This window comes from Camelus ferus, chromosome 10 (assembly GCF_009834535.1).
Source record: "Camelus ferus isolate YT-003-E chromosome 10, BCGSAC_Cfer_1.0, whole genome shotgun sequence".
Lineage (NCBI taxonomy): Eukaryota > Metazoa > Chordata > Mammalia > Artiodactyla > Camelidae > Camelus > Camelus ferus.
Window position 1 is genome coordinate 68,176,053 of NC_045705.1, and position 67,943 is coordinate 68,243,995.

Here is a 67,943-nt window from a genome sequence, read left to right on the forward strand (position 1 = left end):
TATATATATATATATATATATATATATATATATGCATACGGATGACTGAAACGTGATGCTGTGCAGCAGAAATCGACCTCACATTGTAAACTGACTACACTTCAATTTAAAAAAAAACAGGCTGGAATAAGCAAAAAAAAAAAAAAAAAAATCAGATCTGCATGGTTTGAGGCCCACGGTTCTTTCTTGTAACTAGGAGGACAGGTGATTTTTTAAAAAAAAATTTTCTTGTGGATTTGGCATCACTCTTTTTTTTAATCTTTTTTTTTAACTGAAGTACAGTCAGTTACAGTGTGTCAGTTTCTGGTGTACAGCACAATGTCCCAGTCATGCATATACACACATGTATTTATTTTCATATTCTTTTTCACTAAAGGTTATTACAAGATATTGAATATAGTTCCCTGTGCTCTACAGAAGAAATCTTTTCACCTACTTTTATATATAGTAGCTAACATTTGCAAATCTCAAACTCCCAGATTTATCCCTTCCCACCCCCTTTCCCTGGTAACTATAAGACTGTTTACTACGTCTGCAAGTTTTGTAGATGAGTTCATTAGTATCCTCTTTTTCTCTTTTTTTTTTAGATTCCACATATAAGTGCTATCATATGGTATTTTTCTTTCTCTTTCTGGCTTACTTGACTTAGAATGACTATCTCTAGGTCCATCTATGTTGCTGCAAATGGCATTATTTTATTCTTTTTATGGCTGAGTAGTATTCCATTGTATAAATATACCACCTCTTCTTTATCCAGTCATCTGTTGATGGACATTTAGGTTGTTTCCATGTCTTGGCTATTGTAAATAGTGCTGCTATGAACACTGGGGAGCATGTGTCTTTTTGAAATAGAGTTTCCTCCAGATATATGCCCAGGAGTGGGATTGCTGGATCATACGGTAAGTCCATTTTCAGTTTTTTGAGGAATCTCCATACTGTTTTCCAAAATGGCTGCACCAATTTACATTCCCACCAACAGTGTAGGAGGGGTCCCCTTTGCTCCACACCCACTCCAGCATGTGTTATTTGTAGACTTTTCAATGAGGGCAGTTCTGACCAATGTGAGGTGATATCTCATTGTAATTTTGATCTGCATTTCTCTAATAGCGACACTGAGCATTTTTTCATGTGCCTATTGGCCATTTGAATGTCTTTATTGGAGAGTTGCTTGTTTAGGTCTTCAAGACAGGTGATTTAAAGAAAATTTTCTATGGACTTTTAGAAATCATTTGAAACTGTTACAAAGATCACCTTTTGTATTTTTCAATAGCTCCCAGAAGCTGCTGGCATGCAGTAGGTGCTCAATAGATGCGTGGATGAATGAGTGACTGAATGAGTTGAACTGTAAAGCTACTTTGGCATTAGGGGCACATAACCCAGGGGCACATGCTCGCTGCTCCTGCAGGTGACAAAGAAAGCCCAGCTCCGTGGTGGGTGTTGGCCCGATGTGTCTGGGAAGGAAGTGGACACGACCAAGCAGCATCCAAGGGGACAGGCCCAGGGTGCCTGACCTCTGACAGTCAGGGCCCCAGGCTGGAAGGACGTTTGGGCCCCCCTGGGGTCTCCTCTGTACCCCAGCACCCTCACCAAGGAGGTTCCATTTATTCTCCTATAAAACAACACGGGATCGAGACACAGAGGTAGTTGGCAGTTTGCCCAAAATAACACAGCTGGGGGCACAGCTGGGAGCCGGAGGGGGGGTGTGTTTCTGACATTCAAACCGAGTTTGGTGCATCCCACGGGCGGGCGGGTATCTTGGGAGAGAAGCCCTCTTGGACAAAGCGAGCCGCCAGCAATGGCCCTGGCATGACACGAAGGACGTTTGGGCCGAGTCAAAGCCGGTGTCCCCACCAAGAGGACAGCTTGCTCCACTGCAGGTTCCAAGGGACACCACTGACCAGGGCAACGGCTGGAAAGGCCGGAAACGCAGCGGCGGGTGGTGGGCCGATTGCTCGTTCGTTCGTTTTGGGTGTGGGGGGAGGGGCCGCGGGGACCGGAGGGCTCTGGCCCCCTGTGACTCTCAGGTTTGTTTTCTCCCTGGGGGCAGGCCAGGGAACGGAGTTTGTGTCCCGGGGACCTTTCCTCACCAGCTTTGCAAACCAGTGGCTCTGTGACCGCCCCACTGCTTCCTCTGGGCTGGCCTGTTGGCAGACTGTGCTTTGTGGCTTTGGAGGGTAACCCAAGGTCCAGCTGGCCCTTCCCCAGGCCTGACGTGCTGCGGCCTCCCTCTTACCCACCCCGCCACCGCCCGGCCCCGGGCAGCCTGTCCCTGCTTCCCACCCAGAGTGGGTCCTGTGCTCCTGGACTTGGTGCACGGGTGGTGCAACCTTGGGAGGACCGTCATGGAGCCCTCCGGCCTCCGTTTCCTCATCCCCGCTCCCTGGGACAGCGACAGCTGTCTCGGCTCACAGGGCGGCTGTGAGAACCAGGTGGTGAGGACTGTGGTGTGGGAGAGATCTTAGAGGCATAGAACTTAACAGGAAAACAGAATCTTTCTCACCACTGTTGTGGCAGGCAGCCTTCTAACATGCCCCGCAAGGGTCCGCCTCCTGGAGTTCTCGCCCTGCTATGCTCCCCACCCCTTGAGGCTGGGCTGGATCTGGTGACTCGTTCTAACTTAAAGATCATAGCCAGAATGATGGATGTGGCTTCTGGGATCACGTCCTAGAGGACCGTGACTTCCACTGTGCTAGTCCTCTGTCTCTCTCAGGTCTTTCTCACCTGCTCATTCTGATGAAGCTGGCTGCCTGTCGTGAGGTGTCCTAGGGAGAGACCACGTGGCAGGGAACCGAGGCTCTCAGTCCAGCAGCCCGTGAGGACCTGAATCCAGCCCAGAGCTGCTGAGTGAACCTGGCCCCGGAGGCGTCTGCAGTCTCCACCCCAGCTTGAGTGTAGCCTGGGAAAGAGAGACATCCAGCTGAGCTGCATCCAGGTTCCAGACAACAAACGTTGTCTTAAACCATGACTTTCTGGGGTTCTTTGTTACGCAGCCATAGATAACCCATACACATATGGAGTTTAATGTGTCTTAGGAAAAACGTAGCACGTGAAACTGGGTTTGTGACAGTTACTGCTTGCGGTCGCACTAAGTAGGGAAAAGTAATCTGAAGAGATCTCTAAGATGGGGGAGGGATGGGAAAAAATCGGGACTTCAGACGATGACCCAAGTCTGGTGATCGCAGCGATATTGACAGGATGGTGATAGACGCTGCAGCAGGTGTGCTCAGCATTACGGGTAATTCTGGATTATGTCTGCGGGCCACTGTCCTCAAGGTGCGGCGAAGCCCTCCTCTTTCCAGGCTGAGTTCTGTTCTGCTGAGGGGGTGGGGGCTGCACCACATAAAGATCGTTCAGGTTTCGCCCTCCTGCCTCCCTTTGCTTGCTGCCCCTCCCTGGCTCCTCCCCACATCACGGCCTCAATGTGCCCAGCATCCCCATCTGGGGAGGAATGGCTCTGGGGACTCTCTGCTGTAGTCCAGTGTCCAGTGGGTTGAGGAGACTGAGGATCAGGAAACCCTCCTAGGGAAGCTTCTGGCTGTGGCAGAGTCATCACCCTTCTCTGGGCTGAGGAGGAGGGATGGCAGGGACTGGGGAAGGAAGAGGAAGGAGAGAGGGAGGTAGGGGTAGGGGTGTCAGATGATGTCGCTGTCACACCCGGGGTTTCCTGCAGGACTGCTCCCCAGTATGGGGCTCCAGAAAGCCCCCTGGACAGAGCTGGTAGGAGGCCTGGCGACCTCACCTAGCCTCAGCCCCAAACAAGGTGGGACCTTGGCAGAGCACTTCTCGCCTCTGGCCTCAGTTTCCCCATCCCTAAAAGCAGGGCCCTGCAGGCCTGCCCAGCCTTTTACGGGGTGTGGCTGGAGCCCACTGAATCTGCGTCCCTCCCTCCAAAGCCTGGGAAATGCAGTCACAGCATCCTTTCTCCCAGTTCCCTCGGTCTCGTCCACTGGACCAGACAGACATGGGGCTCTGAGGGTGGGCTGGAGGGCAGACAGGGCGGGACTGGCACTCAGGCTGTTCCTGCTGGAAGGATGCCCCCTACCACTGGGTGCCTCCCTCTGCCCAGTGCTTGACACATGTCACCTTGCTTGGACCCTCTCAAAAGGCTTGTGAAGCTGGTGTAATTCTCTCCCTACTTTGGACAGGAAGCAGGCTCAGAGAGGGCCGTGACGTGCCCAGGGACGCACAGCGGGCTGGCAGAGCCAGAATGCCGGTGTCCCAAATCCGGTTTTGTTCGCTGCTGTCCCGCAGCACCCAGACTGATGTCTGGCATGTAGCAGGTGCTCAATAAATATTTTTTGGGCAGGGCTGGCTAAGTAATGGCTCCTGGTTGACCTCACAGAGTGGCTGGACCTGGGGGAGGCAACTCGAGCCGAGGGCTGGACCCCAGCCGAGGTTACATTGCCACTAGGCACTAGGCAAGTGCCTCACAGCGATCTTGGGTTTTTTATGATCCCACTTCACAGAAGAGGAAACTGAGGCACGCAGAGGGGCTGTGACCTGCCCAAGGTCCCACTGGGGACTGGGGACAGGCTGGGCTCTGGTTTCTCCCTCTGGTTTCTCTCCCAGGTGGGACAGCTGGCTCCTTGGCCCAGTCCCCCTCAGCCAGTGCCCCCAGGCCCAGGAGACCCACACTCGGGACGGGACCGCCAGGCTGCCCAGACAGCCCCCAGCCCTTTCTCCCCACCCTCCCACCGAAAGCACCCCCGAAGCATGAGGCTGACTGACTTACAGAAAGCTTGCAATGGACATGGCCCAGAGACCATCTGTCTGCTCCCCAGGGACAGTTCGGTCCTACCAGGGACAATACTCGGGCATCTGAGAACCTTATTTCTGTCTCCCTTTTTGTGAGCGCGCCTTCTGTGAGCCCACCTGCGCCCACACCTGCCTCAGCACCACAAGGTCTGCGTAAACGCCTCCAGGGCGCTGCATTCCACTTGGGTTTGTACAAACAGCAAAGGGATTCTTTAATTGTAGTAAAGACAAGCCCTCGGGGGATGCGCCATTTTTTGCAAAGAGCTGGGTGCGTCTATTCTTTCCTTTTTCAGAATGAAAATATGTTACTTTTTTCCAGGTTTTAAATTGCATGGTGATGGTTAAAAACAAAAACCAAAGAGCAAAACCCAGAACCAATCAAATCTATGAGCACGTCTTGTGATTTCTCGCTGTCCTCGCTAACCACATTCTTGCCCTCCAGAGCTGTGTCGTCTTTTAAATAGCTGCCAACGGATGAGCTCAAAGATGTCGTTGTTATTTGAATTTGCATGTTTGTATTTGAATAAGATGGAGCTTTATTTCAAGTTGTTCATTACTGAAATTTTTTCTTTTGTGATCTGTTTTTTTTTTTTCCTCTTCAATCACCTTTATTTTTAAACATTTTTAGAAATTTGCAACTCTCTTACATTTTTAAGATATGTGAAACAACTAAAATTGTCTAGTATCTGCCTTGGGGTGTGTGTGTGTGTGTTTGGCATCAAAAGAAAACGTTTTTATTCTGGCTGCATATATTTAGAAATGCTACATGACAAACACTATCTTAAAACAAGAAGGTGAAGCAGAAGTTACAAAACAGGAAATAGAGGTCGCAAAATCTCAAATTTTCTCATCTATGAATTTAGTACTGAATTACTCATGCACTTAGGAAAAACTATAAATTAAGACTAAGCTAATACAGATAATAAGTAGTTTGAATGGGGTTGTCTTGCTTAAGTTTTTTTGGTTCAGTTTCTTTTTTTCCTTCCTTCGTTCCTTCCTTCGTTCCTTCCTTTCTTCCTTCCTTCCTTCCTTGCTTGCTTTTTTTGCTTAGGTTTTCAAACTAACCAGAATTCATTCAGGTCAATATCCAGCAGTTACTTCCACATTGTAAATAGTAGCCTAATGTACAGAGAATTCTCATTGTCTCAAACATCTCTACCAGGACAAACTTAGAGGATGCTTTAGATCAGAGTTGGCATTTAATTTCAACCAAAATACAACACTATAGACTATATTCCTAACGATTTCAACGGGGAAATTAGGTAATTACGAGAGTACATCAACGAGTTCATGTTTAAATACTGCTGCCGCCGAGTTACAATGCTCTACTACCAGGAGTCACTGTGGCATCGATGTGGAACCAGGACAAACTAGGGAGAGCTGGAAGGACGTGTCCTCCCCAGACACACGTGTGGACGTGGTGCGGTGGCTGTGGGGGTCAGACCCGGGTGCTGGGAGATGAGTCACCCCTGCAGGTGAGCCTGGAGCCCTGAACCCTCATGGGGAGACTCTCCTCCTTGCTGGGGGCCTGATGCCTGGGGAGCCCCACCTCCAGGTCCCTGGGGGCAGCTGCCAGGTTAGCAGAGCACTAGGGCCCCGTCGGAAGGGCTGGGGGTCACCCTGGACCTGCAGCGCCTGCCTGTGGCACTAGTTGTCTTCCCTGAGCTCCTGGGGCTTTCTCTCCATCCCCGCGGCCCCCATCCAGCTCTCCTGGGCTCTCTTCTCCACAAAGAGGACCTCCTTCTGCTGGTGGGCACGGTTTTCCTCCAGTGCTGGCCCTGGGCCTCGGCCACCTCTTGGTAGACGCCGCGGATCTGCTGTGTGGAGGTCGTCTGTCCCCTTGCGGCGGCCAGCTTCCTCTCCAGCTCTGAGCAGGATGCTTCCTCCTTGCACCACTTCTCCTGAAGCTGCGTCAGGTGATCCACGTGGACTCCGGGCAGCATCTGGAGCCTCTGGCGCAGCTGCTGGGTCTCGCTGTGGAGCCGGGCCTTCTCCCACCGCAGACCTGCCTCCTCCGCCTGCACGCTGGCTATGTGTCCGGTCAGCTCTTGAGTCATCTGCTTTTCTTCCCCCACTGGTCTGGCTCTTCCTTGAGGTTCCAGCCCAGGACCTGGACGGGACACTGTGATGTCACCTGGGACCTGCTTCAGGTCACCTTCTGGACGAGGGACGGATGGGGGGCCCTGTGATGCCCCCCTGCGCCCCGCTGGCCTTTGGCACTGCCGTCCCCCCCCCGCCATCTCCCAGAGGCCTGGGCCCGGGCCCTGGCCATGGGGCGGCCCTCAGTGGGCGCTCAGCAAGGGACTCCAGCTGGCCGACCTTGTCCTGCAGGGCCCACTCCCTTTGGGCGTCTGCCTCCACCAGTCTTTCTTTCTCTTCCTCCTTCTCCTGGACTTGCTGCTTCCATCTCCCGATTTCCCAGGCCAGCAGCTCTGGACTTTCTGGAGAAAGAGGGTTTTCCTGCAGGTCCTCCTTCCCTCTCTGCTGAAGCTGCTCCCCAGTGCTCTCTGGTGGCTGGAGGCTGGGTGTCTCTCATCGGTCACTTTGGAGAGCTGAGAAGGCAGGCTCCTGTGAGCCTTTTCTAGGAAGTCCACGGTGCCCTGAAAGGCCGACCTGCTCAGGCTTGTGTTCAGAGCCGACGTGCATAAAGTTTGTAAGAGGGGAGGACTGGCTTCCCCGCCGGGCAGCCTGCTGGCTCCATCGGCTTGGGTCGTGGGTCCCCCGGTCTCAGTCTCTTGTCCACAGGCTTCATCGCGGGAAGAGCATCCTTCTCCTTCGGGAAGTGTGCCATTTCTTTACTGTCAAGACCAGCCCTGCCACACATACCAGGGTCCCCCAGGGAAACAGAAGGGTCAGGCTTTCCCAAACCAGCAGCAGAGCGCCCCACAGGTGCTCCAGCTTCAGGGGGGATGCGGGCCTGGGGACAGGTGGCAGGCCCTCCATGGCTGCCAGGGCCCCACAGCTCTGCCTCTGAGGCCAGGGTCCTCTGGGCCACAACTGACTGCTCAGAACCATGCGGGGTGTTCTGTCTCCAGGTAAACAGGTCCCTGATGACCGGGGCTGACCATCAGTTGGGCTGGGGGAGGGGAGGCCAGCCAGGTTCTAGGAAATAGTTCCCCCAACTTGGCTCTGGAGTTAGAGTGATGTCACTTCTCCAGGCACCAGGGGAGGGGGGAAGGGCTGATCCCAGCCTGCAGCTGGGCCACTCTGGCCCCCTTGTAATCTGGTTCTTGTTCTTTGTCCCTTTCCCTACCTATGGGGGATTTAATCTTTTTCTTACTGATTTAAAAAATGTTTTTATTATGTATTTATTTTTTAAATTGAAGTATAGATGATTTACAGTGTTGTGTTAGTTTCAAGTGCATAGCAAAGTGATTCAATTATAATATACATATATATTATTTTTCAGATTTTTTTTTGTGGGGGAGGTAATTAGATTTATTTATTTTTAGGGGAGGTCTTGGGGATTGAACCCAGCCTTGTGCATGCTAAGCACACACTACCACTTGAGCTACACCTTCCCCTAGATTCTTTTCCATTATAGGTTATTACAATATATTTAATACAGTCCCCTGAGCTATATAGTAGGACCTTGTTGCCTATCAATTTTGTATGTAGCAGTGTGTACGTGTTGTATATAGTAGTGTGTTTATCTTACTGATTTTTAAGAGCTCCGTAGGAGGCAGAATTTTGGCCCCTATGGCCTCCCCTATACCACACGGCTGTGGTTACGGTTGGTTAGGTGGCAAAACAGATTTTGCAGATGTAAGTAGGGTTACTAATCAGCTGATCTTAAAATAAGGAGATTATCCTGGATTATCTGGTGTGTCCAGTGTAATCATACCAACCCTTAAAAGCAAAGAGATGCTGCAGAGGGGAGGTTAGAGGGTTTGGAAGCATCTTGCTGCATCTGAAGCATCTCATTCAAAGCATGGGAAGGATTCAATGTGCTCCTGCTGGATCTGATGATGGAGGGGGCCACGAGCGAAGGAATGCCGTGGCCTCTCGTTGCTAAGAATGACCCCTAGCTGAAAATGGGTACCTCAGCCCTAGCCCCGTAAGCAGTGAATTCTGCCAACCACCTGGTGAGCTTGGCTTAGGCGGGTGAAACCTTGACTTTGGCCTTGTGAGGTCTGGCCCCTGGACTTATGACTTCCAGGATTTAGATAACAAGTGGGAGTTGTTTTAAGCTAAATTTGTGTAACCTGTTAACTACAGCAACAGAAAAAAGCTCTTTATATAGCAATGTTGAAAACACTTTTTATATATAGTATAAATACTTTTTCAGGTACTTCATTTGTTTTTTTAAAGTTTACCCGCAATTATAGTGAAGCTTCCTAAATTCATTAATAAAGGGTAAACTCAAGTTCCATTTTGGAGGATGACTTTGGGGTCAGTACCGCAAACTCACATGCAAAACACAGATTCCTAGGCTCTGCTCCCAGTGTTTCCGATTGGGCAGGGCTGAGAGGAACCAAGAATGTGCATTTCTACCCAGCGCCCACGTGGTGCTGACGGGTTGGGGACCATCCTTTGAGAAGGCATTCCTCCCAGCCCTAGGAAGGTCCTTAGAGCCGCTCCCTGAAGGAAGCTGAGCCCCACCCACAGGGGGCGGGTCGGAGAGGCCCCGCCTCCAAGAGTGAGCTCTCCGTCTTCATTGCCTGATAGTGAAGGGGCGTCCCCTACATCCCAGTGCGGGGCCCGCCTCCTCCCCAACTCCAGGGCCGGGGATACTGCGCCTGCGCAGTGGGGCTCGGTGCTGGCGTCCTGCGCTTCTGTGAGGTCCGGGTGGCGGGCGGTGACCCCATGGCTGACCCCCAGGAGGAATCGAAACCCCTTTTAAGCCGGGTTCGCGGCGGCAGCGGCCGCGACCGCCCAGAAGGCGCACCCGCTTGCCGCAGCGTCCAAGTCGGCCCTGGTGAGCGGCGGCCTGGGGGGTGGGGGCCGGGCCGCGCGGGGTGGCGCGTGGGGGTCCTGCCGGCCGGCGCCGCGGCACTGCTGTTGCTGCGCGCGCGCCCCTCTGGCCGGGGGCCGAGCGGGGCCGAGCGGGCCCGGCGGCGCGGGGCGCGAGGGGAGCTGCCCTACGGAGGGACGTGCGGTTGCGCCCTGCGGACCCCGGCCCCGGGCGCGTCGTCCAGACGCTGCAGGGCCGTCCCTGCTCCCGGCCCGCCGGGCTGAGAGGCCTCGCTCAGCCTGGGGCAGCCAGCCCCCGGAGGCCCCCTCGGTGAGCGCAGGGGCAGATACTTACCTGCTGCTTTCCGTGGGTCACCTTAGTGACTCCTAGGAGGCAGCACTTCCGTTTTCCCCGTTTCTGTGGGGGAAACTGAGGCACAGAGGGGCGTCCCCTTACCCAAGATCACACAGGAAGTGGCGGAGGTGGGATTCGAACCCAGCTGGGAGCGAACTGGGAATCCTTTGCTCTGCCTACTCACTCCTGGGCCCAGGAGGCTTCCCGGTGGCTGGCGCCGCTTCAGTTTAGGCTTGGGGCAGGCCTCCTGGGACCAGAGCAGCTTCCTCCCTTGCCCTCTGCAGACCATCCTGCTCTTCCTGTTTATGCACAGGCAGATTGCTGAATCCTGAGGAAGGCGGAGGGTGGAGTCCTTCTGTCCCTGGCAGACACGGGGCGGGGTTGGGGGGTGGGGACTGGGTGCTGGGGTCGGGATGAAAGGCCCTTGGCCTCATTTTACTGATGTGGAAACCGAGGCCCAGAGCGTCTCCAGGACCTGTCCAAGGTCACAGCCCTGGAGTGTGTTGCAGCTGCTACAGGCACCTGTACCGGGTGCTCCTTCTGGGACCACTTTCCCTTTCTGGGCTCACTTTGCTCCTCTGTTGGGGAGGGGTCTGTAGTGTGTGCTCGTCCATGGAATATTGGGGCGGGTCGCCAACGGGAGATAGAAAACATGCCCACCTGCTCACCTCAGAGGCTGTTGCTGGAAAGTTCTCCATCCAGCCCATGCCTCCCAGGGCCCTGGACAAGGGACACAGGCCATGGTCGTGGTGTTCAGAGCACGCAAACTTTGTGCCAGGCGGTCTGGATACCTTTCTGGCACTGCCACTTCCTGGCTGTGTGACCTTGGCAGGTTTCCTAACCTTTCTGAGTCTCAATAAAAGGGGAGTGGTCATAGGGACTGCCCTGGGGGGCGTTGGAAGGATTCAGAGAATCCGGGTCCCTGGCCTGACGGCAGAGCTGGTGTGCGTAGGTGCCGGTGGCTGTTTTGTTCTGAGGGCCGTGATCATTGCAGGTCCCAGCCCTGGCAGAGCGCCCGGTGGGCAGATGAGACCTGTGCTGTAGAGACAGGAGCCAGGGCCAGGCAGTGGCTGGGAGGGCTCTTTGTCCCGACACCGTGCCTCGCTGAGGGCTTCCGAGAATGTGGACAGGACTCTCTGCTGCCTGGCAAGGCTCTGCAGACCCTCGTTGAATTTCTGCCCAGCTCCGGTGGGGGGCTCCCAGATGGGGCCCTGTGCTCAGGGTCTGCCAGTCCCACAGTCTGACTCTCCCACCAGCAAGACTGGGGGAAGGCTGCTGCTGGGTGCCCCGCAGACCCCAGTGGACCCTGTGGTCAGGTCCTGAGTCAGCCCAACCTCATGGGCCACGAACCCAGGGTGGGGATGGTCGTTTTCTGGTTCCCGGTCAGGGAATTACAGAGAAGCCAGAGGACAGTGGGTTGCTGTGCTACGGGAGGGGCTTTTAGAATAGTAATAGCAAATGGCCATGAAGGGCTTACTGTGCGTAGCAGTTTAGTGACAGTAACCCATTCAGCCTGCACATCAGTCGTATTCTGTAGAGCCTGCGGGGACTGAGGCACAGAGAGGTTAAGGGGCTTGCCCAGGGTCACACAGGGAGCTGGTCAGGTTCCCACCAGGTACTGTGGGAGCCGAGGGGCTGGAGCCAGAGGGGGGCGAGGATTTATACTGGGATGTTGGGGACGGGAGGGTTGGGGCTGCAGGGCGGATGTGGGACACGGTGTTTGAGCCCCCATATCCTGTGTACTCTGACATTCTAACCTGCTGTGCCCAGCGGGGTGGTGGGGATACGGAAAGGTGACTGCTGCCTGGGGTGATGAGTCCTTAGACTGCCCAGTCGGGGGACAGTGCTCCTGGGTAGGGCTTGGAGGCTTTGGAGAGCTTGACCTTGGGGGAGCCCAGTGCGGTATGAGGGGCATGGAGGGATGGGGTGGAGGAGGCAGGAGAGGAGGTGGCTGGGCAGAGCTGTGAGTCTGTGTGGCGGGGCTGGGGGCAGAGTGTGGACTTGCTCCTGGAGCGGTGGGGACCCACAGAGAGCTGTCATGTGCTGCCTGAGGGCTCACCACGAGATCCCTCCAGTTGCTGCAGGAAGGGAGAGGGAGGCTGGTGTCTGGCTGCAAAGCCGGGTGGGATGGCCTTCCTGAGGGTTGATGCCTTGAGGGCTGGGTTGCTGGGAGTGACCCCCTTCAGCCACACCCAGTCCTGGTCCTGGAGGGAGCTCTGGCCGCCCGTCTGTTCTTCTCGAGGAAGCTCGTCTCCTTAGACCTCTCCAGGCTGAGTTCCATCTCTTGCCTGCGGGTTTGGTGGCGTGGGGCCTCTTGCAGGCTCCCCTTGGCCGGTCACGCATTCCCTCCAGCGGTAGGCCTTGAGGGCTGTTGCGCACCGAGCTCACGCTGTCCTGGGCTCTGTGGGTACAGCAAGGAACAAAACTGAAGACCTTTGGATCACAAAGTTCCCGGGGTGCTTCTGGGGGAGGTAGGCAGCCACCACCCTCAGAGCCTCCCTGGGAGAACCTCTAGGCCCTGCGGGGTGAGTGTGGGGCTAGCACGTGGCGGGGAGCAGAGGCCCGGGCGGGAGAGGCTGCTTGTTCTGGGTGACACAGCAAGGGGGTGGCAGAGACAGGGCAGAGTCTCTGACCTCTGTCCAGGGCCCCCACAGCCCTGACTGGTCCCCATGCCCTGCAGATGGTGGTAGCAGCATCCCTGGGGACGGCAGCAGAGTGGGCAGAGGCCCGGAGCTCTGCCTGCGTGCCCGGCCTCCCCGCCTCTGGCCGTGGCAGCTCTGCTGCAGAGCACTGTGCATCCCTGTGCTCTCTCTCTACTGGTTAAGGGTGGTTTTGGCAGCTGCTGGTCTCAAGGAAGTAGAAGTCTTCACTGGAAATGGTGACAGGGGTGTTCACCTCGTTTCCAAGCCCTGATCTGGGAGCTGCTGGGTGCTGCGGGCTGGTTCCGCTCCCCCAGGGGCCTGGGTGGCACCCTCTCCTGGGCCTCAGGCAGTAGGCTTCCTCCATCACCCAGTTGTGGCTCCTCATGCCTTTCTCGTCCCTTTGTGTCACAGTGGCTTTTGCAGTAAGTCGCAGAGGCACACGTGCCCATGATGAGGGGGGAAAACCCAAGGCCAAGGTGACCGACCAGGGGCACAGCTTGGGGCTTTTTGACAGGCAGGGGCTGGGGTGCTGGACTGAGGTTAAGCCACCTGACTTGTCCTGAAGGTGCCTCGTAGCTAGGAGCCTGTTCGGGCCCATGGAGGCCCCATCCCAGCCTCCTTGGCCCTGAGGACCGAAGTTGCTGGTTGGTGAAGGTTCCCTTGGTTTCCATCCTCAGAGTGACTCGGCTGCGGTGGCCTGACCCTGTGGGCCCGTGACAGCGAGCGGGGGGTTGATGGCCTCAGAAGGTTCTTCTTAGTTCTCAGTATTTGACAGAGGGTCATGCAGCACCTCAAGGTTCTGGGTATCAACTTCATGTGTCAGTGTTAAATCTGCTCGTGTTTGATGGAAGGTAGGCGGATAGCCCTTCCCCAGCTTACAGTCGGGGAGGCTGGGGTACAGCGTCCTGACAAAAGCCACCCAGAGGCCGGCGGCAGTGGGACAGGGCAGAAGGGTGGCCACGAGCACACTCTGTGTGCTGGGCCGGGCCTGGGGGCCAGCTGGTGGGGCCCCCATTTGACAGGAGGAGATGGGGCAGTGAGCTTAAGCCTCTGGGCCAGCAGGTGGGGAGCCAGGGTCTGAACCTCTCGAGTCTGGTTCTGTCTCGCTCGCTGCTTTGGGCCTTCTGCCTCTCCGCCCCGGGGTGCCGGGACCATGGGAGCTGCTTCTCTCCGGGGCCTGGAGCCCGTGCACCTGCTCAGACCCTGCGCCACACGGGAGCACAGCCTGCGTGGGGGTCCTGTCCTGTGGGCACTTGCAGACAAGAGGCATCTGGTTCCAGAGTCTTGGAAGGAGCGCGGCCTTCCCTCTCTCTCAGTCGCCCTGTAGCAGGTGAGCACCTCGAGACCTCCGCCTCACCCCACGCGTCCTCTCTGCCCGCAGGCACCACAGCCAGGCGGGATCTGTGCTTGGACCAGGCCGTGGTCTTCATCGAAGACGCCATCCAGGTGGGTGGCACTTGCTCCTGGTGGGGGGTTGGGCTTGTCTCCGGGGATCATGGGTTCTGGGCCAGGGCTGCGGTTGCTGGACTACGTGGTCACTGTAACCGTGATGGCCGGGCTTTTGGGCCTGGTCCCCTCGAGGCCTCCCCAAGGAGATGGGTCACTCCAGTCACTCATTTCACTGACTCACCGCCTACTGAGGCCTGGCGTGTGCTCCCTGTTCCCGGGCCTGTGGAAGCTGCTCGAGGTGGCAGGACCTTGCCCCTCCCGCACATGACACACAGGCTTGTCTAGGGAAGTAGAGCATGGAAGTGGGTGGCGCCCCGGGTGGGAGATGAGGCTGGGGAGCCCTGGAGGGCGACACAGCGGAAGGGGGAGGGGTTGGCCTCACACAGAGGAGGGGACAGCCTCGCGGGCGGACAGAGGGCACTGCTGCGTGTCCAGCAGAAGAGTGTCTGTCCACCTGGGGGCCCTGGGAGCCGGCCCTTGGGGGCGCTCCCTCTGCCGGGCAGACCTTGCAGCGGGGAGGGTCTGGCCTCACCTACGTGCCAAGTCGGAGCGGACCCTGCGACCGGCAGCATGTCTCCCCGCCTGGAGCCTGTCATGGGTGAGAGGGGTGCCCCGCGTGCGGCACAGAGGGGACCCCCTCACGCTCCCCTGTGGCCTTTCCAGTACCGCTCCATTAATCACCGCATGGACGCCAGCTCGCTGTGGCTCTACCGGTGGTACTACTCCAGCTTGTGCCAGTGGTGAGAACGCACCGCGTGCGCCCCGGGGCTCCCGCAGCCGGGTGTGGGGGGGCCGGTGCCGGGGTGCTGGCAGGTGCCCCTCCTGTGGTGGAGGGCGAGCCGCCGTCTACACTCCTCACTGGAGCAGAGCCCAGCCTGTGGACAGAAGGGCTTCCCTGTGGTGAGGGCCCCTTTCCAGAGCCCTCTGATCAGCCACGGTACTTGAGACTTGCCCCCGTAATGCTATCCGACCGCACACGAGCGACCGCTGAGCAGCTCCGCCCTTTGGGCCTGCGGGCCCCGCTGCCCGCTGATCCACCTTTGGGCTGCAGACGGTGGCTGCTTCTTGCATTTCAACCAGTTTTTGTCCCTTTTCCAGGATTCTGAGCTTCACTATTTTCTTGATCCTGTTTTTGGCTTTTATTGAGACCCCTTCCTCGCTCACCAGCACCGCGGATGTCCGCTACCGCCCGGTGCCCTGGGAGCCGCCCTGCGGCCTGACCGAGGGCCTGGAGGCGCTCTGCCTGCTGGTCTTCGCGGCTGATGTCTCCAGTGAAGGTGAGGAGGGTGCGCGGGGTGGGAGCCGGGGCTGGCGCCCTCCCAGCCCGGCTGCTGCTCCTGGGTTTATTATTAGCGCTCCCGGAGCTAGCTGCCTGTCCTGACCGTGCACTTTGACCTCTGAACAGAGGCCAGGGCTTTCTCCTGGAGAATCGTAGGCCTTGAAGCTGAGGCTCCGTGAGCTCTGCCCCTCCCCAGAGTGTGTTGGAGTGTGGCTGAGCCATTGGGGGTGTGCAGCCTCGCGGGACCCTGGGAGGGAGTGGCTGAGGATCCGGTGGTGCCACTGTAAGGAGAGACCCCCTTGACCAAGACGGGACCAGGGGTCTCTCCACGGCCCACGCTCCCTCCCTGACAGAGGAGAAGCCTCGAGGGGAGGAGCCGGCTGTGTGCAGCTCTGGTTCTGTGACCCGGGTCCTTCCCAGAAGCTGGAGGGGGGCCTTGCCTTGCACATTGGAGCTTCTGAGCTGTGTCAGGCGACTTCCCAGTGAGATGCAGTGTGTGCTGCCGACCACACCCATCACTGCTGTCAAACAGCAACTCCGCTGATCCAGTTCCGGCCCCATGTACACGTCCTCGGCTGGATCAAGCCCTGCCTGCAGGCCCTTTTATCTGTTCCTGCCCTGTAGTTGTGCCATTGGTGGGGGGTGGGGTCATCCTCTGTGGTCTCACCCTGAGGGGCGTGGGTGAACGTTGGTGTGTGTGTCTGTGACTGAGGGCCCCAGGCAGTTTCTTGTTTTTTCTTTTTTAGCCTATAATGTGGTTAGGAGGACTGGGGCTTTTTAAGCTGGAACTGAAACTGGTGAGAAGTTCTCAGCAGTTTTTGAATGGTCAGTACTTTTGGGAAGTCTCCAAAGGTGAGAGAGCACACGTTTCACTCTGCGAGCCATGACCTCTGGAGGCATGAGTGATGGGAAATGGCAGTTAGGTGAATCGCCTGCCCGAGGCATGTCCACTGAGCATCTGCTGTTTCCCAGTCTTTTCCAGAGTGATTCCCACGCATAAGCGAAACTGACAGTTGGGTAGGCAGAATGGGCAGGGAGCCCGTTACTGATGGGGAAACAGGCTAGAGCGGTTAAGTGCTGAGCCCAAGGTCACGAGCTGCCCGGGGTCACGAGCTGCCTGGGGTCACGAGCAGGCTGGGCGAGGAGTGTGGGCCTCCTGACCGCCCCTCAGCTTCCTGCTCCCGAGTCATGGGGAGACCACGCTGCTCGCCGAGGCCACCCGCCTCGCCCGTGTGCATCCATGGCCTTGGACAGCAGCCCGGACGCTCACCCGCCGTCTGTCTTGCAGAGCTATCTGGTGGGGTGGGCCCAGTTCCGGAAGAACCCCTGGCTGCTGGCCTACCTCGTGGTGCTGGTTGTGTCTCTCATGGACTGGATCGTGTCGCTGAGTCTCGTTTGTCACGAGGTAGGTGGTGAGGGGGCTCCGAGGGAGCCCTGGGTGGGGCATAGGGTGCAGCTCCGCAGGTGGACGGTGGGCACCAGTCCTGAGGCCCTGCAGCCACCCCACCCACCTGCCCAGCTCTGCCTGTCCTCCGAAGCACATCAGTCACCTGTTGGCTGGGGAGCCTTGTTCCCGTCTTGCAGATGAAGACACTGAGGCCTCAGGATGGCACGAGGACCTGGGAGCAAGTTCCAGGCGTTCTAATTCCTGCCTCAGTTCCTAATTCCTTGCCACACGCCCAGAGCTCTGTGAGGCCTGCCAGTCAGAAAACCTGTGTCAGCTGGCAGCCCTGGATTCTCTGACTGCACCGTCTTTGTCTCCCCCAAGAACACGCAGAAGCACCGCCCTGTGATCTGATAGAACAGATCTGGGGAAAGTTGGTCTGGGAACATCCGTATCCATCAGGGCTGGTCAGGGACACAGAAGCCCATCAGGTGCTTTAGTAGAAAGAATTTAATACAGGGGCTCAAACAGGTGTCGCAGAACAAGAGAGCAAAGGGGACTCAGTGAACACAAAACTGCAGCACGGCCACCCCCAGCCCCAGCTGGGGGATTAAAGGAATTAAATTAAAGGGATTAAGGAGTTTGGGGTTCTGGAACCTGGAGCCTCAGGGGAGGGGCTCCTAAAGCTGAGGCCCTGCCCTCTGACCTCTGGGGAGGGGGTTGGGGCCTCCTAGAGGCACGATGACGTTGGTTCTGGGAGTCCTGGAGGAAGGGGAGGCAGGAACAGCAGGTGGACAGAAGCCAGCAGGTCCCCTCCCTCCTCCCACCTCCTGCCCTCCCCCAGGGCCCCCGCTGCTCGAGGCAGCCGATGAAGGAGATGTCAGTGGAGAGATGTCAGTGGCGGGTCCCAGCCCAGCATCAGAGCAGGGCTGCAGGGCGGATGGAGGGCACGGTGCCCCCTTCAGGCCACACGCCTCCCCCGCATCTCTGCAGGAGCGCTGACAGCGGCAGGCTTCTCCCTGAGAAGCGCTGCCTTCCTTCCCCAAGGAGGAGGCTCTCCCCCCCTCCCCAGAAAGGGACAGAGACCGGCCTAACCGCCACGGGCTCCATTTCTGAGTGACGGTCATTGCGTCCATCTCATGTCACCTGAACATTCTGTCCTTCAAGGCTGAACTGTGAACCTCACCACCAACCATCCTTGCGTGAAATTAGGAGGGGGAGGGGGGAGGGGATGAGGGTCAGTGACACATACAAACACGTGTCTGTGTAACCGGCCAGGAGCAGACCTGGGGCCCTGCAGGCCTCGTTTTGTTAGTGGTTGAGGATCCTAACTGGTATTTATTATCTCCGTCTGGCCTGTGTGCCCTTTGCTTAGTGCAGGGACCCAGACCTTCCTCCCTGAGGGGCCTGAGTCCTCGGTGGCCCTGACGTTTTATTCCTGGAGTTTTGTGGTCATTTTTTGTGTTGGACACACACCTCCCTGCCCCACTGCTTCTGGAGCAGCAGCTCCCCAACTGTCCCTGGCAGTTGGAGCTCTTTGCCCCTGCTGCCCCCCAGCCCTCTTTTCCCGAGCAGGTGTGGTTCGGCCCAGTGGGCCCAGTGTATGTCCCCGGGGGAGCATCCCTCTCGGGAGTGGGTGTTTCCGGATCAGCAGGGCCCGGAGCTGTGGGGTGGGGGGAGTGGGGGTGTCGGCGCGCCTGTTCTGTCCCAGTGCTCAGAGCCCATGCTGGTTTCCTTGCCCCGCAAAGGGCTGCCCCCCAGGCCCATCAGGCCCTCCCTGGGCCAGCTGCTCAGGATGGGGCCAGCGGGTTCTCTGGGCTGTGCCTTGGTCTGAAGTGGCGTTGGTCCCAAGGCTTGGGTGGTGTTCCTGGAGAGGCACTGAGGGCAGGGCGGGCAGAGCCCTGACCCGCCTGCCTGCCTGCCCACCCAGGACAGGTTAGTGCCTTGCCTGGGGAGGGGCCTACTCCCGGGGGCCACACTGGCGCCGGCGCTGAGCTCTGCTTCTGGCAGGGCAGGCCCCCTAGCGGCCTTGGTGGGTGTCCACGTTGGTGGCCCCTTCATCCCTGCCTCTGTGGCCACTTTATATGCAGCCCGTGGAGACTGGAGTGGGGTGGCTGAGGGGAGAGGCTGGGAGACATCCATCTGTCCGGAGAGCCTTGTCCCTGATGCCTCGTGGTGGGTGCTCACTCTGCCTGTCCACACGCGTCCTACCCAGACCTCCTCGTCCCCAGTTGTCCAGGCTGTTCTGTCCACGCCCCTGACCCCCCCCCCCCCGGGAGTCGATACCTTTCTGGTCCATACAGAGTGGACCCTACCCGCTGTAAAGCTTCCCCTTCGGTGCTGTCTTCTGGGAACGCTCTTGACTGAGGTTGAAACTCTGCCCACAGCCCACTTCTGTCCGGGACTGGTCCATCGCCCAGAACCGTCTGCAGTCCAAGCCTGAGGTTTTCCTCTGTGGCCAGCTGGCCAGTCGTAAGGGGCTCCCACAGCACTGGGGGCCTGCAGGGGGGGCCGGGGCCCTCTGACCGCCTCACGCCCGGCCTTTTGTGTCCTTTTGTGCCTGATGGAGTCCTGCTCCCCCCGCCCCCAGCCTTGCGACTGGGAGGGCCGGGTCACACGTGGGCCGCCAGGCACAGGTGGGCCGTGGCCGTGGCTGCTGGCTGTTCCTTGTAGGAGATTAGTTTGCTGCAGATTAGCTGATGGCTTCTCCCCGAAGCCTCTGGGGCCTGGGCTGTGACCCTCAGTGCGATCTAAGCCTCGCCGGGGCCTGGGCTGTGACCCTCAGTGCGATCTAAGCCTCGCCGGGGCCTGGGCTGTGACCCTCAGTGCGATCTAAGCCTCGCCGGGGCCTGGCTGTGACCCTCAGTGCGATCTAAGCCTCGCCGGGGCCTGGGCTGTGACCCTCAGTGCGATCTAAGCCTCGCCGGGGCCTGGCTGTGACCCTCAGTGCGATCTAAGCCTCGCCGGGGCCTGGCTGTGACCCTCAGTGCGATCTAAGCCTCGCCGGGGCCTGGGCTGTGACCCTCAGTGCGATCTAAGCCTCGCCGGGGCCTGGGCTGTGACCCTCAGTGCGATCTAAGCCTCGCCGGGGCCTGGGCCGTGACCCTCAGTGCGATCTAAGCCTCGCCGGGGCCTGGCTGGCGCTGGGCCGGCTCCCCTTGCTGGCAGGTCACGTGGAGGCGCTTTCCCTCCCTTCACACGTGTCCCTGCGTCCATGGCGTGGACGTGGCCGCAGCCGCGGGAAGGCCCTTACTGGGTTGGGTTATTGTGTCTGGGAGAAGCCGCTCTCTGGTCACGTCTGGCCGCAGGTGAGGGTCCAAGACCCACAGAAGGGGTGCGGCCGGACCTCCAGCTCCTGCTTGGCCTGGGGGTGGCTGAAAGACTCCTGATGTGGGCCCTGAGACTGGAGCTTCCGTCCAGGGCAGTGAGCGGGGGCACTGGCCCCTTGGCCTGGGCGCAGGGGTGGATCCCTGAGCCTTGCCCGGTCACCGCTGTTTCTTCTGCCTTCTCAGTCCTGTCGGGAGTCGGGCCCCTGTGAGTACGAGGGCAGCTCAGGACTGAGTGAGTCCTGAGGACACTCACTCCGCAGACGTTCTGAGGGCCTACTGTGCGCTGGTGCTGGCAGGACCTTGTTCTGTTGTGAAAGAGGCTGATGGTACCAGGAAGCACCAGATACATAGTAGGGTCCAAAGTGAGGCAGGTGCCCAGAAGGAAAGGAGCCCAGGGTGGTGCTGGAGGTGGTGGTTATGGTGAGACAGCTGGGATGGGTGCCAGCAGCCAGCTGAGCAGAGGCGGGGTCCTGAGGACACTGAGGGGGGCCCTCCGGTTGTGACGGGGGAGGAGAGGAAGATGTGTGTGTTCATGTGTGTGAGTGTAAGCCTGGAGGTGCGGAGTTCCTGCAGTGGTTCCTGTCCCTCTGTGCAGGACTGGGGGGCCCCGAGCCGTGGGGAGAGGGTGGGGGCTGTGGAGAGGGGCGTGGAGCAGCCCCCAGAGGGTAGGACAGCGGCCTAATAGAGAAGTTCAGGGGCGCCCGGCCATGGGGAGAGCAGGAGGTGGGGGCCGGAGAGGTACGCTGGTCCCCCTTCCCGAGGTGCTGGCCCGGGAGGGATGTGGGGAGGGTGCCGAGAGCCCTCGAGGCAGAGGCCCGGCGCAGCGGGCCAGCAGAGGCCAGGGTCTCCGGGGCCGCCCTGGCTGGCGCTCAGGGCCCTGGCTCGTGGCCTCTTCCAGCCCCTGCGGGTGCGCCGGCCCCTGCGCCCCTTCTTCCTCATGCAGAACTCCTCCATGATGAAGAAGACGCTCAAGTGCATCAGGCGGTCGCTGCCGGAGATGGCCAGGTGGGCTCCTTGTTCAGGGTTGGCAGGGAGGGCCGGGGGCTCTTGCTCCCTGCTGGGCCCACGGCCACGGCCCGGCAGGTGGTCTGTGAGGCCACTGGGTGCCTCACCTGCCCCACTCGTCCTCTGGCCTGGAGCGTGGCTGTGACAGCCTGGGGAGGCTGGCAGGTCGGTGGGCATTTGGGGGTCTCTTGTGCACTCAGGGCAGCCCTGTTAACGGCCTTGCTATGCCCCCCGACCCCGCCCAGAACCCTGCCATCCCCTGCGGTAGAGGGACTATTCCTCCACTTACCCTTGGGTGTGCTCTCACACCCACCTTGATGCAACTGAGAGGAAGTGATTTAACCCTTGTCGGTATCACCCACCTTCCAGCACAAAATCAGAGGCAGAATCCACAGCTGTGGATGCGTCCTGCCTTGGCTGCGACTGCTCCCCTCCCTCCCTGGCCCCCTGCACCCCCAGGACCGTGTTTGGATGCTGTTAGCTGAGACTCTGTGAAGCAGCTCCTCCTGCCCCACCCACCCTGACTCGCGTGGGTGACCTCTCACGGGTCCCAGTTGATGGACTTGGCTTTTCCTCTCTCAGAATCCCTGGGGTCCTTGACGCTGCCTCTCCCAGGCCCCTGGGACATGCCCCTGGGGTTGCGTTTTTCCTGCCAAAGAAAGAATCTCCACTGAGCAGGGCCCCATTGTGAGCACGGCAGGTTCTGGAGCCGAGGAGGGACCAGCCCCAGGGCCTGGCTTTAGGGATCTCCCTGGGTGGCTGGGTCAGCTGTACCCAGACTCCCATTCCTTTTGGCGCATGGGGCGTCTGCCCGGCACTGAGCTCTGTGTTCATCCCCCCAGTGTCGGGCTGCTGCTGGCCATCCACCTGTGCCTCTTCACCATGTTCGGGATGCTGCTCTTCACCAGCGAGAAGGTACTGTGTTCGCTCGGCCCCTGCCCAGACTCCAGGGCAGGTGAGGCCCGGGTCGCAGAGAGAGGACTCTCCCAGGAGGGTCACGACCCGAATTCCAGCTCTCCTCTCCCCACCTGGGCAGCCTGCTCGGCCGCCCCCTGCCCCTCCTGCTCTAGACCTTGGGCTGTGCACCGCGTGCACGGAAGGTCTGGCTATGAGCAGGCTGGCTGGCTGGCTCCCACATGGGCTCTCTGGGTCTCTAGGCTGTGATGCTCTGCCAGGCTGGCCAAGAGCTTTTCACCATGATTCCGAGCAGGCTGGCTCCAGTGGCCGATGTCCACATGGGTGTGTGGTGTCCCTGGACACTTCCTCTTGGGTCCAGAGCTCCTGAGTTAGGTCCTGTCCAGCCTGAGCTCACAGCCTGCTGGGAGACGATGGGGAGATGTGGGTCCTGGGCTGCTGAGCACATGCGGGTGGCCCTGGCTTGTTGGGTCTGGCATCTGAAGCTTTGGCGGCCTAAGGCCTTAGCCGGTGGGGCGAAGGCATGGGTGGCACCTCAGAGCTGCCGTGTCGGTCCCAGCAGGACGCCGGGCAGGACAAGGAGAGGCTGACCTACTTCCGCAACCTGCCAGAGGCTCTGACGTCCCTGCTGGTGCTGCTGACCACCGCCAACAACCCCGATGGTGCGAGGGCAGGGGGGCCGGGGGGCCGGCGAGCTGGCCTGGGGGTCGGGTAATGCCGAGCCTTGGGGCCCAGAGGCCCTGAAGCCTTTTTATGAAGAGTTGGGAAATAGAAGTGTGGCCTTGGAGTCTCTCCCTCCCTCCTTACCTTCCTTTCTTTCTTTTTCTTTTTCCCTTTTTCTTGTTTCCCTTCCCTCTCCTACTTTTTTCTGTTTTCGTCCCTTTACACCCTCTTTTCTTTCTTGTCCCCTCCCTTCTCCACCCCTGTCTCCTGACTCCTGAGAAGCTAGAGGTGGACAGTGTTCTCTGTGTGGTGATGGCTGGTGCTGTGCCCAGTGGGGACTCCTGGCAGCCTCCTCTCTGAGGTCTAGGCACCTTCCCACTGCTGCTTGGGCCCAGCCGTAGCGGGTGGCTTGGCCGCAACACATGTGAGAGGCCCTGGGATCTTCGGTGGCCATGACACTGTGTTGGGGTTGCTGATGGGACCTCTGTCTGCTCAGGCTGGGGGTGTGGCCAGGAGTGGGTGACGACAGTCCTCTAGGGCACATCTTGGGTTGGGGTTGGTCACTGACCATAGAGACCTTCCCGGGAGGACAGCCACTGACTTCCATACCCAGGGACAGCTGGGCATGGGACCCTGAACACTGTCCCCACATGTCCCGCGAGTCCTCTTGAGTCACCTAAGGGAGAGCTGAATGTTCAGTGTGTGGGTGACTGGTGACAGGGAAGCATAAAGGATGAGGACCCTTGAAAGGTAGTGAGTTTCCTGTTCCCCAGGCTGTGCAAGCAGAGTTGTGAGGATCCAGGTTTGGACAAGCAGGCCTTTTTGCTCTCCTAACGCAGGCCCTCCTTTCTTTTGAGGAGACAGTGGTGTAGGGCTGGACATGGGTCGTGAACACGTTTAATTTTCTCTGACTTCTTTCTCGCAGTGATGATTCCTGCATATTCCAAGAACCGGGCCTACGCCATCTTCTTCGTAGCCTTCACTCTGATAGGTGAGCCTGGGTGCGTCTGTAGGGGTCACTGGGGCTGAGATTCTGCCACATGTGACTGGATCCCCTGAACTTGGGGCTGGGTGTGCTCCCCCAACCCCGTGACTTCGCCTCATGTGCTCCCCGCCGTGGTTTTCATTCCGTGACCGCCGTTGGCCTCTGTCCTCACTGCCCCCGGCTGGGCTGGCCAGGCGGTGCTCCCGATTGTAGACGGGGGCCTGGAGTGCTGTGCGCTGGGCCCTGTCCCTGCTCGCCCGGGCCCTTCTTGCTGTGCCCACGTCGACCCTCTGCTCTGGGCCCGCGATGCTGCCGCCCCTTCCAGACTCGACCCTGGCTGTGTGCTCGCCGCTGACTGGGGGTTCCCTCTGTCGTGGCTTTTTCCCCTTGAAGGGAGCTTGTTTCTGATGAACCTGCTGACGGCCATCATCTACAATCAGTTCCGGGGCTACCTGATGGTGAGATGAGCCGCTGTCCCTGCCCGTCTGTGTGGAGCTGCCCCTGGAGACCCGGTGGGGGGTGACTGGAGTTGACCAGCCAGGTGGCCCCGGGGCCGTGGAGGTGCGGGTGGGACGGCGGGCTCCACAGTGGTCTCTGCATGGGTCCGGCTCCCTCTTACGGGTGAGCAGGAACTGGGCTCACCCTGCTCCCTGCCCCCTCCCCGGGCGGTGCCGTCCTCACAGCCCCCAAGGGGTCCCCTCCCCACCCCACCTCCTCTAGAGGGAAGCTGGAAGCTCCCAGTTCAGTGGCCCCAAACCCACCGTGTAGGAGAGTTGAGGACCCCAAATACGCCAAGAAGCAGCACACACCTTAGTGAATTACACAGCGAGTGGCCGTCGCAGGGCAGGCGCGTGGAGTCTGTGCTCCTCCACTGTCCATGGTGCGCGGGGCCGCTCCCTAGGCTTCGGGTGGGCAGGGCAGCCTCAGGGGCTGCGCAGGGATGCGGTGGGGGGATGGGCGGCCTGTGAGGGGCTCAGCCGAGCCACTCAGAGCCACCTCTTTTCAGAAATCTCTCCAGACCTCGCTGCTGCGTAGGCGGCTGGGGACTCGGGCAGCCTACAAGGTCCTCTCCGTGACAGCAGCGGGAGAGGCCCACCCCGAGGGGTGAGTGCCGGGGCCCGGACCCCCTCCCTGAGGCAGTGGGGCTGCTGCCTCCCTGGGCGGGGGTTCATGGGGAGTGTCTCCTGAGCACCGCCTCTGCCGAGCTCCCTGCCGGCTGATGTCCGTCCTCATGCTCCTTTGCAATCACAGAACCGCTGCACCCCGGTACTCGGCGGTATCCATGGTCCTTGCGTCCGAGTTAAAGTGTTTGTCCTTGTGACCCGCTGGAGCTCCTGGGCAGGCGAGGGGCCACGTACTCTGGCCCCCCCTTGTGATAGGCACCCTTCCCACTCCCCTGTGCTGTAACCTGGTTGTCGGGGCCAGAGGGGCCTGGGACGTGCGTCCAGTCTGCTGCCTGGTTTGGAGGCAGTGTCACTGTGGAAGGCTCCAGTCCCCACCGCTGTGAGCTGGGGGCCTCTGTTGGATCTCGCACGCCCCCTCCTGGCTTCAGCTCCACTGTAAGGCAGGAGAATGGTGTCTTGGGATCTTGGATGACAGATGCACCCCTCGGCTCCCTCCCTTGTGGAGGCCTTTGTTGTCGCCCAGGGCTGCTCAGTTGATTCAAGGCACAGCTCAGGACAGAGGTCAGGGCACCCCAGGGCACTAAGCTGGCCGGCTCACTGGGGGCATTTTCCCTCCACAGAGTCGGGGTGAAGCCCCAGGACTTCCTGCATGTGCTCCAGAAAGTCCAGCTGGACAGCGACCACAAACAGGCCATCATGGAGGTACTGGTCCCTCTGTCCCCCTGCTGTCCCCCTGCCCTCTCCCTCTGTGTCTCTGGCCTCCTCCTGCAGGTCACGTGGCTGTCATTTCGGACTGGCTGGGCTGGCCCAGTCCAGGTGGGGCTGTGGGTGGCTCTCCCGCCTGCCCTCGGCTGACCTCTGCTTTCCTGCTTTGCAGAAGGTGCGTTCCCACGGTGGTGACCTGCTGTCAGCTGATGAGTTTCAGGAACTCTTTGATGAGTTTGATAAAAGGGTGATTAAAGAGGTAACTGGGGCCAGGCCAGAGTCACCTGCTTAGCACCAGGGCCACATGGGGTTAGCGGGGAAATCCTGTGTCCACTGGCACTGATTACCAGGGTCACTCGTAGTCATGGGTGCCACTACTTGCCTTCTTGGGATTTCTGGCCCTGAGGATGGTACACAGGAATGGAGGTGGTGCTGCTTTTGGAAAGTGTGGAGATTCTGTTGACATGAGATTCACAGACCTCAGGAACTGGCCTGTGCCAAGCTTGACCCAGAAGAAATTTCCCAACAGTTTCCTCTATCTCCACGACAGATTCTTGTCCTCTTTGCATGTGTCCTTGCCGGGGAGGTTCCTGAGTTGCTCTTAAGCCTTTGTCTTGTCCTTGACACTGATTTTTAAAGTCACCAGACCGGCCTCAGCTTCTAGCTCAGCACTGTGTCGATGAGACCCTAGACCACCGGCATTTTATGTAGCTGGTTTCTGGGGGTGAGGGTGGGTGGAGGCACTGGGAGCCAGCTGAGCCGTTCACAGGCAGATTGTGGGGGCCACGCTCCAGCCACTCGACCTTAGAGGGCCAAGCCAGACTCAGGGGGATGAGAGTGAAGAGGTGGAGTCAGATGTCTCCCTGTGATTGGACTCCTGATAGCTCAGTGTCACTGTTGGGTCAGTCAACTTGGCTGCTGTAACAAACACCACAGTCTGGGGCTTAAACAACAGGACTTACTGTCTCCCAGTCCTGGAGGCTGGACTCCGAGATGAAGGTGTCCGCAGGGCTGGTTCCTCCTGTGGCTTTTCTCCTTGGCATGGAGATGCCGCCTTCTCCCTGTGTCCTCACTTGGCCGTCCCTCTGTGTGTGTCTGTGTCCTGATGTCCTGTTCTCATAAGGACATTAGTTATATGGGATTAGGATCCACCCTAGTGACCCCATTTCACCTGAATCATCTCTCAAAAGGCCCTGTTCCTTAGCACGGTCACATCTGAGGTCCTGGGGGCGAGGACCTCAGACTGTAAATTTTGGGGAGGGATGCACCCTAGCCCGTAGCAGCGGTCTGCCTCTCCAGGCCTTGTGGTCGGCCTCCGTGGCCTCAGGCCCCGCCAGAGGTGGTTTTGTTAAGAACATGTTTTCCGGAGGTCTCCCCAGGTCACCTGGAGCTGGGCCCTGCCCGGCCTAGAGCGCCGGGTGCTGCTTACTCGGCCCGTCAGCATTTGGGGCGTCCCTTTCTCAGTGGCATCCTCTTGTGACGCCCATGGGGCATGGGAGATGGCGTAGGGCCACGCAGGCTGACACTTTGTGTGTTACTGCACATCACATTCTGCTTGGGACGGGGCTAAACAAGGGTCTGCTTCCAGGTGACTTGAAGAAAATAGTCAATACGTGCCGTCAGGTGCTGATTTTGCAGGAACTGTGATGATGGTCCTCAAATGACAGGAAATGAAGATGCACTTTTCTAGTTAATGAGTCTTGTCATGGGGCAGGAGGTTTGCTGGGCCCAGGGGGCAGCTCTTGGCGGCTGTCATGGGCTTGACTTGGCAGTGGTCCGGCTCTCTTCCGGATGTGAGCTGACCAGGGCGGGAAGATGTCTGGGAAGATGTCTGGGAAGTCAGGGTCCTTTCTCAGGGTTTGATCAGTGGGGTCTGCTGGGCCAGCCAGGGTCTCCCTGAGCACTTGCTGGCCTGTAGGATGCTGCTGGGTCCCGGTGGTCCAAAACCCACTCTCCTGCCTGCTTTTGGTGTCAGGATCTGATGATATCAAAAAAGGGGTGCTGTGGTCATGCCTGGCAGAGCTGGGCACACACTGGGCACAGACTTGGGGATGGGCTGACACGTAGGCCATGCCCCTGCTCTGGCCACGCCTTTCCTTCTGTGGTCTGTGGGGCTTTCTCTCTTCCCACAGGGCCTTGGGTCTGAAGTCCAGAAGTGTGGTTTGAGGTGGGAGTTTGGGTCCTAGAGGTTTGGGGAGCTGCAGTGCCCTTTCCTTGATTTTATGACACCCTCTTCCCCCAAAATGCTGATTGCAAAGGGGCAGGGAGGGGCTTCAAGGATTGTTAGCATTTGGGGGCTTGTCCCAGGTGCCCTGGTAGGCTGTGATTTGTAATCGCTCCTTTAGAGAGGCCTTCTCCAGGCAAGCTGATGCCAGGGAAACGGCAGCCTTCCATAAGAGCCCTTGTGTGGTGGTCACCCCTGTCTGTCGGCCTGGCCTTGGTCCAGTGCTGCTCAGTTCACACTAATGGGTTGCACACACAGTACCCTGCCAACTTCTGAAAGTCTGGTTTTCTTTCCGTTAAAAATTTTTTTTTTTTTAATTAGAATTCTTAAAAAAATTTTTCTTTGTAGGCGGCAATTAGGTTTATTTATTTAATTTTTAATGGAGGTCCTGGGGATTGAACCCAGGACCTTGTGCATGCTAAGCATCCACTCTACCACTGAGCTATATTCCCCCCCCCCATTTTTCTTTTAATAAGAAGCTTTTTGGGTTAAAAAACAGCACTCATTAATTACAGATAGTAAAGCTGAGAAAGCACCCCACTGTCCCCCTACCCAGAGATAACCACGGAAATCATTTCAAGGTTTGTTATTTTTTAATACAAGGTAATATATGAGTTCATTCTTTTTGTACCAATTTAAGCGGTGGATAATGCTGAAATCTCTCTTGGCCAGTGTATCAGTCTGGGTCCAAGCAGGAGACAGAAACTACACAGTGGGTTTAACATGGAAAGTTTAATATAAAGAAGTGTCGCCTATGATAAAAGAGTAACCATGAGATATGACGGGGGAGGGTACAGCTCAGTGGCAGAGCACGTGCTTAGCATACACAAGGTCCTCCGTTCAATTCTCAGTAATCCTCAGCCCGTCCATTAAAATAAATAAATAAACCTAATTACCTCCCCCGCAGAAGAAATTTAACAAAAAGATGTAAGGAAACTGTGGTACCTGAGGACTGAGGGAAATGTCTGAGAAAGAACTGACTTGAAGATGACCCCTCTCCTAAGGCTGGAGTTCACACTCCTTTGGGGAAGATGTGGTCCAGCCCACAGGGTGACAGAGATGTTTGCTGGTTTGCCTGGACTGGAGCTGGTCTGCAGCCACCAGCAAGCAGGACGCTGCCCTTGGGGGTGCAGCAGGCGCAGGCCATCAGCAGCTGGTGGCGTGGGGGTGCTGGGTGAACCGGGTACCAGTGTGGGCAGGGGCCTCTGGGCACCTGTTCCCACGTGGAGGACTGTGGGAAGACTGGGAACGTTCTTGCCGGGTCGGCTGTGGTTCCAGGTCACCAAGGGACTGTGCATCTGAGCGCGGGGCTGCGTCAGAGCTGCACGATGTCCTCACCCCACACCCAGGGCTGCCGGCCCACCACGTGGGAGCCGGGAATCCCAGGAGGACCCCTCCCTCCAGCAGCGTCCCTCTGTGGTCCTGTGCTGGGAAGGCTTGACCGCATGCTCACGGTGGATGAGACGCCGAGGGGTCTCCTTTGGGTGTGGAAGGGTGAATGGGGAGCTGGGAGGCACCGGGTTGGAAACTCGCACTGCCAGTTCAGGTCCTGCTCTGAACAGCCGCCCTGTTCAGTTTGTTTCCTCCCAGACTTGTCCACGTGCAGATGCAGGTGTAGGCGTGTCCTCGAGGAAGCACTCGTGGTTCCTTTGACGTGTACACGAGTTGCTGTGATTTCCGCTCTGCAGCTTCCTCTTTTTCGCTTGGTAACAGGTCATAGGTCTGTCCAGCTCTGTGGAGCTTTCCCTGAGGATGAAGTGTCCTCTGTCTGCCTGTCTGTCCTGGTAGCTGTGGGTCATGCCTGGCTCTTGAGCTTGAGATGTGGCTATTGTGGCAGAGGAGCTGAGTGTTTAGCTGGATGGGGTTTGCATTTAGATTGAGTGGCCACGTGTAGTGAGTGGCCCCTGCCTGGGATGGAGCGGATGCAGGTCCGTCTCATGCCACGGTGGCCGCCCTGTGGCTCTGTCCTCGCGCGCACGCGGCAGTGTCTTGTGGGTGCAGAGCATGGGAGCGCTGGGTCTGACGAGTGTCTTCACGCTAACGTTTGCTGCCCAGTGGTCCTCCTTTGTTGTCCACTCCAGCCTGGTCACTGTGTGTGAGCTACCTCTGTTCCGTGCCAGGTTTTCATGGTTTTTAGCATATGATCTATGTGTGCATTTTCACGGGACACTTTCATGCCGTGGGGACACCTCACCTACGCTGACGATGGCCGTGTGACAGTCCGGCGTGGTTTACTGACGGCATCAGGACCGTGTGGGTTGTTTGCTCCTCTCGGGGTTGTAAAGACGACTGTGATGAGTATCCTGGTGCATAAACTCCCCGTGTTTGAGATGATTCCTTAGGCTGGGTGGCCTGGGCTGGGCGTTAAGGCAGGAAAATTCAACTCCCAGAACCAGGGGCACGGGCATCGTTGGGCCCCCACGGCCACGGCCACCCCCACCTGTTTCTGAGCGTGTGTGTTCCCTCCCCAGCCCCCGCCACGGCCCGAGTACCGGTCTCCGTTTCTGCGGAGCGCCCAGTTCGTCTTCAGCCACCGCTACTTCAACTACCTGGGCAACTTCATGGCTCTTGGCAACCTCGTGACCATCTGTGTGAGTGTGGTGCCCCCTCCCCCCAGCTCTCACGCCTGCCCTTCCTGGTGGCTGACTGCCCTCCACTCCGGCTCCGGCTCCGCAGGCGTTCCTGGTGTTGGATGCAGACGTGCCGCCCGAGGACCGTGACGACTTCGTGCTGGGGGTGAGCTCTGTGCGCTCGCCGTCGGGCCCTCGTCAGGTGATGGAGTTAGAGGAGTAGGGGGCACAGCCTCCCCACCTGGGGCTCCAGGCCCATGGGGGGCAGGGCTTTTGCAGTACGAAGTGGGTCGTTTGTCCCTAGGTGCCCCAGGGCCTGGGGTGCCGGCTGTAGCAGGGGGAGGGGGGCTGCGGGAGGCTGGTGCAGGCGGGGAGCCCCCGCAGAGCCCCTGGTGAGCCAGGCAGCGTGTAGGGTGCGGCAGAGCGAGGGTCCTGTAGACAGCGGTCTGCCGGCACCTGGGGCAATAGGTGTGACCGCAGGTGTGCAGATGTGCAAATTGTCATTGAAGCCGTGCATGGGGTACAGGTCCCCTGAGGAGAGGGTATGGAGCACGAAGGGGTGCTGGAGGGGTGGGGGCTCAGGAAGAGCATCCCTGCGGGGCCCAAGGAGCAGCAGAGAGGTGGGAGGAGAGAGTGATGTGGCCCCCCGGGGGGGAAGGATGTCTCCTGCACCATGTCCAGCTCCTGTGGTGGGTCCTACCACGTGCAGCAGGTGGGTCCCGTGGCCACGTGGCTCCCGCCTAGGCCCTGTTGCAGGTGGGGGAGGTCGGGGAGCCGGGCAGCACGGGGACTGAGTGCTGGGCACCTCATTTCCCTTTCAGATTCTCAACTTTGTCTTCATCCTGTACTATCTGCTGGAGCTGCTGCTCAAGGTGTTGGCTCTGGGCCTGCGGGGGTACTTGGCACACCCCAGCAACGTGTTTGACGGGCTCCTCACTGTCGTCCTGCTGGTAAAGTCTGAGATGGGCCGAGGCGTGGCCTCTCGGGCAGGGGGTGTACTGGGTGCCAGGGCCTGGGGGGACTGGGGCTCCTGCCTCTAGTGACGGGGGGCTGGTGTCCTCTGGCCGAGCTGCTTGGCAGGCAGCTGTGGGGGGCACGGGAGGCGCTGTCTGCTGCATCTGCGCGTTGTTAGGGGCAGGCTGCCTTTCCCGGCCCCTGAGGGAGGCCCGGCAGGAGCCTGAGGACTGTGGGGCCTTGATGAGGGAGGGGCAGGGGGTCTCAGGCACCCGGGGTCTCGGGAAAATCTTTTCCCCAGAGCCCAGGGGAGTGAGGGGTCGCTCCCGGTGTGTGTCACAGCAGCGATATTGGTGCAGCACGGATTCATATTTGACGAATTAGAGCCGTGGGCCCCCAGGAGCAGGAGGGGCCTGAAAGAGGGGCCTCTCGGTCCATCCTTCCACCAAGTAGCTTCGCCCACGCTCGGGACTCTGCCGGCCTTCCCCGAGCCCCGACTCCTGGGGCCAGCTTGTCTTTCTCAGCTCTGGGATGTCCCCACATGGCACCATCCATGGGGATGGGACCAGCTCTGACTTCTCCGCAGAACCCCCTCTGGGGACAGTGTGTTAGATGCCGGCTTCGGTGAGCCTTGCCGTAGCGAGCTTCTTTTCTTTTGTGATTAAAGGTTTTGGAGATCTCCACTCTGGCTGTGTACCGATTCCCTCACCCGGGCTGGTATGTGACTGTGGAGGTCCCGGGGAGGCCCCGGCACCCACGCTCTGTCTAGCGCCCGGGGGAGGGTGTGCGTGCGGGGCAGTTGCGGGTCTTTTAGGGGGCGGCCATGGTGCCTGCCCCTGCTGAGGCCTGTGGGGGGCAACCCCTCGTCATCGCTTTCGGGGAGTCTCTCTTTAACGCTTCATAGTTCGCCTTCAGGAAAATGGCATTCCCAGAGCTGGGACGGGGGCTGCGGGGGTGCCCCACAGAGTGCACGGGCTCAGCCCCCCACCAGGTGTGCCAGGGGCCGAGGTGACCTGGGGTCGTCACCTCCTACTCCGGGCGTCAGTTCCCCTCCCTGTAGGTGGTGGGGACCGACCAGGGCTCACTGAATTCACACTGTTGTTCGAGCCCTGCTGCCCCTGGTTCTGGCCGTGCAGGGGGATGGACATCTGGCCATCCAGGGGTCCCAGGGCACTTCGCAGCATGGCTGTGGCAGCTTTGGAGTCCTGCTGTCCGGAGTACAGCTGCCCCAGCGAGCCCGTGTGCTGATCTCGGGCCCTCGGGGAAGGTCTCTGGTCTCTCGAGACCTCTGTTGGGCTGCCTGCCTCTTCGTGGAGCAGCTGGGAGTTGCTTGAGAGGGAGGTGGGGCTGCAAGACTCCTGCCGCTGGGTCAGGGCCGGCTCCCGGGAGCGGCCGGGAGGGTGTGTGCTGGGGAGACCGGCGGGGCGGGCGGCCTCAGCCCTGGGCTGCGTCCCAGGGGCAGTGGTGCTGGCAGCTGTGTTTCTAAAGTGCACTGGAAACCCGCACTGCTCTTTCGTCGGCGGGAAATTTTGGGGGAGAGTGGATTTAAGTTTAAATAGAAACGAGAAGGGGAAGGCCATGAGGGACACCACGGGTTGGGTGTCAGGGCCCAGGGGAGGGGGTTAGGGGGTAGAGCATGGGTCAGGGGCCAGGTCTCTCCCAGCTCTGCTGGGACCTGAGCTGGGTGTCCAGAAGCTCAGCATCCTCCTGTTGAGATAGGGGTCAGCTGGCCCTGCATCCCTGTGCAGGGCTGTGCCCTGTGACTGCGCTGCCCGCGGGCTGCAGGTGTGGGTGGCTCCGGCGCCCTCTGGTCTTGATGGCGCTTTTCTGGTTGGTGTCGGCTGCGGGGCGAGTTCCCGTCACTCTCCGTCGCTCTCTCTGCATCTCTGTCTCTCTTTCTCTGGACCACGCATCTCCTGTCTTCTTGCCCACCTCCCAGCCTCCCCCAACCCGCCGGTCCGTGTGTCCTCCCCCCAGGAAGCCGGAGATGCTGGGGCTGCTGTCTCTGTGGGACATGACGCGGCTGGTGAACATGCTCCTCGTCTTCCGCTTCCTGCGCATCATCCCCAGCATGAAGGTACCGCTGGCTGCATTGCCATGTCGCCAGGAGAGGGGCTTGTGCGGGCTGGACCCGGGGGAGGCCCCTTGGCTGGTGGTAGGGTGGCTTCGTGCTCCTTGGGGTCCCTGGCCTTTGTGAGGGGCGGGGCTGCAGTACGTTCCCAGGTGTCCTAAGGTTCCTGAAATGCCTTTGCCTCGGACTTGCAGTGGCTGCTGGTGCTGCCTGCTGGGACCCCCAGTGCAGGAGTACGGTGGCTTGTGACCACCTCTGAGCCTCAGTTTCCCTTCTTGTTCCCACCAGGAGTAACAACACCTGGAGGGAGGGGGGTTGGAGGGTCGGGGTGTCAGGCCCGGCTCCCGCCTGGCACAGAGGCAGAGCTGCTGTCCTAAGACCTTTTCAGGAGAAAGGAAACCGAGGGCATTAGACCCCTTTCTGAGCGTCAGGTCCTCCTGTGCACGTCTGTCCTTCCTGCCGAGCTGTGTGTGGGTGGCCGTGGGTGTGTGGACAGGTGAGGTATGTGTGGTGGCCGAGGGTGTGTGTGGTGTGTGTGTACAGGTTGGGAAGTCGCCGGTCCCATCCCGCCTTTCCGGGTCAGGGTTGGGCAGTGGGCAGGGTTGGAGTCACCTCCGTGGGACCCAGAGGAATCGGGCTGTGCTCTCTCTGTCTCAGCTGATGGCTGTGGTGGCCAGTACCATCATGGACCTGATCAAAAACATGCGGGCTTTTGGTGGGATCCTGGTGGTGAGTCGGCCGCCCTCACTGATGGTTGGGGGTGGGAGCGGGGCCTGGCTGCTGTTGGATAGGGGAGCCAGAGCTCTGCTGGAGGCTGATGGTGGCTGGCTGGCTGGTGGCCTCAGGAAAGAGGGTCCCTTTGTTCGGGCCGCAGCAGGTGACCCAGGCCCAGGAAGCATAGGGCAAGCCAGAGAGAGAACTTCAGGGCTGGTCTGGTTGGAGGCACTGACCTGACCACACTCTCTTTCCGGACCAGAGTTCCTGCTGGTCACTGCTGAATCCCGCGTGTTTTCTGGGCTGTGGGCCACATTGAGAGGATGAAAAATCTGAAAGGCACCAGGGACCCCCCGAGCCCACAGGGACCCCAGACAGGGTTTGGTCGACTATCCTTGCCCAGAGGGATTTTGGGAGCTGCAGCCACTTTTGCTGAGAGAGAGCCATGGTGTCCCCCTCCCCGGGGGCAGCCTTTCCGGAGCTGCTTGCTGTTGGCTCCGCCCCGTGGCCCAGGCGGGGCAGGGCCCTGGGAGCAGGGGGCGTGGTGGGCAGGGGAGAAGGTGACAGAGAAAGCCCTGTTGCATTGATGATGCCACCCCTGGTGTTTTTGTCTTTTGGTTTGGACACCGAGGTGGGTGGGGAGCCCCCCAGGAGGGGTCCCACGTGTGCTCTGGGCCTGTAGGATGTGAGAGTTGCAGCCTTGCTTCGGGCCCATATTTGTACAGTGGAGAAAACTGAAGCCCAGAAGGGGTGCTAGGTTAGCCTGGGGTGTGCACCCCCTCCCCCTGGGCAGGGACAGGTCAGGGTGGCCAGCAGCCCCTTCTCTGACTGTGGCACAAGGCGGCCTAGTGGTGCTCCTTGGACGCCTCCTGGTGGATGTGGGGAGAGTGGCGGGTCCCCGAGGGACAGGGCCAGTTCCCGCCCGCCCCCTGCTCCCCTGGGGCGCCTTCTTCCCAGCCTTTCCCTGGCCCTGGCTGCCTGTTCTCTCCGGAGTTGTGGTGGACAGTCTCAGCTCCCTTGGCTGGTCTCAGTTCTTACTCCTGGGAGCCCGGCTTATCTTTGGGGCTCCCCCAGCAGCAGCTCCTCCCTCTGTCCCCAGAGCCCCAGTGTCCCCAGGGAGGCGGGTGGTGCCCACAGTCGAGGGGCAGCATCCAGGGCTGGGAGTCCCTGCTGCACGCAGCCCTCGCTGGCCTAGCCTGGCTTTGTGGGCCCACCCGTGGGGGTGCCGACGGGCCCGGCCTGCCTCCCCAGGTGGTCTACTACGTCTTTGCCATCGTCGGCATCAGCCTGTTCCGAGGCGTCGTTGTGGCTCCTGGAAATAGCAGGTGAGATGGGGCTTAGAAACGCCAAAGGGGGTGCCTCTAGGGGCGCCAGGACCGGGGTGAGGCCTCAGTGGTGGGGGGGGCCTCCTGGTTCCTCTTTCTTCCTTTCAGCCCCCACTTTTCCTCTCCTCCCCTCCCTCCCCTCCCCCCAGAATCCCTCCCTGGGATCTGTACTGAGGGCGTTTCCCGTGGCTGCACAGAGCCCCCACCCCGTGCCCCTTTCTGGACCTGCAGGCCAGGCTGCCCGCTGGCTCGGGGCGTCCAGCGCCAGGCCTGAACTGTAGGGCCGAGAGGCCCCCTCACTGGCCGCTGGCGGGGAAGGTCAGTCTCTCGTGTGTGTCCCCATGCTCGCCCCTGGCTGCCCTCACAGCAGCTCCTAGGTCGGAGGCATTTCCTTTTTTCCCCCACACTTTCTCAGGGGCCCAGATGGGTTCCACGTCGTGCAGGGGCTGCGGCGGTGGGAGGGCGCCCAGGTGTGTGTCCTGCCCTGCCTCCACGCTGACGCCGGCTGTGCCCCGCAGCCTGGCCCCTGCCAACGGTTCAGCGCCCTGCGGGAGCTTCGAGCAGCTGGAGTACTGGGCCAACAACTTCGACGACTTTGCTGTGAGTCCTGCGCCGCTTCCCCTCCACTCCTTGGCGCCCCCACCCCCTGCCTCCTGCGGCCTCCCGGACCCTGTGTCTGCTGCCCGCAGGCTGCCCTGGTCACTCTGTGGAACGTGATGGTTGTAAACAACTGGCAGGTGTTCCTGGACGCCTTCCGGCGCTACGCGGGCCCGTGAGTGACCCTGTCCTGGCGCCCCTCACGCCGGCCCCGGCACAGCGCAGGGCGCCCGACTGCGGCTCTGTGCAGGGTGTGCGTCTGGGCCTACGCCTCCCGGGGATCGCCGGGGGGTGGGGAGGAGCAGAAGGCTTCTTGGGAGCCCATGACAGTGGGGCTCCTGGGGTGGAGGGGTTCAGCCTGGAGCTTGAAGAGCTCAGACTGGCCCCAGCGCTGGTCCTGGCTTCGGGTCCCAGAACCGCCTGCCGCTGGCCGTGCTGCGGGACGAGCCACGGGTCCAGGAGAGCAGTGCACTTGCTCGCGGCGGCCACGGGGGGCCTCCTCCTTGCCCTCTGCAGGTGGTCGAAGGTCTATTTCGTGCTGTGGTGGCTGGTGTCGTCTGTCATCTGGGTCAACCTGTTTCTGGCTCTGATTCTGGAGGTATCGGAGACCCCGCGCCCCTCCTGTTCTCACCAGGAGTTTCCACTGGGGGCGGGCACGAGGTGGGCTGCCTGCTGGCCCACCTGGGCCTTGGCCTGGAGAGGCCGTGCTTGGCTGAGGCGGCCCTGGGTTCAGGCTCTGTCCTCCCCTGGGGCTCAGTGCTGCTCATCCTGCTGCTGGGGGCCTCTTGGGGTGCTGTTAACCTTTGACCTGTATGGGTTCTCAGCTCCCGGGGGTGGGGCTGGAGGAGGCCTGGTCCTGTAGGACCTGGTGGCCCTGCTGGGCCCTGGATCCCAGCGTCCAGGCTGAACTGCTCAGCCAGGCCAACACTGGAGGGGTCGGGGAGGGGACAAGCCTGATCCCGTGCAGGCCCCACACCTGTGTCCCTCCCTGCCTCTTGCCAGAACTTCCTTCACAAGTGGGACCGCCGCAGTCACCTGCAGTCCCTCACGGGGGACTCGGAGGCCACCTCTCAGATGACGGTGGAGCTCTTGTTCAGGTGCGTGGATGGGGAAGGTGGGGCCTGGGTGGGAGGACGGAGAGACAGGGAGGCAGTGGGCAGGCGCTCCCCGTGGGCCCCAGGCACCTTGTCCCTCCCCCTCCTGCTGAGCCCCGAGCTGGGACCAGGGTCCGGGGCTGCCTCTGCTCCTGCTGCCGGGCTGGAAACTGTCCTGCTCTCCGGTGCGCACGTTTAAGGAAGCATTCTCAGGTTCCTGGATGTAGACAGGTGGCCCGAGGAAACCTTGTCTCTCTCTTCTTCATGGTAACTTTGGAACTGTTCCTCTATTGGAACAGAAAAGTGACAGTCGTCCCAGAGGTGGCCCAGACTTTCCTCCCTGAGCGTTTACTGTGTGTCGGTGCAGCCTGTGTGGAGAGCTGTTCTCCCAGGCTCCAAAGGACACCACGTAAACATCCCAGAGGTGGACCTGAGTCCTCCCTGTGTCCCCAGTCCCCACTACGTCCACTCAGCTCGTGTGTGGGGTGATTTGGGGGCGCTCCTCTTCCGGGGCTCTGATGAGGCTTTTCAGTCAGTTCTGCTCACCTGGACGTGCCAGGGCCTTTCTCTCTCCGGAGCACCCCGTCCACCCTCTCCCCGATCCCGCAGGGATGTCCTGGAGGAGCCCACGGAGGAGGAGCTGATGGAGAAACTGAGCCATCACCCGCACCTGCAGCTGTGCAGGTGACATCCTGGTGCGCCCTCCCAGCGGGGGCGCGATGCGGCCTCGGGACGGACACCGACCATGGGAGGAGGCGGGTGGTGGCCCCAAAGAGATTCTTTCCCTTGGACAGAACCACTGGGCGCGCCTGAGGCCGGGATGGAACACAGACCCTCGTTTGCTCCCGAGCAGAATCACCCCCACAGCTTCGGGCGCCATCCACGCCACCTTTCCTGGTCACCTGTTTCCATGAGACTTGCTTTTCTAAACGTGGAAAGAGAGTGACTCCACAGGGACCTTTCAGACAGTCTGAAAAGCAAGACACAGCGGCCTTCCCTGCCTGCCCTGTGATTGCCGTGGTGCCTTCACTGCTGGCGGCCCTCAGGGACCGGAGGCCCACGTGAGGCCTGCACAAGCCGACCGGCAGCTTTCTGGGGCATTAAGCTTGGGGTCCTGGCTTTACACGATGGGAATCTGGAGTGTGTTTTACTATTTTCTGGGTTGTAGCAGTGTGATTGGCTGTGTTTCTTATGTGTCAGAGTGGCAGTCATTTTCATCAGTAAGTCTTGCAAAGGATGGGCTTGTCACCCTTACTCAGACACAGCCTGCTCCGGATGCGCCTCTGGACTGGGGCTGCCTGGGCCCAGCCTGTCAGGACCAGAGTTGTGGTTGGACCAGCCCTGGGGTTCTTACAATGATTGCAAGATGCCTTTCAGCAACAACCATCAGGAAACTTTGAAAAAATAAAGGTTTGTTACTTACAAGAGCTGGCAGTTATGCAGTACCCTGGGACCACACCGCGAGGTCGCAGGTAGAGAGAGCGCGGGCCTTGGGTTCTGCTTTTATTGAGATCAAGGGGGCTTAGGGTTTTTGAGGCTCACTCTTTATTTGTGAATTGAAAAGATAAGAGCAGGAATTTAAAATGAGGAAATAAAATAAGTAAGTGGCCCAAATGGTCAGTTACCAAAATCAACCACAATCTCTAAAATGAAGGAGCCTCAGTGGAGGAAGGCGGCCTGACTCTGTATCTAATCGAGTGGCTGGCAAAGGGCTTCTCTAGATAGCCCTCTCTGAAGTGGATCCCTCCACCACTGAAGCTTGACAGGCACTTGCACGACAGAAAAGAAGAAAACAACTGTCAGGGTTTACGCTACACCAGGTATGGTTGTTTAAGTTGTGCACTGCACAAGGGGACCTGGCTGTAAGAGCGTGTCCCGGCACTGGCTGTCTACTCGAGGTGAGTGACACCTTTTTCTAATTTGCATAAAGGCACATGTAAGTCAGCAGTGGCCCTACTTTGTCCTCAGGGTGTGGGGCAGAGGGGGTTGCGGTGGGGAGGAGGGGGAAGCAGCCTCATTGCTCATTGATCCACTACAGATCCAGACTGACAAATGGTTCCCTCATTTCTAGTGCACACTCAGTGACTGGTGGTAGCTCTGGGAAGTTCTATTGGGAAGGCTTGGAATCTTCATGGAAAGGAGTGCTGGGATCTATTAGTGATGTCTGCTGTGAGCACTGACAGGGAAGGAAGTGCACAGGTGCTGACTCCACTGTGGGAAGTGACCTCAGTCTTCCCCAGCTTGTCTGGGAAATGGGATTAGAGGAAAGTTTAACAGAAAAAAAACACAAAAAACTTCTAAGATGTCATGAAACCCTAGTGCTGGCTCGGGGTTTTCTAACTCCTGGTAATGTTTTGTGTATCCAGGGGCATTGTACTTTCTGATCCCAGAGTTCATCTGAAATTCTGAGCATTTATTGGGTATTCTTCAGGTGTGAGCAACATTTGGTGGGTAGTGAGGACTCTCCCAGACCTGCCCCCTCTTCAGGCTGCCTGCCTGGAAGGCTGGTCTTGGGTGGGGAGGCCCTCATGGAGCAGCAGGTTAGAAGTCTATACCCAGTATGCCCTGGCAGGCCTCTGCTCTTTCTGGGGACAAGGGAGTGGCCCACCTGGTCCTCTCCGTGCTGGCAGTTTCCGCCCCACCCCCAAGGTCTGAGCGCCCCTGATAGCGGGTTCAGGTTCTGTTGACCCCACTTCATGGAAGCTGGACCCTGTGACCCCCAGGGATCGCTCACTGCTTCCCCCAGGCCCGCTGGAGGGCTGCTTCCTCTGTGGCCCACTTGTGCTCCGAGGCCCCAGCCTCGCTGGTCCTGCCGGAGTGAGCCTGGTTCCTGTGGGCGACTGCCAGCTAGGACGTTGGCCCTCTGCCCTGCCCTCATGCGGGTCCCAGTTCTGAGGGTCCACCGCCTTCCCGTTCCGAGGCTTGTGTGCAAAGAAGCCCCATCTGACTTTGCTGATACGCGGAAGAGCGTTCCAGACAACCCGCGCCGGGCTCTGGGAGATGGTGCTGCTCGGAGAGGCTGGCGCTGCCCTCAGAGGGGTGACCGAAGGCCGTGCCTGCAGTGCTGCTACCTTCTGGCCATGGCTGGGGGCGCCCGGTCCTACGTCAGTTCCCTACGTCAAAGTGATGTCAGCTCCCGAGCCTCCAAACGAGAACTAGGCCTGAACTCAAGCTGAGCTGGGGCTCGGCTGATGGTTTAGGGGAGCGGGACTGGTGGGGGCCGCCTGGTGTGCAGGGCTCCTGGTGTCCCCTGTCCCACAGCTTCGTGCTCTGTTTCTCTCAGGGGCCACCACGGCTGCACAGAACACGCACTTGAGAAAGAAAGCATGCTCGGATCTAAATACAGCCTTGCAGCCCTGCTAGGCTCCCCTGTTGTCTTCTGGGCTGCAGCGGCTCTGGTCGCCCCTTTGCACCCTGGCTGGGTGTGCAGCGCAGGCGCCTCAGCCCTGCAGGACCCTGGAGTCACCCGGCACAGCAGCAGGAGTTGGGGACACCTGGAGCCCTGATGGAGGCGGGAGGAAGCGGGCAGGGGCAGCTGTGGCCGGAGGAGCCCTGTGACCTGGGTCAGGGTGCGAGGAGGGGCCTGTGTCTCCACAAACTGGGGAGCCCTGGCCTAGGTGTCAGCAGGAAGCGGGGTGGAGGGGCCAGGCCCAGGGGTGAGGGGTGGGGCTGGTACCCACCCAGGAAAGTGGCCAGAGTGGAAGGGTGGGCTTGTCAGGCAGCAACTGGGCACCCTTGGGTTGGGGGGGTTGTGGGTGCCCGCGGCCTGGACCTCGGGCTCGGGGCCACACACATCAGAGAGAAGCAGGCCCTGGGTCCAAGTCATTGATGGGCCAGGAGTTGGGTGCGTGGGCGAGGCAGGGACCTGGGTGGGCACCAAAGCCCCCCACCTGCCTGGGAGGCATGAGTCCTGTCCAGCTGGCATGTGCAGTGCCCCACGTGGGGAGGGTCTCACTCACTACCTGGCCCTGCTCCGGCCGGCAGCTGCCTGGAGCCTCTGCTGTGAGCTCGTCCCCAGCCCCGGCGCCATCTGCCGGGAAGGGCTGGGACTGGCTGGGCTGTGTTAACACGTGGATGTCTCGCCCGTGAGGGCCCTGTGATCCTCCTGATGGAGGTCGGGTCTGTAATCTCCCAGGACAGGTGACCTTGACGCTTGAATACCAGCCAGGGATGGTGCGGAGTGGCTCCCACATTGGGTTGGTGTGAGGTTTCCTCATCGTGAGCTGCGGCTTCTGCCGTCTTTGCAGGAATATCATAGAAGTACATCCTGGCAGGTGGTGTGTAGTTTCAGTTTGTCCCATGGCTGCTGTCCACTCTTGTCACTTGGTTAGGGTGGTGGCCGCCAGGCCGCCAGTGTGAAGTGACTCCTCCTCCCTAATGAGTGAATGGGGAGGTGCTGTGACACTGAGTGTCCCGTTTCTCACCCAGCTTCCTCCCTCCCTCCCTCCCTCCCTGCTTCCGTCTGTGTGCATCATGGTTCCTTTTATTCAGTGGATTAAGTCTGTTACCAGATTTTGTTTCATGCTCAGACTGTCCTCACTTGGCCGGGGGGAAGGCCTTCCTCTCGGCTTTGTGTCTGTTGGCTATGCGCCTGCCGTCCTTTGACTGTTTTTTTGCTTTCTGGCATGAAAAGATGTTCCAGTTTCACCTTGTACCTTCTCTGCTCCAGCCGTGAAATGAGCCATTTTCCCGAGGACCCCTGTTCCTGAGAGTGAGAAGAGGATCTGGGAACCAAGATGTGGACTGGAGGTGTGCTCACTGCTGTTGAGGTGTCACTGCGCCCAGGTTCCCTTGGTGGACGGAGCTAGGGAGTATGTGCACACAGCTGTCTGTCTGTCTGTCTGTCTATTGTATTGACAACTATGAGTTTACACCAGTACCTCCGATTTCAACCAATTTCTCTGATTTCTCTCTTTCCATAGCTGTGAGCCCTTTTCTCTGAATAATTTCCATTCTCCTTAATCTGTGCACTCGCTTGGTCAATTGCCCTCTAAATAACCAGTCTCCTAGTGCTGCTGCCACTCCCACCCTTGCCCGCCCCCCAAGGTGCCCTCCTCCCCCAGCTGGGTGGTCTGTGGACGCTCTCTGACCAAAAACCTCCAGGAGAGAGCTTTCCAGATGGGAGATGGTCCTATCAGTCCCTTTAAAATTTTATTGGAGAAACTGGCTGGCTCATTAATACTGAGTATGTCAATAAATAGCATTAGAAACAATGTAACTCTATTCATAAACAATATGATTGTTTATGTAGATACAAAAAAGCCAAAATTCTTAAACGTAGTAAGAATCCAACAAAATGGCTTATTATAAGATTACTATACTGAAATTGTTTTTCTAAAGACTAGCAATAAAACTGTCCTAAGTTTGTTTTAAAAGACATCATTAAAGATATCATCTACATAAGAGTAAAATCTTCAAGATCCTTAAAAATAAGTTGGACAAGAGATGTTCAAGGCCTTTATAAGAAAACTGTAGAATTTCATTAAAATCCACGATTATGGACTTGAACAGAGAATGCATCAGTTTCCTACTGCTGTGTATCAGATTGTCACATAGCAACCTAACACCCCCAACCCCGTCCCCACTAACTAGCTCACAGCTCTGCAGGTCAGAAGTCCAGGCACGGCTTAGCTGGATCTTCTGCTCAAGGCCTTGGCCAGGCTGCATTCCTTCTGGATTCTCCAAGGAGGAGCCCACTTCCATGCTCATTCAGTTGTGGGCTGAATTGAGTTCCTTGTGGTTGTAGGACTGAGATCTCCGCTTCCTTGCTGGCTATCAGCTGGGGGCTGTTCTTAGGAGCTAGAGGCTGCCTGTATTCATTGCCACATGGCCCCCAAATCAGCAACAGAGAACCTATTTCAAAGTGAATCCCCCTCACTCGTTGAATCTCTTCTTCAGGAAGAGCCCCAGGCTTTTTACAGGTCATCTGATTAGGTCAGGCCCACCAACATACTTTCCTTTTATTAAAGTCAACTGTGCCAGAGAATATCAGACTGTTGTATCACAGTCACAGGTTCGCCCATACCCAACAGGAGGAGACTGTACTAGGGTGAGGGTCACTGGGTCACCTTAGAATTCTGCCCACCAGTTTTCCTATTCATGAGCAGGAAGAGTGGATCTTGTAAAAATGTCAATCTTCCCCAAATTAGTCCATAGATTTGTTATAATTCTAAGCATAATGCTATTTTTTCCCCAACAAAATTAGATAAACTGACCAAAAAACTTACATGAAACTTACATGCAGAAATAGCTAAGTCACTTCTGTAGAAGCCCACTGTTGAAGACCAGTGTTCCCAGCTTATTTTAAAGATGTGATAGCCTGGACAGCATGATACTGGTGCAGGACAAATGGACAAAGGGAACAGCATGGGGAGCCCAGAAATGGCCTTGCATGTGTATGGTAATTTGATGTACAGCCGAGAATCATGGGGAAGGGATGTCTCATCCAATGGATGGTGCCAGAAATTCCAATCCACGTGGGAAAAGAATGAAATTATGTCCTGGTCTCACACCTAACACAAAAGTTCATCCCAACTGCATTAAGACCTTGGGTGTAAATGGCAAATTTTAAAACATTTATAAGACAATACAGAAAAAATATTATCTATCTAAAAAAAAAATAAGAACACAAATGAACTTATTTACAAAACAGAGACAGCCTCGCAGACTTAAAAAACAAACTTACGGTTACTGAGGGGGAATGGGGGTGGGGAGGGATAAATTGGACTTTGGGATTCACAGATACTAACTACTATATATAAAACAGATAAACAACAAGGTCCTACTGTACAGCACAGGGAACTATATTCAATGCCTTGTTATGGCCTATAAAGAAAAGGAATATGAAAAGGAATATATATATATGTACAAAAAATATTGGGAAACTCAATACATTTAAATCAAGAACTTCTTTCTCTAAAAGATGCCATAAAGTAGGCGAGGCGCAACCTTGGAGAAGATATTTGCAACAGCTATAACCAGCTAAGGACCTATTCTAGACCATGTACAGAGCTACAAATTAGCAAGAAAATGATAAACAAGTCAATTTTAAAAAGTGGGCTTGAACTCACTTTTCACAGAAAAACAAACTCACAAGCCTGGCAGGTTTGTGAAGAGATCCCCAGTCTCACCAGTAATTAGTGACGTGCAGAGGAAGGTAATTTCAGTGTCACTAGATGGTCAGAACTGAAGAACCCTAACCAATGCAACAGTTAGAACTTTTATATATACTTGGAGGAAATTTAAATGGACACAACCTCTTTAGAAAATAATTTGGCTCTATTTATTGTAGTTGAATATGACATATCTTGTTCTCTTGCCAGGTACACACTTAAGAGTGCCAGGTGGTAAAAGATCCAAGACGGCCCAGCAGAGAGCTGGACACAATCTAGGCATACCCCACAGAATGCACACACACAGGTTTAGTCACACACTGGAATATTATACAGCAGTGAACACGGACAAGCTCCAGCCACAAACAACTACATGACCAAGTCTTAGAAACGCAATGAGTTGAACAAAGCAAGTTCTGGAAGACTCTGTGGGGCACAATGTTGTTTATAAGTTTCAAAACCACAGCTAAACAGTATACCATGTGGGCACGTACACGTTGGCAGTAGGATTCTTTGAAAGTGAAACACAAGGGTCTGGGGTGCCTGTAATCCAGCAGAGGGGTCACCCCTGGGGAGATGAGGGCAGGGTGAGAAGGACCAGCTGGGTGATAGGCGTGTGTAATTGTAACGTAAATATACTTACCTGTGTTCTTTTGTATGTGCCGCATATGATATTAAAATGTAATAAGTGAGGAGTGCAAGAGGAGAGGAATTGAAGACCCTGGAAATGGGAAGTCTATGGCCAAGGAGGACAGAGAAATGGAGAGACAGTTGGGGGGCAGTGGGGTCAAGAGAACATTGGTATTTAGGCAGGAGAAATTGTGTGGATTGCCGGTGAAACTCCAGGGGCACAGGAGTGAGAAGGGGAGAGGCCGGAGCCTTGGCTTTGAGTGGGGGAGAGGCGTGGCCCCGTGGACAAGGGCACCGGGCAGTGGCGAGGGCGTGGCACTCTGTGCACCCCAGGGGCTTCCAGCAGCTTTTGCCTGTGGGGTCTCTGCCAGCCCTGCGGGCCCGGGGTCCTCGTGGGAGGGATAGCCGCCTCCAAGGTCCTCTCCCTGGCTCCCTCCCCTATGCCATCCCCCAGCCCTGGCAGCTGGACAGGGTCTGAGACCGGGCCCCAAGCTGTCACTGGAACCTCAGAGCGATGCCCCAGCAAGCGGGTCGGGGCCTTTCATGTGGTCTTGTCCGCTCAGCACAGCAGGGCAGGATCTTGTCTTTCACCGAAACAGCCAGGGTTTGGTTTCCTGCCTCGCTGATAATTGGTGGTTCTTATTAAAACATTAGAACTATTCCTTGCTTTAAAAAAAAAAAAAAAAAAAAAAAAGGGGGGAAGACAGGCACACCGCGATGCTCTTAAAAACCAGAGAAGGGGGCGTGGGGCATGAAACGCCCCTCACATCAAAGTGGCCAGCAGACGCTGCCGCGCCGCCCAGCCCCCTGATGGCGTTCGGCCGAGCTATTCTTCTGGGAAACACAATCGGAGCCACACCAGGGCGGCCGGCCCACGCCTGCGGGGCCCGGGTGGCCTGGCTGCCGCCCTGGGTCCCCCAGCAGTTGGCTAATCCACACCTGGGCCCCGGCAACACCTGTCTCCAGGTGAGCCCGCCTGCCTGGCCCACCCCCTGGCCTTTAGCTTTTCATCACAGCTAATGGGTATGTAGCTGTTTGGGGAGATGGGCTGCTGACACCAGAATCCAAGGAGGACGCCCTTCTAGAGCGGGGCCCCTTTCTGAAGCCCGTTGCCTGCCGAGGGCTGAGCGTTGGGCAGGGGTCCTGCCCACGGGCTCTGACCTGTAGAGCGTCAGAATCCCCTGGAGGAGGGCTCGTTAACACCAGTCCTGGACCAGCCGGGGCCTGGGAACCTGCATTTCCAATAGTTCCCAGGTCACACGAACACCTGGCCACAGGTAGACAACTTCCCTCCCTCCCTTCTCTTTCTTTCAGCAAGTCCGTCATGAGTGTCCAGTGCTGCTGTGGGTGAATTTTAAGAAAGCAACTTTTGGGGAGGCGGCAGTTACAGAAAGGACCTCTTTCTGCGTGGTCAGAATTGCTCAAGCCGTCCCTTCTGGGCAGAGGATTCAGAGAAAGACACCGGCTTCTCAGCACTGCGGCCGCTGCCCTGCTCCCCAGCTCAGCAGGATGTGTGTCTTGATCTGCAGGGTCCCGGCGGGATGGTGCCTGGACTTGACCAGAACCTGTGCACACATTGCACGACTGGCCGTGGAGAGCCAGCTGGACGCCGAGGGCAGAGCCTAGCCTCAGCTGGGGGGTGGGCAAGGACCCCACCAAGGGGCCCTGGGCAAGAAGTGGGGAGAGACGGGGTCCAGCTGCCCTCCCCCAGCTCCACAGTCCTGTGTTCTCTTTGCTGCTCCCCTGGTTTCCCCTGTGCACATTGGGGTGTCTCCTCTCCCTCCTCTGCCCCAGAGCTTCCGGTGTTTGGTGTGTAGCTCATGCTCAGCCAGCGTCCATGCAGGAGAGAATCATAGTGGTTCACACCATCAATGCTGGAGGGGTCAGAAGGTGTCTTATGTCGGACACTAGAGTTTGCTCTACAAATGTGTCCTGTGGCCACTATACGCCAGGCATGGGTGTGAAGGGGGATGAAAACAGAGAAGGTGGGGCCAGGAGAAGGGGCTACACACACACCTGAGGATCCTTTTCTGTTGTCGGCCAGCTCCGAGCTTCCTGGCAGCCTCTGGGAAAAGGGAAAAAGTTTCTGTGGGAGGAAGCAGCTGTGAGCCAGGTCCCTCACTAGGCTGAGGAGTGGCGTGCTGGGGGACCTGGGCCTGGGTGGTGGGGAGCTACCCAGGACCCACCAATTCCCAGCCTCAGGCCAGATCTGTCTCCCAGGAAGTGAGCCTCTGTCCACAGCAGCTTCCCAGCCTCGGTTTTGTCGTCTGTGTGTTTCAGGGCTCATCATGGGAGCCCCACGAGGTGAAGGATGAGAAAGCACCTCCTTTCTAGTCTGGGAGGCAGCACACATGTAAGTTCTCAGCATTTTATTTCCATTAAGGGGCCTCTCAGGAGAATTGTAATAACAGAGATAATCAGTCACAATAAAAGCCGTGGTTGGAGTGCTTGTCGAGTGCGTGCTCTCTGCAGGTGCTGTTCTGAGCACTCTGCGTAGCAGCACACTGGCTCGTTTAATTTGTAGATGTCCTGGGCTGTGGCTCCCCTGCCAGGTGGGGAAACAGGCACAGAGAAGTTGGGTATCTTGCTCGTGGCCACACAGCGTGTACCAGCATTGCCCCCTCACCTGGTCCAGGCTTGTCCCTCTGCTTCCATCTCACTGGACATCAGTATGAGGATGCCAGCTCCTCGTGCCTCTGTCCGCAGAGCGGGCACTGCAGCGTCAGGTGTAACTTACAGGACTAGGAGGGTCATTTTGCTTCCGGTGGCTCCACATGTCATCACAGAAGGCGGGAGGTGGCACTCGTGCTCTGGGGAGCAGGCTGGGCTCCTTGGGACTTCCTCTCGTCTTAGTCATGATCCAAAGTAGCCCGGGGCACCCGGAGTCATGGCCTGGGTCTGGGTCCTGTCTGTCGTACCTGTGACCTTGACGCATGGCTGGCCTTCTTGGATGCTGGCTCCCTCACTGGAAAAGGAGGTGGGTGGGAGGCTGGAAGAAGGACGTTGAGGAAGCCGCTGTGCTGACGCTGCTGCAGTGTTTGCACTTCAGACACTTGGGTCAATCTCTGGAATCCTTGTAGGTGGGGGTCATTGTCCTTGTCTTGCAAATTGGGAAACTGAGGCATAAGCGATTCAGAGGCCCATGCCTACAGGTAGCAAGGCAGAGTGTGAGCCCAGGGCTGTCACAGAGCCCAGTACCCTCAGCCCGCTGTCCTCACGGCTGTGACCAAGGATTTTCCATGTGTTGGCTCCTGGGTTTCCAGCCCTGGGCTCAGCCACAGTGACTATGGGTCTTAGTGGACCACTGGCTTCTCTGTACTCACGTCCTCAGCTCTCAGTGGGCCGCACGGTGAGCCCCGTCTACCCTGAGCTTGGCGATGGCTGAGGCAGGAGGCTCTCCAGCTGTGCCTCCCGGGAGGGGCCGAGCCTTCCGTCAGCTCTCCCCACGCAGAGCTGGGCACTCGGTGGTGCCCGGTGGGTCACCTGTACCTGGATGCTTAGGGGCGTCCTCAGAGGCCCCACCAGCCCCACCTTCACCACCCGGGGACGGAGCCCTGGCCCTGGGGTGGGTCGCTGGGGCTGGCAGGCCCCGCCGTCCGGAGGCTCGCCGCCCCGCCTGTGAGCTCTCACGGGCTCCGTTCCTCACTTGGGAGAAAGTCAGGGTCCGTCCCAGACACACAGTGGCTGTGAGGCACACCCAGGGCACACTGTCAGTTCAGCGTCTCCAAGATTTCGTGGGTCCCTAATTAAAAAAAAGAAAAGAAAACTGGCTCCAGTAGTCAGTTCCCGAAGTCCTCATATGGAGTCCCACCGATCCCGGGAGGGGGACATGAAGGGCCGTCTGTCCAAGGATGTGGACGAGCTCAGGAGGTTGTCCCCACAGTCACGAGGATAAAGTGTAAGCAGAGGGGAGGCGGGGAGGAGGCTGGGGTCCTGCGCCCTGGACACGCCCGTGGGCTGCGGCCAGAACCCCAGGTGGGGTCGCTGCCTCTCCCTCCTCCGCCTTTCCTTCCTGATGTGCTGATGGAGGCCCGGCCGCACAGCGGCCCCGGGGGAGGAGACCGCAGCTGAAAGGCATGGTTTCCCAGGTGGATGAAGGCGGCGCACACTCAGAGCTGGCTGCGCCGGGCTCTGCTGGGCCCTTCAGACCCCCCGGCACCTCCTGTCACACCTCCTGTCCTCAGGTGTGACACTCGCTGCGGGAGACCCTTGTCCTCCCAGGGGTCCCTTTGGGCAGGTCTTCAAACAGCATCTCAGCATCCTCTTGCCCCCACCCCATCACCCATACCTGGCCCCGGGAAGCCTCAGGTGTTCCTGGGCCCACTGCCCGGGGGCTGGGTGTGCTGCCCGGCTGTTCGGGCATCGGTGCACTGTCCGCAGTTGTGGGTACACCTGTCAGCCCTCCAGGTGACTCTGAGCCCCAGTACAGGGCGTGGTGTTGGCAGGCGGTGGAGGGCGCACCGATCCTACCTGCTCCCCGCTCTGGGCGCCCTCTCGTCTCAGGGGGACAAGGGGGCTTAAGAATCAGGGAGCTGGTTTTCTTCCATCTCCTTTGTCAATTCTTGTCATATCCAGAGGGCTCTGACCTTGGGATGTCACGCCTCTTGGGTCAGGTGGAAACGCCAGTGGTAGCATCTTCCAGAGGTGTTTCTGCACAGATGCAGCCCCGGAAGTTCTCGGGCCGGTGGGACTTTCCTCTGGACGGTGGGCAAGCGAAAGGCGTTTAATGGAAGGACTGCGTGTCTACCCTTTCCCCATGCCCTGCCCCGATTGTGGAAAAAGTAGGTGCAAACGGCTGTAAAATGAACTAGAAAGTTCTAGACTGGACAGCAGACTAAACTCTGCAGCCCTTGTAGTGCCAGGGGCCCTTGGGCATCTACCGAAACTATCTCCTAAGAATCACGGGGCTGCAAGGAAATGGAAAGTTGAACAGTGGCCATGTGGAGGGAGGCGTGATTTCTGCTCGGGATGGGACGGGCCCCACCATCACCCCGACTTGTGGTCTGCGTTCATAGGGAAGGAAACCGCATGATGCAGTTTGAGTTTTCCCACCCACGTTCACAGGCGGGAGCCGTGGTAGGTTCTTCCCTGGGGTCGCTGACTTAGAATGGTTGGGGTGGGCCCAGCCCAGCCCAGCCCAGCCCAGCCCAGCCCAGCCCCTCCACTGGGCAGCCTCCCTAGTTTCCTGGTCAGAACGAATCCCCTCCCCAGCTACCACCGTCTTTTCTCCCCGTCCTACCACTGATGGCATCCCTGTGTCACAGGTGGGTGTGGGCCTGGGAGTGAGATGTCTCAGGCCTCCCCAGTCCTGATAAATAAAATAAATCCCAGGAAATGTGGCACCTGGTGCACCTCCGAGGGAGACTCTTGCTTGTATGGGTCTGTGCGGTAGAAGGGACATTTCCTGGTGTCACTTGAGCAAGCCTCAGAACGCCTGGAGGCTTATGGAATGTGGATCACTGGGCCCCACCCCAGAGCTTCTGATTCAGCAGACCCGGGGAGGCTGGCTTGGAAATGAGCACTTCTTATTCATTTATATTTATTTATTTATTTTTGAAATATAGTTGATTTACAATGTTGTGTTAGTTTCTGGTGGACAGCGTAGTGATTCAGGTATACATATGTATATATTCTTTTTCATTATAGTCCATGACAAAGTATTGCTTTTTTATCTATTTTATACATAGTAGTTAGAATCTGCAAATCCAGAACTCCCAATCTATCCCTTGCCCAGAATTTGCATTTCTAACCAGTTCCCCGGTGATAGCCTTGCTGCTGGCCAGGGGTGGCACTCTGAAAACCACTGGGGGTCCCTCCTGCCCTGGCACCACTTTCGGGGAATGAATGGTGACTCCTCAAAATATATATGCTAGTCCGAAGCCCTGGTGCCAGTGCACGTGAGCTCATACAGAAACAGGGGCTTTGCAGATGCGATTACGTTATGGGTGTGGGGATGCGCTCACCCTGGGTTTAAGGTGGACCCTGAGCAGAGCGATGTGTCTGTACAAGGAGAGAGGAGAAGGGACACACAGAGGAGTGGCTGTGTGGCCAAGGAGGCAGAGGCTGCAGGGCTGGAGCCCTGGAAGCAGGAGGAGGCAGGAAGGACCCTCCCCTGGAGTCTTCAGCAGGAGCAGACCCTGCCCACACCTTGATTTTGGACTCTGGTCTCCAGACTGGGAGAGAATCGGTTTGTTGTTTCGAGCCACCTGCCCGTTAGTGGCACTTGTCACAGCTGTCCGGGGACACTCAATGCAGCCCCGACGATGTGTGCACCAGCGGCAGCTCCATGTGGCCGAGCTCAGGGAGACCCCAGGTCACCAGCCCCAGGCAGCCCAGACCCCTACAGGGGCACCACTGCTCAAGGAGAAAAAGCAAAACGGATGCTGTTCTGTCCTGTTTCCTGCTCGTCTGAGTGAGGTGGCCCAGAGCAACCTCTGGAACACACCTAGGCCCAAGCAGCCTGGATCCAGGGGTCTCCTAAGGGCTGCAGCCCAGGGACAGCGTCTCTCCTAGTCTCATTTGGAAGTAGTGGCCCCAAGGAGGAGCCTGAGTGGGGAAGCTGGCCTGGGGAGGAGATGCTGCAGTGACTTCTCAGGGGACCGGGTACTGGGAACAATGCTAACGGCCTGCCCTGGACCTAAAGGCATGGGTCCACGGGTCAGGCACATGGCCACTTGATGGGGGTGGGTGTTCCAGCCACCCGCGGGCTACCAGCCATCCTAGTGTGGCCCGGTAAGACGCAGTGGTCTGGGGGGCCTCCCAGGAGGCCCACTGAGTGAGAGATTCGCTAATCCGCAGCAGAGCACAGGTTGTGACCGGGCTTGGAGGTCATGCAGGCTAGGGCTTGGCCCCAGCCTGCAGGGCCTTGCTCTGTGCCCCGGCCCTTCTCTCTTCTGGCCTTAGTTGCTCGCTGTGGGAGGTGGGCTTCCTGTGGGCCTGGAGAGGGCACCTTGTCAATTCACCAGAAGCCGCAGAGCTGGCACTGGTGACAGAAAACACAGGTTCTTCCTGCTGTCCCTGCTGGCAGTGGGCTGGGGGCCCCACAGCTGATTTGCATACAGGTGAGGGCTGAAGACAGAGGCCCTGGGCGCCCAGCGGCAGGACCAGGTAGAGGGCCAGGTAGGACACGCACCTGGAGACACTGCCTGGCACACACGCAGTACCAGAGCTGGCCGGCAGAGGACAGCAGAGCTCCAGCAACAGGTGTCCCCCGAGGCCTGGCCCGGCCCGGCCCCTCCCCCTCTCCCCAGAGCCAGCACCAGGCCCAAACTCAGGGTCCCAGTTGGGAACTTTTCTCCCCTCCCTTCTCTAGAAAAGGCCTCCTCCCACAGCCTCCTGGCCCCGAGGCCTGTGCTGGGAACTTCCTCCGGCTGGCACAGCCTTTGCTACCTCCATCAGGGCTCACCTGTCACTATTTTAACTGGTCTGAGGAGCATTGCGGGACCTCAGTGGTGGTAGTGAGGTGCCCGGCCCTCAATAAACACTTGCTGAATTGTAGGCAATGGCAGGGAGGGCAACCTGTCCGTGGGGAGATGGGGTGAGCGCTTAGCGTGGTGGGCCACCTGGAAGGCGGGGGCTGGTGCAAGCCTCTCTGGCTACAGGGACCCCTCTGGGTGGGTATGGAGTGACCCTGGTGCTGGCCCAACCTGCCAGCCACTGTGGAGGCAGCTTGGAGCCCCTTCTCCCCGGTAGGGGCACCTCGGTCCCCTCGGGTACGTGAAGTGTCCACTTCTGACACCTGCAGGGAGGATCTGGGTGCTGGGGGTGGGCAGTGAGCGTCCCTCTTGCAGATCTGTTGTGGCTCGAAAGACCTCACACGTTCTGTGGATACTCGATTCACGTGGTCTTATTTGCCTAGAGACCTGTGTCTCAGGTGGGCTCCCCCCGCCACCCCATGCCTCTTCAGTGGGATTCCTCCCTACGCTACCTTGAGTGTGTGCCCCAGGGCCTTTACACACGCCCTCTCTCCGCATCCTTACAGCACGTCGGCCCCTCCCCCACCCGGGCTTTCTCCGTGGCACTTCTCGTCCTCTGCTGTGGCATGTATTTTTCAGTTATCTGTCTGTCGTTTGTTTTCCTTGCTGGGACGTAAACTCTTTGAGGGTAAGGGCTTTACTGCACCCACTGCCGAGTCCCCAGTGCCCAGAATACTGCCTGGTGCATAGTGGGTGCTTCGTGGGTAAGTCTCTGTTGACTAAATGAACGGGTGACTGAGTGGATGTCTGACCCTGTGTCCCGCCCCCAGGGCTGTCCTGTCCTGCTCCTGAGCACCCGTGGGGCTGGCCTGGGGGAGCTTAGTGAGGTGAGAGGACTCAGCCCCCTCTCTGTGCCCAGCTGTCCTTCCCGGGTCCCCCACTGCAGGGTGTGTGGCAGGGTCAGGTGGGGAGGGTCCCTGGCCGTCTGCAGGGCTGCGCGTCCTGCGCTTAGAGGTGGGGTCTACTGAGCCTCTTGCAGGAGAGGCTTGTCGTCACCTGGGCCCGGGGCCCCAGCACACCTGGTTAGCAGAGGGATGTGAATCTGGCTACTCTGGTCCCAAAGGTGCCAGGCCACAAGTGGTCCAGGGACCTCGCAGGGTAGGGGGGCTAACTCTCTCTGGCTCAAATCTGGTTCCTGTCCTCTGGATTGAGCGATGGGGCTCCATGGGATGGGCCCAGGCCCTGGAGGCGTGGCTCAGTGGTGCCTGAGAGGTACCCAGGATGTAGTGAGGAGGCCACGGCAGGCCACGAGGAAGCAAGAGGACAGATCCCACCTCTTCTCCATCTAGGTCCCCCGCCCCCAGAGGCTGGGCGAGGTTAATGCTCACCATTTTGTGCTCCAGGGACGTTGGCAGGGAGGGGAGTGAAAGGTGCCTGAACCCACCTCCTTGGAAACAGCAGTCAAATAAATCTTGGGGGCCGGGCCCCGCATCAGAGCAGCCCGGGGCCTCCGGGGGTGGGGGGGCTCTCTGCGTCAGCGCTCGCACACACTCAGACCTTCTCAGTTCTGTCTTACAGAGGAGGGAACTGAGGCTGAGAACATTGGAACCACCTCCCTCCCTAGGCCCCATGGCATAAACACCCCGACCCCCTGCGCGAGCCTGGTTGGCTGCTTCCAGAGACCAAAGCGAAGGTGGCTTATTTGGGGACTGTCAGGATTAAGGGTCACCCCAGTGAGGACAGGGAGACTGATTTTAGCTCAAAAAGAGGGGGATGTTGTCACCATGAGAGGCGTCTGAAGGTGTCGTGGGGAAAACCGGCCAAGTCACCTCCTAGAGCCTGACGTGGGCTGGCAACGGGCAGGAGACAGGCTGCCACTGGGGTCCTGAGGACGGTTCCCCGCTCTGGGAACAACCTCACTCTGATCAGATGCCTTTTAAGACGCGAGTAAAGTGTTCCGGGGTGCTGAGGACCGGCCGGTCTTGCTTCCCACCAGGTACATAGTACTTACTGCATAGCTGAAGGGCAGTGACAGCTGGACCCCCCGGCCGTGAGGGTGTGCAGGGCGGGACCCCTGCTCCGGCCTGTCGGCGCACAGCAGCCAGGGAGAGGAGTCCGGGGGGCGGGGGAAGCGGCCAGGTTGGAGGAGGCCTTCCTGGTGGGAGGCCGCCTCCTTCTCTGCCCAGGGCCCCATGCTCCTCGGCAGAGAGTCCTAGCATCTCCTTCTCTTTCTCCCCCAAACAAAACTCACCCACATCCTCCTCTGACAGAGAATATGACAGGAACAGAAGGTCACACGGCAGGGTGGGAGCTGACCTGCCTGGCCCCTCCCCCTAAACCCAGAGTGCTGGGGTGCCTTACTGCCAAATACCACGATTGCGCAGCCTTAAACAGCAGAAGTTTATTCTCTCACGGCCTGGAGGCTGGAAGTCCACGATCAGGTGTTGTCAGGCCCGCGCTCTCTCTGGAGGCTCTGAGGGGAGGCCCCTTCCTGCCTCTTCCAGCTTCTGGGTGTCCCCCACCCGCCATCCCGGGCTTGCGGCCACACCCCTCTAACCTCGGCCTCGTCTTCACGTGGACTTTCCCCTTGTGCGCCCTCTCTTCTCGTAAGGATGCTGCGCGCTGGGTTTGAGGTCTGCCCTAACCCATGCGACCGCAGCTTAATCATGTCTGCAAAGTCTCTATTTCCAAATGGGGTGACGCTCTGAGGGCCTGGGGGGACGTGAATCTGGGGACAGGTGTTTTCACAGGTGAGCAGAGCATTCCTTTGATCATGCTTTGCATGGTGAGCATCTGAGCCCTGCGTGCTTCTGGCGGCCACGTGCTGGACACTAGAGGACACAGCGTGGAGGGGGTGCAGGAGCCAGGGGACGGTGGTAGGGCTGGACTTCAGTGTCTGATTTGTGTTCCAACACTGGCCTTGCCATTGGGAGCTGTTTGGCCTTGGTGAGTGAGTGAGCACACTTGGCCTCAGTGTTCACATCTGTAAAATGGGTCTACTGTTTCCTGCCAGCACATGGACATCAGTGCCTGATTCTCTGAAGGAAATGGAGACGACAGGGAGGACAGGATCGTGTGAGGCCTGGCGCAGCACCCTCGAGGTTCGACGGCTGTCCCGGTCCTGCTGCCTGACGGCCGCACAGACGCCTGTGCCTTGGCTGTCTTCTCTGCGGAGTGGGGTAACAGTCATGCCCATGCCCACCTGGCCGGCCTGCAGTGAGGACAGATGAGAGACCGGCCGGCATGAATCCATCCCCTTCCGACCCTGGGCAACTGTTGTAATGATCAGCCATGTCTGGAGACGAGTTGGTCCCAGACGGGAGGCCCAGGTGATGCTGGCAGTGGGAAATGTAGGGCTTCCCAGCATCAGCGACACCCTGGAGCCTTTCCCTCAGATGCTGCGCTGCTCGGGCGCTGGGCCCTGCAACGTCCATGCCCACAGAGTCACCACCAGATCTGTCTGCAGTAAGAACACAAATTGTGGGTGGTGTGACCTCCAGGCTGCTGGTGTCCCTGCCTCACGAGACACCTGCATTTATGTGTACCAGCCTCCTTGTTCCAAAATGGGGCCCCATGGAGAGAGAATCCGCTCTTTGTCGGTTTCATGGGACCCCCCTCAGGCCCGCACGCCAGACTTTCCTTCTCTGGCCCAGCCTCCTGTCCCTCTGGCTTTACACCTCCCTGCTCCAGGCCTCTGTGTCAAAGAGCTAATGATCCCAAACAGAGCAGTGTCCTGGGGGAGCTCCTGCTGGAAGGGGCCCCGCCATGGACTTTGTGCGATGTGGGGTTTAGTGGGTTGGGGCCTTGCCCCCGTGTCACGGTCTGGGTGGGACAACCCCAGCCTCGCCCGGCCCCTGGGGTCTTGTGGCTCCCTCACCTGGCACAGAGAAGCCGGGACAACCAAGAGAAGGGCTTTTGATCTCAGGAAGGCTGGTGCTTTTGCCAAGAGCCCCCCGACGACTCTGCCTGGCTCAGGCCCAAGCCAGACTCTCAAAGGGCAGCGCCTTCGAGAGACGTTTGGGAAACACCTTTGACAAATGGCTTTGTGCAGCCCCTGGAGGGCTGTGGACCCCTCCCTAGGGCTCCTTCTTGGCGACCAGCCTGGGTCCCAGGACGCAGGGCCATATGGCGGGTTCAGAATGTGCGCCAGGCCCCAACATTCCTGCATGGCAGCCCCGAGGCCCCCCACTGCCTGCAGCCACTGCCCAGCTCTGCCAGCCGGAGCCCCCAGGAGCTCCCAGTGCACTTGGGGTGGGAGGGGACAGACATCCCTTCCAGCAACCTGGAAACGCACGCACGCCTTGAAACCTAAAGGAACGCCTCGCGCCTGCCCCACGGCCACCTGCTCCGGGGTGGCAAGCCTCCACCAGGCCATTTACAGGCTCTCGGAGTCTTGCCCTGGGTGGGGCCTTAACCGGTTTTGTCCCTTTCCACCAGGCTGACAGTCGTTAACAAGGCCATGGCAAATATTTCCTTGTAAGCCGGCTTGGAGGAAATGTTTGTGCACGGAGGGCTTTCCCACAGCCGAGGGACAGTGTGCTGGCCCTTGACAAATGCCACGGTGTCGTTCTGTCCGCCTGTAGCTGCGGTGGGCCTGGAAGCCCGCCGGGCCTGCTCTGAGCCCCCCCATGGATCACTATCAGGAAGCGTTTGATTAACAGCTGACGTAGAAAGAGGCCGCGCTCGGCTCAGCCGGTGGGAGCATCCTGCCCCCGAGGCCTGGCTCTGCGTGCAGGGTCCGGGGGAGGGGGCAGTGGGCCGCTGGCTGGCGGGTGTCATGAGTGACCGTGCTGGGCTCCGCATGGCCGTGTGAACCAGCCTCCCGGCCCTTTGAAGCATTTCCAGGGTGCCGGGCTCGGGACGCCCAGTGCGGACTTGTGCCCTTTCCCGTCCATCCAGATCCACGGAGCAAAACCAAACTATCCAGCTCCCCCGAGGCCTGCTGGCCCGGCCGCCCAGGGAGGCCTCTGTGGGAAGGTGCCTCGGGGCGACTCTCTGAGCCTGTTCGAGCCTCCTGGTCCCTGGAGGCTTGCTGTCTTCCTGCCCAGAGCCACCCGGAGGCCACAGCTCCTGAGCCAGCCCTTGCCCACGAATGGCCAGGAAGGTGGCAGGGATGGCCACAGAAAGACAGGAGAGGACAGCAAATGGCAGTGATGCAGTTTTCAAGGGCCATAGCCTCTGGGCGGCAGGAGGAACCCACGGATGGTTCAGAGGGCAGGTCCAGGCAGAGGGCAAGAAGGGAGCAGCTTGTGGCTGAGGTGGGGGTGCCAGGAGGTGTGGCTGACACCCAGGGGGTGAGCTCCCTGCCTGGTGAGCTGAGGGGTGGTGGGTGACCCCTGGAGTGAGTGTGTTTCCAGACAGGCAAGCCCCGCAAGTTCCCAGAATTGGAAAACTTTAAAGCAGGAAGGGCCTTTGGGGACCTCTGCCTTGGAGCCCCTGTGTTGGGGAAACTGAGACCCAGGGAGGTGGGGAGCAGCTCTGCCTGGCGGCTGGGAGAGGACCCCTGGCTCCCACACTGAGAGCTTATTTGGGGAGGGTCCTCAGGCCCCCCGCAGCTCATGCCCCCTGGGTCTGGGATACTGTGTTTGTGCTGGAACTTCGAGAAAGGCCCTGCCATTTATGTTGCAATTGTTTGCTGAGCCTGAGGTTTGCTAAACACCACATGGGCACCGTCCCGGCCTGGGCACTGGTCGGGGCAGCTCAGCCTTTTCCACTTCGGGTCACATCTGCGGGACAGGGTTCCTGCGGCCCCCACTTGTCCACACTGTGGGAGGGCCACACCTGGTCACACTCACCTTCCCCATCAGGAATTTTGTCCGGGACGTTTGTAGTGACCTCAGGAAGATGTGTCCAATTCCCCCACCGCCCCCAAGAACCTGTGACTGTGACCTTATTTGGAAAAGGGTCTTTGCTGATGTAACCAAGTTAAGGGATGGCATGATGCACTCATCCTGGACTATCAGTGTGGCCCTAAACCCGGTGAGGAGCATCCTTACAGGAGACAGAAGAGAGACACACAGAGAGGGGACGAGACCCTGGGAAGAAGAGGCAGAGGTTGGAGGGGCACAGCCACAGCCCAAGGATGCCTGGGGTCCCCAGAAGCAGGAGGAGGCAGGAGGGCTCCTCCCCCAGCACCTCGGAGGGAGCTCGGCCCCGCCCACACCTTGCGCTCAGACTCTGGCCTCCAGACTGTGGGCTAATTGGTTCCTGCTGTTTCGAGCCCCTTGTTTGTGGTCACTCGTTAAGGCTGCCCCAGGACATGCCCGCACGCCCTCTGTTGACACGCTCCCCTCCCTCACATACCTTTCAGGTTGCAGCTTTGTCCCGCTTCCTGAGAGAGGGGCTCCCTGCTGCCCATCTGAGCCCCTATGTCTGCCTAGGAGCCCCACCCATCCGGCAACCAGGCCCTTACTGATCACCGATGGATCAGTGTGGGTCATTTACTGATCACTATTATTAGTCTGGTTATTATTAAGTGAGTGAGTGGATGAATAATGACCTCCTCACCCCATCCATCCATCCATCCATCCATCCATCCATCTATCTATCCACCGAATCACCATTCACTGGGTGTGGGGGCTGCAGACACAGCTGAGAACAAGACCGGAGTGCCTGTCTCTGTGGGTGTCCTAGTGGGGGAGGTGGCGAGGAGCAGTGGGAGTATCTGGTGAGTCAGACAGGGGTGGGGACTCAGGCCCGGCCAGGGGTGCTGCCCTTTTCAGTGGGTCAGGGAGGGACTCCCAGCTGGGGGGACATCTCAGCAGAGGCCTGAAGGAAGGGAGGGAGGGAGCCCCGTGCTGGAATCTGGGGAAGACCCTCTGGGCAGAGGGAGAAGCGCTCGTCTGTCCAGGCTCACCCAGGAGTCTGCGTGGGGGCAGAGTTCTCGAGGGAGGGACGGATCTTGGGGGCCTCATCCACCGGCACAGGGACTTTGTGAGTGAGTGAAATAGGGGCCCCTGCAGGGTTTTCACGGAGGAGGATTGGGGGCCGTTAGACAATTTTAAGCCTCGTCCTGATGGCTGGCACATCCGTGGCCTGTGAGCTGGGCAGTCTTGGGGTGAGAGTGCCCGGGGCCACTCATGACTCTGGGCTCCAGAGCATTTCTGAGGTGGCACAGCAATCCTTTCATCAGGCACCACAGCTCTTGAAACCAAAGCTGGGAGAGGTGACCGTTTTCTTGTTCACTTAGAGGCAGGATCAGGCTGAGCGTCCACCATGAGCCAAGAGGTGGTGACAGGACCCGGGATGTTCTGATTACAGGGCTCTGCATATTTAAAGCATCTCTGACCTGGCTTCTCCAGAGGACAGCATTCCCTTCAGAGTCTCCAGTCGATCCATCCACTGACAGGCACGTTGACTCTTTGCTGAACATTTCCTGTGTACCAGGCAGTGCCTTTGCACACTGTCAGACTTAATCCCCATGGGATGGACTTCTTACAGATGAGGAAACAGAGGCTCAGAGAGGACCCACCCCTCCATCCATTCATTCATGCAATGTCCAGTCATCTTTTGCATCCATCCATCCATCTATCCATCCATCCATCCATCAATTCATTCATCTGTCCATCTTCCAATCATTTTTTCCATCCATCCATCCATCCATCCACCCACCCACCCATCCATCTATCCATCCAACATCTAATCATTTTTTTCTGTCCATCCATCTATCCCTCCATCCAAACATTCCTCCTCCCTCCCTCCTTCCCTCCTTGCCCCCTAAATTCTATGGCAAACAATCTTCTAGACACTGGGGATACAGGACAGATCTGGTCTCTGCTCTTAACATGGAATGGTGGCCTCAGACACTGAACAAATTATTACACAAATAATAATTCCACTAGAACCGTGAGGCTCACGGGGAGGCAGGTGCAGTACCCACTGACTGTAGAACTTTGGCCTCACCTCCTTTGGTTGTCTGGGTGGGCTTCTCTGAGGAAGAGGCCTGTAAATGGGATGAGTTGGGGGTACCTGGCCAAGAGACTGGAGAAGGGAACAGAATGTGCAAAGCCTCTGAAGAAGGAAGGTCTTGGCGAGGTGGGACAAACAGAAAGAAGACTAGTGTGAGTGTGGGGAAGGGAGTAGGGGGCTTGAGGAGGCCGGGACGACCTGAATCCGAGGGGCCTGTCCAGCGTCTCGTGATGACGCTGACATGCGCAGGGTCCGTCAGTCGCTCCGGGGGAGCCGGCCCCTCCAGTTCTGTTTTGTAGTCTTTGCCTTCTCGAGAGGTCACTTTGATGGGGGCCTCAAGGTCAAGGTGGGCACTTGGGGCTTCAGAAGCCGCAGCAGTGCTGTTTGGGCCAAGTCAGCTGAAGGAGCACGTGGGCCTAAATTTAGGCAAGTGTGTGCTGAAACGCATTCACACGCTCAGAGCTCCCCTGTCTGTTCATGGTACAATCTGTCCAGACCTTTGGAACATTCCACAGCTTTCATTTCATGTAGGAAGAATCATTTCTGCAATTAGCATATAAATTGGCGCAGGTCAGCAGTGCTCGCAGGAAGCGCTCTCCCCAGGTGTCGGCAGGGTGGCGAGGCCGCGAGGATGAACCTGCTGGGCCAGGCCCCCTCCTGAAGCTTTCCTTCCAGGGGCCGACACAGCGCTCTGTCTGAACGGCTGACTCCAGGCTGTCCCCCCAGATAGGCAGCCTGGGGAAGGACATGTGTACCTGCTCGGGGGCCACGAGGGGAGCGGGGTCTCGGCCAGGGAGGGGGCCCTGTGAGCCGAGCACGTGGGAGTCTCTTCTGGATAAGTGCTTTGCCCCCAGGGCTGGCTCCCCCAGGCCTGCTTCTAGAACAAGGTTATTGAAAGGGGAAACCAAGAAATGTCCCACCCTAGCTGTCATGTCTAGTCTGGTCGGGGGCAGAAGTTTTACACATTTTTATGGCCCTAGTAGTTCTAGGTCTTTTGGAGAGGGGTGACCAGTTGATGATTAACTGTTTGCTACGTGTGGCATTCCAAATTCTGGCCCAAGATAGCTCAGTCCGGCGAGCTGATTCCGCCTACCCATTGGGCCATGGCTGGGCGGGCCTGCCTTCCTGCAGCGGGTGGGGCAAATTCCCCTGATGCCAAGGGCTGGGGCCCCGCTCTGCCCTCCCCAGTGCCCTCGGGCTCCAGCATAAATGTGTAATTATCCTTTTGGGCAGTTCCGCTGGCCCCTGACCTCCTCCCCGCCACATTGTCTTCCTGAGGCTGTGAGCGCCCCACCCCGAGAAGGCACAGGTTGTCTGGTCCAGGTGGTCCTTGCTTCTTGCTGCGTCCTGGACCACAGTGGGGCTGGTGCCCTCTTAAAGGCTCAGCCTCCGGGCCTGGCCCGGACACTGCTCTGCCTTCCTCTTAAACCACCGTTTTCGATGCTCCCTCCCTACAGAAAATTCTAGCCGAAGAGTAGCTTCAGTCGTAGTGAAATTCTCCCAAATCGGCTTCTTGTATGCTGAAGTCCGGCAGCTGGTGAGGTGGAAATCAGGGGACGACACTCATAATTAGATGCTCATTTTTGGCATTCGCTGAATTTTCTAACAACTGTCAGGAAACGTCCTTTTCTTGCAGAATCCAAAGGCATTGCAAGACGTTAAAGAAACGTGTGGCAGTGAGCGAGGTCCCGATCCTCGCTGGCTTGTCTGCCAACCCTACCTCCGTAAGAATCACCCCACTCAGCTCACCACCCTGCCCCCTCTCCCGGTCTCTGGCCCCCTTCCCACCTCTTCTCCTTCTGGGGCACCATGGTCTCCAGGGACACTTCTACATGGTGAGTTTCGTCATTTGCCCTATGCTGAGAACTTGCCGAGGTTCCACAGAATGAAAGTCTAAGAAAAGTCTCAACCACTGGTTTGATCCTAAAAGGTCTTTCCCAGCCTGCCCCCTCCTTTCCCTGTCCTGTCCCCAGGGTGGCTTCAAGGGCATCCCCAGACATGGCATTGCAGTCCGTCCTCTGTGCATGTACACCTGCTGCTCCCACCTGGCCGAGCCAGATGCCCTGTCTTGGAGAAGCCAGCTCTGCTGACGCCCTCCTGGCCTTCACACCTGCAGCTCTGCACTCACCAGGCTGTCTTCCCTCCAGGGAAGCTGTACGGGGCTCCCCCATGTCCTCCCACCTCTGGGCGTTTTGGGGCTGGGGTTGGCTCTGAGCACAGTTGATGAGAAAGGGCGAGCACAGGCAGGGGAGTGGGGCGTGCAGAGCCCCGTCCTCAGGCTCATGGTGCAGACGGTGCAGACGGCACACACACCACCTCCTGCCGGAAGATGACTCCAAAGGCAGCGGTGCTTGGAGCCGAGGGTCCACGGGGAGAGGCGGGCTGGGCAGCTGACAGTAAGGGCAAGGGAGCAGCTAGACCTGGGCTCTGGCCCAGCCCCACCAGCTGTGTGACCTCAAGCAAGTTACCTAACCTCTCTGTGCCTGGCTTTTTCCTCATGGAAGCAGGAGATACAACAGCACTTCTGGAGGGACTGACAGGTCACTGACCTGCCCGGCACTGAGTGAGGGCTGGGTGAATGGGGTGTGACCGTGGTGGCCAGGGCCCTGGAGGTGGGGGCCCAGGTCAGGAGTCAAAGGACAAAGCCGACAGCCAGCAGGGGTGTTATAGAGGGACCCTGTTTGTCTCCTCCTTGGCTCTCACACAGGACAGGGAGGGACCTGGGCTCTCCTCCCCTTTTACTGGGTGCCTTGGGGCCAGACCCCAGCTCCTCTGGGCCCCTGTCCCCACTTGTCACATGGCGGCTGCCTCTGAGTTCTTGGGGGGCTCCCTAGGAGCTGCTCCTAGAAGCAGTGGGGCCTTCTGGGGCCTTGGGCCAGCAGTCCCTTGGGCCATGCTCCTTGGCCACTTTGTGACCACAGCACAATCTGCAGGTGTCACCAGTGACCTCCAGCTCCTCCAGAACCAGTGGCCCTGATGACAGCCACCTCACCGCCCAGACACATGGTCTCCATCAAGTATCAATGGCACCAGGACAGACCCCAAACTCAAGTTCCTCTTGTCGGCGCCAAACTTGGGTTAAGAGATGAAACGCCTGAAACCAAAAGGCTTACTTTGGAAGGTCCCTCAAGCAGGATTGCCCGCAATGGATGTGTGGAGCTTCCCTCCCTACTTCCAGTTTCAAAACATCACTTACAGTTAGGAACACTTGATAATTACACAGACCAAACCTTGTATCTTTCAAAAATTTTATCGTATCTTTTATTTTTTCCATTAATTACATTTTTATTTTTATTTTTTGATTTAAAAAATTTAATTTTTAATTTTCTTTTTTTGGGGAAGTAATTAGGTTTATTTTTTTAAATGAAGGTCCTGGGGATTGAACCCAGGACCCTGTGCATGTTAAGCATGAGCTCTGCCACTGAGCTACACCCTACCCCCGCCAGCTTGTATCTTAATGAGTCTCTTTTTTCTCACATTCACGCTGACAGGTGGAGCACATTTTAAGTGCGGACTTGTGTTAGAGGATAATTCTGCCAATATTCATATGCTCAGCTTTTTTCAAGGGTGATGAAATCTGGGGGTTCCTGGCCACAAGGCCCTGCAGGACTGTGGCAAAAAAAAAAAAGGCAGAAGCAGCACAAAGTACTCTGTCCGAGGCCTGGCCATAGGAGGCTGACAGCCGAGAGACGCTGGAGGAAGCTGAGACCAGCCCCATTTCGGACAGAACGGACGTGGGGCGAGCTGGGCACGAAGCCGCGACCTGGAGAAGGCAGGCGTGCGGTCGCTGGTGTTGATAGAGTGCTTTTACTAGAAGGCCCGAGCCAAGTGTGTTATCTTATTCGTGTGCGTTATCTTATTTAATTTAAAGCCTGCCAAACATCCCGGTCTGCCCCAAAGTCCCGCTTGACGCCTGTCACCTGGCGTTATCACAAACAGTCCCCCGAAAACTCAAAGGTGTCCCAGTTTGCATGAAGAGTGTGGTCACCTGTGCGCCGTCCTCTGCAGCGCCCTGTGCGGTTTGCCCGTTTTGTGCGCGAGCATCCAGCCGGCGGGTGGAGGGAGTTGTCCCAGGCCATCAGTTGCCTCCCAGGATTTAAAGTCTCAGAGGGGGTCTCTGAAGCCGAGTGGGGCTGGCTCCCCAGCCTGAACCTGTAACCTCAGCCCGCAAATCCTTCCCAAATGAGGGGGCACCTCCAAGGGCCCAGGCGGCCTGCAGCGGGGGACCTCGGGTGGGGGTTCCCACAGCATCCTCCCAGCAGCCCGGGTCCTGGGAGGAATTCTGCCGAGAGTGAGCTTTTTCCCCTTGAAGGGATAAAAAGCTCACACACACACATTCCTCCGGATCAGAGGTGTGCCAAGGGGAGAGGGCGGGCAAGGCCCCCGGTCCGGCCGGCCGCCAGCAGCCGGGGCACATGACAGCCCCGAAAGCCACTGGCACCAACTCAGGCTGGGCGTGTGCAGCGGGCGGCGGTGCCAGGGCCAGGAAGGTGGCCTTTCACCAAGCTTGGCACCTCGGCCACGTGACGGCCCCTCCTTTGGGGCAGGACCGTGCCACCCAAGGGACGCCATGTCTGCTGAGCCTTCCAGGCCAGGCCCCTGTTCCTGCACACCTGCGAGTTCCAGCCGAGGAGGCTGGGGGAGGTGGCGTGAGTAACACATGAGCCACATCCATTTAGGGGACAGGATCCCAAGGGCCTTTTGATAAGTCCTGTCACTTAACCGGGAAAGGCACTTTGCAGTTTCCAAAGCTGGGCCATTTCTAGTGGCCCCCTAGCTGCCCACGGACGAGGCACAGTTACTGTCTCCACAAAACAGATACACAGGAGCAGCCGAGGCTCTGGGCCTGAGCGACCTCCCTGGGGTCACACGGGGGACTCGCAGGGCTCCTGCTCGCTGCCGGGGCTGGGGTCCCAGCCTTGATGACGGGGCTTTCAGGGCCTGGGGGTGCCAAAGTGTGTGCTTTGGTCTTTTTAGTCTTTTAGAAATAATGAGAAAAGCAATGACCCAGCATATATTGTATAAAGTTGGGAGATGTTTGAATGTCCTGGGGCAGCTGGACCAAATGACCACAAACTGGGTGACTTAAAATAACAGAAATCAGTTCTCTCCCAGAAGTTGGAAATGAAGGTATGGGCTGGGCGGGCTCACTCTGCAGGCCCTGGAGGAGGGGGGTGGCAGGTGTTTGCTGCCTAGTGGCCATGTCACGTGGCTGTTGTCACGTAACCTCCCTTCTTCCTGTGTCTCCTCTTCTGTCTCTTCCAAGACCCCTACCATTGGGGTCAGGGCATTCCACGATGGTCTCATCTCAAGATCTTTTAACTTAATTACATCTGCCAAGACTTTGTTTCCAAATAAGGTCATGTTCACAGGGTGAGGACTCAGAGACATCTCTTGAGGGGATCACCGTTCAATCCACCACTGGTGATTTCACACATGAGTCTAGATTTCCATTTCTTTTGAAAAAAGTCAGAGGACCTGGCAACGCTGTCCATCATTCCCCTGCAGTGAGAGGTCGCTGGCCAGCAGAAACCCATGCCCTTCAGATGGGGCACGCCAGCACCAGCGTGGCGCCCCCTCCCCCACCCCTGCCTGGGACCCCTGATCTGGTCTAGCCAGCCCACTTCACGGCCAGGTGAACTGAGGGTGGGGAAAGGGATGTGGAAGAGTCCTGGCTCAGGGGTGGGTTTCTGCCAGGCCTGCAATGGTCGGAATTCTGAGAATGGCTGATGCTTCTCTCCATGTGACCTCACCACCCAGAAGGCTAGCCTGGGTCTGTTCAATGTGGCAGAGGGTTCCCAGCACCAAGAGGGCAAGCCAGAGGCCCAAGCACTCAAGTCTGTTTGCATCCTTGCCCTTGTCCCTTTGGATAAAGCAAGTCACCCGGTCAAGAGTGGAGAAACAGACAAAGTCAAATTGTCACGCATACAGGGAAGCGTGAACAAATTAGAAATCATTATTGCTCCGATCAACCACCAAGTATGTGACTCAGTTCTGGCCAAGGAGGTCTCAGCAGGGTAGGTTTTCCAGGCAGACTCCTTAAAGGGAGCAGGCACAACTCCCTTACTCCCTTCCTCTATCCTGCTGCTTGGAATGTGGATGTGAAAGCTGGAGCTCCCGCAGTCATCTTAGACTATGAGGATAAAAGCCAGACCCTGGGGGTGGTGAATCAGTAAGTTGGAAGGAGGCTGGGATCCAGCTGACTCCTTGGAGCCTTGGACTGCCTATCCCTGGACTTCTTTTATGTGATAGGAAAGGTGCATGTGGTCAGATTTCATCTGAACTGATATAATTGGCAAAGGGTCCTGTCTCAGAACATGAGGATCTGGGAGGGCTCTCAACAGCCTGTGGGCGGTGGAGGGATGAGTTTTAAAGCAAGTGGAGAGAACAGTTCAGGTGCTTCTAAGGGGCCTGGAAGAGCTAACCGTGGACTACCTGGGGCAGACAATCTGCGGGAACGTCTGGGTTTGTGCCCTAGGGGCAGGACCCAGGGAAGAATGGTACTGAAGGCCGGAGAGCCAGATGGGGAGGTGCGGCCAGTGCTGCCACGCCTGGGCGGGCCCCGCGCTCTGCAGGAGTTCTGTCGTTTATTCCTGTTTGACGGCTGGAGTTGCTGAGGTGCTGGGGACTCACCCAAGGTCATGCCACCCAGCCGTGGAGCTAAGGTTCAAATGCGCAGAGTGAGACCTCAGAACCCTGGCTCTGGGCCTCCAGGACTTGGCTGCAGGTTGTAGGGGCCTGGGATGGCCAGTCCGGAGCCACTGAAGCAGCCTGTTCATTTATTCATCCGTTTATTCATTCAGTCCCTCACGCACACACATTCATTCAATCGACACTGTCTGAAGGCCTCCCATGGGCCAGGCACTGCTCCGTGCACTGGGGACGGGGCGAACGGGACACACCAGGTTCTGTCCTTGGGGCGACATTCTTATGTGACCAGAGATATGTCCATTAGCAAAGCCCTCATAGAGCACTCAGCCTGGAGTCCGGGCTGAGGGGAGCAGCCTGGCTGGGAGGGTCTTGGAGCCCCCCAGGCCCACTGTGTCCCATGGGAAAGCACACGGGCTGGCTTTGTGTCCCAGCAAGCTGTGTAACCCTGAGCAAGGGAGCTGGGCCCTCCAGGCCTCAGCTTCCTCATCTGGATAGTGGGGACACTGGCACCTGGATGGGGGCTGGTGCAAGGCTGGGCTGCCCTTCAGGGGGTCCCCAGTCTTAGCCTGACTTCTCCTTAGGGTGATACTGACTGACTTCCAGCTACGGGAGGTGCCCAGGGCACACGGGCTCTGGGAACATCACTGTTGCTCTCTCAGGCCCTGTCCAGGCCTGGCCGGTGGGCAGGGGTAAGGAAGGGCAAGGCCAGGTGGGAAACTTGCTGGGTGCACTGGCCAGGACACCGAGGGGCCACGAGGGGGACTCACTCAGGTCCAGTGGACTCACTCAGGCCCCTCTGCCCCCGGGCCCTTGGTTAGGTGGCCACACACTCCCACCCCTAGGTCCCTGGCACGGGGGTGGGAGGCTGAGGTGGGAGCCCCCTGAGCTGGCGGGGCTGCTGGGCCATCTTAGGGTTCTCCTGATGGCTGAGACCCTGGTGCCCAGCTGGCATGGGGCTGCGGGCATGGGGCTGCTTGTTGGAGGGCAGCCGGCAGGGTCCCCGTCCTGCCGGGCCGCACCACGTGCCCTGCGGTAATCTCCACGGCCGCTCCAACCAAGTCCCCGTGGGCATTAATTTCTTCCTGCCCCGGGGGCTGGAAGTCCGGGCTTGAGGCGTTGGCAAGCTTGCTTTCTCTGAGGTCTCTCTCCTTGGCATATAGACGGCCATCTTCCCCCAGTGTCCATCCTCACGTGG

General features: G+C 58.4%; 2 protein-coding genes across 11 annotated transcripts; one reads left to right on the forward strand and one right to left on the reverse strand.

The window, feature by feature from the left end:
- Positions 1 to 5,789: 5,789 nt before the first annotated feature.
- Positions 5,790 to 10,345, reverse strand: LOC106729546. 4 transcript variants are annotated; one of them, XM_032490070.1, is made up of 3 exons: positions 10,004 to 10,320; positions 7,075 to 7,568; positions 5,790 to 6,865 (listed from the first exon to the last, which is right to left on the reverse strand). In XM_032490070.1, exons 2-3 carry the CDS (start codon positions 7,289 to 7,291, stop codon positions 6,333 to 6,335), a joined length of 750 nt encoding a protein of 249 aa, XP_032345961.1. In that variant the 5' UTR covers positions 7,292 to 7,568; positions 10,004 to 10,320; the 3' UTR covers positions 5,790 to 6,332. The 4 variants fall into 4 exon arrangements, 3 of the variants coding, with proteins under 3 accessions (XP_032345961.1, XP_032345962.1, XP_014414273.2); XR_004323459.1 differs by lacking the exon at positions 7,075 to 7,568 and having other exon boundaries at positions 10,004 to 10,345; XM_032490071.1 differs by lacking the exon at positions 7,075 to 7,568 and having other exon boundaries at positions 10,106 to 10,321.
- On the forward strand, positions 9,461 to 38,459 carry TPCN2 (two pore segment channel 2). Of its 7 annotated transcripts, XM_032490068.1 has the most exons (25): positions 9,461 to 9,673; positions 14,027 to 14,091; positions 14,758 to 14,834; positions 15,193 to 15,382; positions 16,662 to 16,778; positions 20,985 to 21,091; positions 21,934 to 22,006; positions 22,569 to 22,668; positions 23,595 to 23,660; positions 24,048 to 24,112; positions 24,661 to 24,758; positions 25,399 to 25,480; positions 25,656 to 25,742; positions 30,179 to 30,298; positions 30,384 to 30,443; positions 31,099 to 31,227; positions 31,899 to 31,948; positions 33,209 to 33,308; positions 33,960 to 34,031; positions 35,268 to 35,341; positions 35,860 to 35,941; positions 36,031 to 36,113; positions 36,455 to 36,536; positions 36,941 to 37,035; positions 37,642 to 37,859. In XM_032490068.1, exons 1-25 carry the CDS (start codon positions 9,562 to 9,564, stop codon positions 37,718 to 37,720), a joined length of 2,265 nt encoding a protein of 754 aa, XP_032345959.1. In that variant the 5' UTR covers positions 9,461 to 9,561; the 3' UTR covers positions 37,721 to 37,859. The 7 variants fall into 7 exon arrangements, with proteins under 7 accessions (XP_032345959.1, XP_032345953.1, XP_032345956.1 ...); XM_032490065.1 differs by lacking the exons at positions 9,461 to 9,673; positions 14,027 to 14,091; positions 14,758 to 14,834 and having other exon boundaries at positions 15,210 to 15,371; positions 37,642 to 37,716; positions 37,827 to 38,459; XM_032490067.1 differs by lacking the exons at positions 9,461 to 9,673; positions 14,027 to 14,091; positions 14,758 to 14,834 and having other exon boundaries at positions 15,210 to 15,371; positions 37,642 to 37,727; positions 37,827 to 37,967.
- Positions 38,460 to 67,943: the final 29,484 nt, after the last annotated feature.

Coding starts and splice junctions, on each gene's coding strand:
- LOC106729546 (XM_032490070.1), bottom strand. CDS start 7,291: ATGAGAGACACCCAGCCTCCAGCCACCAGAGAGCACTGGGGAGCAGCT. Junction 6,866..7,074: donor AGTGGGCCCTGCAGGACAAG/GTCGGCCAGCTG, acceptor TGTCCCGTCCAG/GTCCTGGGCTGGAACCTCAA.
- TPCN2 (XM_032490068.1), top strand. CDS start 9,562: ATGGCTGACCCCCAGGAGGAATCGAAACCCCTTTTAAGCCGGGTTCGC. Junction 22,669..23,594: donor CACCGCCAACAACCCCGATG/GTGCGAGGGCAG, acceptor TCTTTCTCGCAG/TGATGATTCCTGCATATTCC. Junction 25,481..25,655: donor ACAAACAGGCCATCATGGAG/GTACTGGTCCCT, acceptor CCTGCTTTGCAG/AAGGTGCGTTCCCACGGTGG.